Raw genomic sequence first — 72,089 nt, forward strand, 5'->3', positions numbered from 1 at the left:
TCTTCTCTGATCTAGCCACTCCTCCTAGGCAGCAGCACAAGCATTTTGTCAGTCCCAAGCATCTTAGGCCCTATGCCAACTATCAGACCTGTGTCATGTTGGTGTTCGAGCACCTGCGCCTCAGGATATAGAAATGCCCCTTCTCTTCCTTCCAGTCCTTTTCAGATCAGAGTCCTTCAACACTAAACATCTTATTCCTCTCCTCCTCCTCCATAGAACCTGAGGGCCCACCGGTTAGAGTCTGGCAGTGGAAGAGTCCCAAGGCATAAAAAGGTCTATTTAGTTTCCACAGGGTTGAGGACAGAAACAGAAAAGGCTTCCACCTCTTTCTGGGAAGTTGATGTCTTTCCCCCTCCCAGTACTGCCCAGCCCTCCAGCCCCACTGCAGCCCAGGAGAGGGTCCTTCTGCTACCACAGCAGAAGGCAGGGCACAAGTAAAGGCCCCAGCAGCTCACTCCTCCAGTTCCTGAGGAGATAGCCTTCCACAAGTCCCATGGTTCTTTCTACCCTTTTGTACCAAGCTTCAGAATTTTTTGCCTATTTTTTGGAATGGTAAGAGTGAAGTCAAGGAAAAATAATCATAAACTAAGAGAGAAGAAAGGAAGTCAGTCCTAAACAAAACACCAAGAGAACTTAAGACTGTAGATGTGAACATATTTAATACCACTGAATTGTACACTTAAAAATGGTTAGAATGGTAATTTTCGGGTTTTTGTTTTTTGAGACATAGTCTCATTCTGCTGCCCAGGCTAAAGTGCAGTGGCACATAGCTCACTGCAGACTCAAACTCCTGAACTCAAGAGATCCTCCTGCCTCAGCCTTCTGAGTAGCTGGGATACAGGCATGCAACACCACACCTGGCTGAATTTTTTTATTTTTTGAAGAGATAGGATCTTGCTATGTTGCCCAGGCTGTTCTCAAACTCCTGACCTCAAGCAATCCTCCTGCCTCAGCCTCCCAAAGTGCTGGGATTATAGGCGTGAACCAAAGTGACTGTCAATTTTATGTTTTGTATATTTTATCACAATTTTAAAAAAAAGATCGTAGAAGCACAACCTGTAGTTGGAAGGAGAGGGGATGGTTGTCAGAAATTGTTTCAAGTATATGTGCCAGATCTTCTAAAGTGTAAATCAATTTGTGAATATTTAATCCACTAAAATACTTTTGTTTTCTTTTTTTCTTTTGTTTTTGAGACGGAGTTTCGCTCTTGTTGCCCAGGCTGGAGTGCAATGGTGCGATCTCGGCTCACCGCAACCTCTGCCTCCCAGGTTCAAGTGATTCTCCTGCCTCAGCCTCCCTAGTAGCTGGGATTACAGGCATGTGCCAACACGCCTGGCTTATTTTGTATTTTCAGTGGAGACGGGGTTTCTCCATGTTGGTCAGGCTGGTCTAGAACTCCTGACCTCAGGTGATCCACCTGCCTCAGCTTCCCAAAGTGCTGGGATTACAGGCATGAGCCACCATGCCCGGCCTAAAATACTTTTATATTAAATGAAATTGTCTTGTTATGAGCCAAAGGCATCTTTTCTTCCATCATTTTTGTTGTCACCAAAACAACACCCTATAAGCTTAGACTCCAAGTCTGTCAGCTATCACAAAAATTATAGGTTCTAGAATAAGGTTCCTGATGGTATTATTTTACCAGGCCCAGTTTGTAGAAGATAGGTTTTTGGTCTCTTCGTGCACACATTACCTCAGATTATACTTGGGCTTGTAGAGCTGTAGGAAAATTACAGACTGACGTCCCTTTAGTTTCAGATAAAAACACGGCACAAGCAAAACACTTTCAATAATCAAAAAGCATTCCTCTCTTTACACATCTATTTTGTGTAGATATCAACTTGTATTCCAAGAACTATAAATTGTGCCTGTAACCATGAACACATACATTTTCTCTGTTTAGCTTAATATTCTGGTGGGATCAGCAGGTACTGATGGCAATTTCTATACTTCTTTAAACATAAGCATCAATCAGGGTACAGACTGTAAGCACTTTGAAAATGCCATACATTAAGAGACAAGAACTGCTTGAGGAATCACAAATATTTATTCTAAAGCAGGTCTTAAATTCAGCTTCCTTCTGACTTGGGCTGTCTGCTGAAATCTGCCCTGCACTCAACACTTTAAGCCCATTCAATTAGAAGCCAGCTCTTCATAATTCCAGGTAGCAGTCCCCCTCATTTTCAAATGCAGAAAAATTCAGACAGAAAAACCAGAGAAATGTTAAGCACTTGAAATTCTATGGCTGATTATATAAGTCCACAATGGACATAATGGAGGTTTGGAAAGTGTTCTGATGGCAGCGTGCTGTGGAGAGCTGCCACCTAGAAACCACGTGACACCAAGGGAGCCCCTGGACTTAGGAACACACTTTTGTCTTTATTCACAAAATCACTCATATGTTTTCAGTTTTTTAAAATAAAAACAGCATATTCTTTATTTTGCATACTTTAAATTCAGAACAAAATGAACAAACAATAAAACCACAATACGTAACATCCAATCCTGTTGTCAGAGAAGGGAGGGAATGGGGCTTGAGGCCCTTGTTTCCTGCCTTAGTCACAAGGACAGGAGAGGAAAAAACACTAGACATTAGCAGAGGGAGCCACGTAGGACAAGGCACTCAAGGCTGTGGTGAGAACCGTGGGGACACTATATGAAGACCCAAGGTATAAACTCTTCATCTTCTTCTATGCGAGACGCATTCTCATTGCCCTCAAAACTGGAGAATCTCATCAGGAACTGCAGCACTGGGTTCCTCTGCTGCCACTTCATCCTCGATAGACCTAGCCTGATCCTGCAGTCGATCTAGTTGGAGTGAGTTTGGGGATCCTCAAGGAGGAAGCCAGAAGAGAGCAGCATGGTTTCAAACAGCAGCACCATCAGGTCCTTGACTGCCTTGCTGTTCCTGACAGCCTCAGCCTTCTGCTGCAGCATCTCCACAATGGGGTGGTTGCGGTTAATCTCCAGGTGCTTTTTGGCCATCATGTAGCCCATCGTAGAGTTGTCCCGAAGTGCCTGGGCTTTCATGATCTGCCCCATATTGGCTGTCCAGCCACAGGTGCTGGTCACAGTGCAACAGGGTGAAGACACAAGCCTATTGAAGATGGTCACATTCTCAACCTTTTTATCTAAGATTTTTTTCATGAGCTTGCAGAAGTTCTCAAACTTTGCCTTGCTCTCTTCCATTTTCTTCTCCTCCTTATCCTCAGGTAGCTCCAGACTCTCCTTGGTAACTGAGACCAGGCTCTTCCCATCAAACTCCTTGAGCTACTGCACACAGTACTCATCAGTGGACTCAGTCATAGAGACTACCTTGAAGTCCCGCTTCCACACTGAGTCCACAAAAGCAGAGTTGGCCACCTGCTCTTTGCTCTCACCAGAAAATTACCCATATGTTACATCCATGTGTAACTTCATTGTCCAAGGTTGAAATGAAATCATGTGATTTGAATGTTTCCTCTTCAAAATTCAGGTGCTGCCAGTGGGATAGTATTAAGAAGTGGAGCCTTTAAGAGGTGATGAGGCCATGGGGCTCCTCCCTTGTGAATGAGATTAGGTGCCCTTACAAAAGAGATTGACAGAGGGAGTTCGTCCCTTTTACCCTTCCACCTTCAGCCGTGTGGGGAAACAGCACTCCTCCCCTCTGGAGGAGACAAAAATGAGGTGCCATCTTGGAAGAACAGACCAGGCCCTCACCAGACACTGAAACTGCCAGCACCCTGATCTTGAACTTCTCAGCCTCCAGAACTGTGTGAAATAAATTCCTGTTTTTTATGAATTAGCCAGTCTCAGGTATTTTGATGTAGTAGCATAAAACAGACTAAGACCATGATGGAAAACGTTTATTAAGCCATAAATAATTGTACAGATGCCAGTAATCACTAATATTTTAAACTATTACTTAGGGTTCTACAATATTTTAACCTATTTTCTGAGATATGGAAACTAGACTTTTCCTCCTCTAAAACTTGAGGCCCTCAATGGGATGAGGAAAGGGAATTAGTGGCAATTTTGTATCCACAGCACTAATTGAATGCCCAACACAAATAGCCCATTAATTATAGGCAAACCTCAGAGATATTGCAGGGTCAGTTCCAGAATACCATGACAAAGTGAGTCACACAATTTTTTTTGGTTTCCCAGTCATATAAAAGTTATATTTACACTATACTATAGTTTATTAAGTGTGTAAGAGCATGTCTTTAAAAGTGAACATACCTGTGATATTATTTGATATGGTTTGGCTCTGGTCCCCGCCCAAATCTCATATTGAATTGTAATTCCCAGTGTTGGGAAGGGACCTAGTGGGGGGTGACTGGATCATGGGAGCAGGTTTCCCCCATGCTGTTCTCGTGATAGTGAATGAGTTCTCATGAGAGCTGATGGTTTAAAAGTGCATGGCACTTTCCCCCTTGTTCTCTCTCTCTCCTGCCACCATGTGAAGAGGTGCTTGTTTCCCCTTCACCTTCCACCATGATTGTAAGTTCCTGACACTATCTCAAGGTAGATAGTGTCAGAATTAAATCAGAGGGCACTCAGTTCGTATCTGCAGCAGAATTGATTGCTTATGTTTTGGTGGGGAGAAATCCCCCACATTTGGTCACAGAAGTTTTTTGTGTTGATTGTTGTTGTGTTTTGAATGAGAAAAGAGGAAAAACATGGTTTGAATTTTTCCCTACCTTAATTAAAAAATTTTTTTTGCTAAAAAATGATAATAATCATCTGAACCTTCAGTGTGTCATCATCTTTTTGCTGGTGGAAGGTCTTGCCTTGATGCTGACGGCTACTGACTGATCAGGGTGGTATATAAGGTGAGAGTGACTATGGCAATTTCTTAAAATAAAACCACAATAAAGTTTTTGCATTGATTGACTATTCCTTGATTGAGTTCTCTGTAGCATGAGAATGCTATTTCATAGTATTTTCCCACAGGAGAAATTTTTCTTTTTTTAAAAAAAATTGTTTTGGTTTTTTTATATTCCAGGGTACATGTGCAGAATGCAGGTTTGTTACACAGGTAAATGTGTGCCATGGTGGTTTACTGCACCTATCAACCCATCACCTAGGTATTAAGCCCAACATGCATTAGCTCTTTTCCCTAATGCTTTCCCCTTCCCTCACCCTCCCCTAATAGGCCCCAGTGTGTGTTGTTCCCCTCCCAGTGTCTATGTGTTCTCATTGTTCAGTTCCCACTTACAAGTGAGAACATGCCGTGTTTGGTTTTCTATTTCTGCATTAGTTTGCTGAGGATATGGCTTCCAGCTTTATCCACGTCTCTGCAAAGGACATGATCTAATTCCTTTTTACGACTGCATAGTATTCCATGGTGTATCATTGAAGGGCATTTGAGTTGATTCCATGTCTTTACTATTGTGAATAGTGCTGCAATGAACATATGAATGCATGTATCTTTATAATAGAATGACTTATATTTCTTTGGGTGTATACCCAGTAATGGGATTGCTGGGTCAAATGCTATTTCCAGTTCTAGATCTTTGAGGAATCACCACACTGTCTTCCAAAATGGTTGAACTAATTTGCATTCCCACCAATAGTGTAAAAGCATTCCTGTTTCTCCACAACCTCACCAGCATCTGTTGTTTCTTGACTTTTTAATAATCACCATTCTAATATGAAATGGTATCTCATTGTGGTTTTGATTTGCATTTCTCTAATGATCAGTTATGTTGACCTTTTATTCACATATTTGTTGACTGCATAAATGTCTTTTTTTAAAGTGTATCTGTTCATATCCTTTGCCCACTTTTTAATGGGGTTGTTCATTTTTTTCTTATGAATTTGTTTAAGTTTCTTGTAGATTCTGGATATTAGACCTTTGTCAGATGGATAGACTGCAAAAATTTTCTTCTATTCTGTAGGTTGTCTGTTCACTCTGATGATAGTTTCTTTTGCTGTGTAGAAGCTCTTTAGTTTAATTAGATTCCATTTGTCAATTTTTGCCTTTGTTGCAATTGCCTTTGGCAATTTCATTGTAATATCTTTGGCCATGTCTATGTCCTGAATGGTATTGCCTAGATTTGCTACTAGGGTTTTTAATGGTTTTGTGTTTTACATTTAAGTGTTTAATCCATCTTGAGTTAATTTTTGTATAAGGTGTAAGGAAGGGATCCAGTTTCAGTTCTATGCATATGGCTAGCCAGTTCTCCCAGCACCATTTATTGAATAGGGAATCCTTTCCCCATTGCTTGTTTTTGTCAAATTCATCAAAGATCAGACAATTGTAGGTGTGTAGCCTTATTTCTGGGTTCTCTATTCTTTTCCATTGGTCCATGTGTCTGTTTTTGTACCAGTACCATGTTGTTTTGGTTACTGCAGCCTTGTAGTATAGTTTGAAGTTGGATAGCATGATGCCTCCAGCTTTCTTCTTTTGGCTTAGGATTGTCCCGGCTATATGAGCTCTTTTTTGGTTCCATGTGAATTTTTAAATAGTTTTTTTCTAGTTCTGTGAATAATATCAATGGTAGTTTAATGGGAATAGCATTGAATCTATAAATTGCTTTGGACAGTATGGCCATTTTCACAATATTGATTCTTCCTATCCATAAGCATGGAATGTTTGTCCATCTGCTTGTGTCCTCGCTGATTTTATTGAGCAGTGGTTTGTAGTTCTCCTTGAAAAGGTCCTTAACTTCCCTTGTTAGTTGTATTTCTAGGTATTTTATTCTCTTTGTGGGAATTGTGAATGGGGGTTCATTCATAATTTGGCTCTCTGCTTGTCTGTTGTTGGTGTATAGGAATGCTTGTGATTTCTGCACATTGATTTTGTATCCTTAGACTTTGCTGAAGTTGCTTATCAGCTTAAGAAGCTTTTGGGCTGAGTCGATGGGGTTTTCTAGATATAGAATCATGTCCTTTGCAAACAAAAACAATTTGACTTCCTCTCTTCCTATTTGAATACCCTTTATTTCTTTCACTTGCCTGATTGCCCTGACCAGAACTTCCAATACTAAGTTGAATAAGAATGGTGAGAGAGGGCATCCTTGTCTTGTGCCAGTTTTCAAAGGGAATGCTTCCAGTTTTTGCCCATTCAGTCTGATATCAGCAGAAGGTTTCTCCTAAATGGCTCTTATTATTTTGAGGTATGTTCCTTCAATATGTAGTTTATTGAAACTTTTTAACATAAAGGATGTTGAATTTTATAAAAGGACTTTTCTGCAGCTATTGAGATAATTATGTGGTTTTTTTTGTCTTTAGATCTGTTTATGTGATGAATTATATTCACTTATTTGGGTATGTTGAACCAGCCTTGCATCCTGGGAATGAAGCCAACTTGATCGTAGTGGATAAGCTTTTTAATGTGCTGCTGGATTCAGTTTGCCAGTATTTTATTGAGGATTTTTGCATCTATGTTCATCAGGGATATTGGCCTGAATTTTTCTTTTTTTGTTGTATCTCTGCCAGGTTTTGGTATCAAGATGATGCTGGCCTCATAAAATGAACTAGGAAGGAGTGCATCCTTTTCAATTGTTTGGAATAGTTTCAGGAGAAATGGTACCAGCTTCTCTTTATACCTCTGGTAAAATTCAGCTATAAATCCATCTGGACCTGGGCTAGGCTATTGGTTGGTAGGCTATTTATTACTGTCTCAATTTCAGAACTTGTTATTGTTATTAGTCTATTCAGGGATTCAACTTCTTCCTGGTTCAGTCTTAGGAGGGTGTATGTGTCCAGGAATTTATCCATTTCTTCTAGATTTTCCAGTTTATCTGCACAGAGGTGTTTATAGTATTTTTTGATGATTGTTCATATTTCTATGGGGTCAGTGGTGGTATCCCTCTTATCATTTCTGATTGTAAATAATTTGAATCTTCTCTCTTTTCTTCTTTATTAGTCTCATTAGCAGTCTATCTATTTTATTGTGTGTTTCAGAAAACCAGCTCCTGGATTCGTTGATTTTTTGAAGGATTTTTCATTTCTGTATGTTCTTCAGTTTTGCTCTGAGCTTTCTTATTTCTTGTCTTCTGATAGCTCTGGGGTTTGTTTGCTTTTGGTTCCCTAGTTCTTTTAGTTGTGACGTTAGGGTATCAATTTGAGATCTTTTTAGCTTTTTGATGTGGGCATTTAGTGCTACAAAATTTCCATCTTAGCACTGCTTTAGCTACGTCCCAGAGATTTTGGTATATTGTCTCTTTGTTAGGATAACTCTTTTCAAAATTTCAGTCAATTTTCTCAAATCTTGCTGCTGCTTTATCAACTAAGTTTATTGAACACTCTAAATTTTTAATTGTCATTTCAACAATATTCACAGCATTTTTGACAAGTGAAGATTCCATCTCAAGAAACCACTTTCTTTGGTTATCTATAAAAAGCGACTCCTCATCCATTCAAGTTTTGTTCTGAGATTGCTGCAATCTCATGCCAAGTACCACATTTGCAGTTACTTCCTCCACTGAAGTCTTGAACCCCTCCAAGTTACCCTTGAGAGTGAAAATCAACTTCTTCCAAACTCCTGTTAATGTTGATAGTATGACCTCCTCTTGTGAATCATGACTGTTCTTAACAGTATCTAGAATGATGACTTTCTAGGAGCTTTCCAATGTACTCTGCCCAGATCCAACAAAGGAATCACAATCTATGGCAACCAAAACTTTACTAAATATATTTGTTAAATAATAAGACATAACTCAAAATTACTCCTTAATCCATAGGCTGCAGAATGGATGTTGTGTTAGCAGGCATGAAAACAATGCTTATTTCCCCGTACACCTCCATCAGAACTCTTGGGTAACTAGGTGCATGGTCAATGAGCAGTAATATTTTGAAACAAATCTCTTTTTTTTTTTTTCTGAGGAGTAGGTCTCAATAGTGGACTTAAAAAATATTCACTAAACCATGCTGTAAACACGTGCTATCATCCAGACTTTGTTGTTCCATTTCTAGAGCACAGGTAGAACAGATTTAGTATAATTCTTAAGGACTGTAGGATTTTCAGAATGGACAATGAACAATGGCTTCAGGTTAAAGTCACCACTATATCAGTGCCTAATAAGAGAATCAATCTGTGTGTTGAAGCTTTAAAGCCAGGCATATTAGGCTGTTCTTGTGTTGCTATAAAAAAAAAATACCTGAGGCCAGGTGCGGTGGCTCAAGCCTGTAATCCCAGCACTTTGGGAGGCCGAGACGGGCAGATCACGAGGTCAGGAGATCGAGACCATCCTGGCTAACACGGTGAAACCCCATCTCTACTAAAAAATACAAAAAAAATCTAGCCGGGTGAGGTGGCGGGCCCCTGTAGTCCCAACTACTCGGGAGGCTGAGGCAGGAGAATGCCGTGAACCTGGGAGGCGGAGCTTGCAGTGAGCTGAGATTCGGCCACTGCACTCCAGCCTGGGCGATAGAGCGAGACTCCATCTCACAAAAAAAAAATACCTGAGGTGGTTGGGCACGGTGGCTTACACCTGTAATCCCAGCACTTTGGGAGGCCAAGGTGGGTGGATCATTTGAGGTCAGGAGTTTGAGACAAGCCTGGCCAACATAGCAAAAAACCATCTCTACTAAAAATACAAAAATTAGCTAGGTGTGGTGGTGCCCATCTGTAATTCCAGCTACTTGGGAGGCGAGGCAGGAGAATCACTTGAATCTGGGAGGTGGAGGCTGCAGCGAGCCGAGATTGCACCACTGCACTCCAGCCTGGGTGACAAAGCAAGACTCCATCTCAAAAAAAAAAAAAAAAAAAAAAAAAAAAAAAAAAAAAAAAAAAAAAACTGAGGCTGGGTAATTTATAAAGAAAGGAGGCCTAATTGGCTCACAGTTCTGCAGGCTTTATAGGAAGCATGGTGCTGGCATCTGCTTGGCTTCTGGGGAGGCCTCAGAAAACTTAAATCATGGCAGAAGGCAAAGCAGGAGACAGAGAAGGCAGGGGAGGTGCCACACATTTTTAAACAACCAGATCTCATGAGAAATCCCTCACTATCACAGGGACAGTACCAAGGGTACAGCGCTAAGCCATTCATGAGAAATACACCCCCATGATCCAATCACTTTCCACCAGGCCCCACCTCCAACACTGGGGATTACATTTCAATACGAGATTTGGGTGGGGGCAAATATCTAAACTATTTCACCAGACATCAACTTCTCATTTGTAGCTATGAAAGTCCTAGATGGCATCTTCTCACAACATATGGTTGTTTCATCTACACTGAAAAATTTGTTGCTTAGTGTAGCCACCTTCATCAATGATCTTAGCTAGATCTTCTGGATAACCTGCTGCCACTTCTCTGTCATCACTTGCTGCTTCACCTTGCACTTTCATGTTACGGGGATGGTTTCTTTCCTTAAATTTCATGAACCAACAACCTCTGCTAGCTTCACACTTTTCTTCTGCAGTTTCCTCACCTCTCTCAGCCCCTACAGAATTGAAGAGAGTTGGGCCTTGCTCTGGCTAGGCTTTGGCTTAAGGGAAGGTTGCAGCTTGTTTGATCGTTTATCCAGACGCTAAAACTTTCTCTGTATTAGCAATAAGACTATTTCACGTTCTTACTGTTTGTGTGTTCAGTAGAATAGCACTTTTAATTTCCTTCAAGAACTTTTCCTTTGCATTCACAGCGGGGCTAACTGGTGCAAGACACCTAACTTTCTACTTATCTTGAGTTCCGACATGCCTTCCTCACTAAGCTTAAACATTTCTAGCTTTTGATGTAAAGTAATAGACATGTGATGCTTCTTTTCAGTTGAACACTTAGAAACTATTGTAGGGTTATTAATTGGCCTAATTTCAATATTGCTGTGTCTCAGGGAATAGGGAGTTTGAGGAGAGGGAGAGAGATGAGGAATGACTGGTCAATGGAGCAGTCGGAACACACACAACTATCAATTAAGTTAACCCTCTTATGTGGGTGCAGTTGATGATGTCCCAAAACAATTACAATAGTAACATCAAAGATCACTGATCACAGATCACTGTAACAGAAATAATAATAAAGAGAAACTTTGAAATATTGCAAGAATCATCAAAATGTGACACAGAGACATGAAGTGAGTACATGCTGTTGGAACAATGATGCCAATAGACTTGCCCAATGTAGGGTCGCCACAAACCTTCAGTATGTAAAAACTGCAGTATCTGCAAGATGCAATAAAGCAAAGTGCCATAAAATGAGGTGTGCCTGTAAATGTTGCTGAGTGAATGAGTATGACTGGGGCAAGCAGAGACATGCCCATGAGTCAGGACTGCAGAAGAGGACTTTTTGCATGGAAAGGACATCAGAAATGAAATATGCAAAGAGAACTGCATCATGAAGGAGAAACTTGGATTTGGGATTCAGGCAAGTCCAAGTTCAAATCCTGGCTCTGCAATTTGCCAGCTGTGGAAACTTGGGTAAGTTACTAACTGGCAATTTATTTGCCTATAAAATGGGGGAAAAATTCCTTCATCTTACCAGTCACTGTGAGGATTAGAAATAATGCATGTAAACATTAGTTTTAAATTCCTAGAGTCACCAAAACATACAAACATAAACTGGATGGCTTAAAACAACAGGAATTTATTCTCTTGAAGTTCTGGAGGCCAGAAGTGTGAGATCAAGGGGACATGCTCCCTCTGAAGGCCATAGGAGAGAATCACTCCCCTCTTCCAGCTTCTGGTGGTTCAGATCCCTGGCTGGTAGTTGCATCACTTCAGTCTCTTCTCCTGTCTCCACATGGTCTTCTCCTCTTCTCCTGGATCCCTTTATCTGTCTCTTATAAGGACACTATATTTGTCTTTGGATTTAGGGTCGACCCAGATAATCCAGGATGATCTCATTTTGAGATCCTTTACTTAACATTTGCTAAGGCCCTTTCTCCAGTAAGTTCACATTCATGGGTTCCAGGGGTTAGGATATAAACATATCTTTTGGGAGGGCCACAATTCAAAGCCACAATAGTACAGGTTGAGTATCCCTCATATTCAACCTGTGGAAATGAGTTGGGACCAGAAGTGTCCTGGATTTTGACTATGTTCAGATTTTGGAATATTTGCATTACCCTATGGATATCATGCAGCTTTTCTGACATTTTCAACAATATCTTTATACCACAGAGCATAAGCCAAAAAACAGTGAGCAATGCACGTCAGCCTTAGCCCCACGTGGGGCATCGTGGGGAAGCTGCTGTTGGGGTGTCCGGCCTGCACACATACCATTTTATTACTTTTTGTGGCTGCGCTTGCATGGGGAAATTTGAGTCTGCACAGATATATTGCAGCTGAAGCAGACTGGGTCTTTTTTTCCTTGGGGACACCGAATACACTGTGTCACACACCTGTGTGTTGACTGTGATCCATCACATGAGGTCAGGTCTGGGATTTTCCACTTGTGGGATCACGTCAGTGCTCAAAAAGTTTTGGATTTTGTAGCACTTTCAGTTTTCCGATTAGGGATATTCAACATGCATTTAATATGTACCTGACATACGGTAGCCACAGAATAGATGAACCACTACTCAATAATAGCCCACTAGAGTAATAATTATTATCACTATTTTTCATGTGGAAGGACAAGGCTTTTCTCCCTCACCACCCCCTGCCCCCCACCACCACCCATTTTTTGGCTCCTGCCCTCACCCTTGCTTGGAAGGAAGCTTCACTTGAATCATCAAAGAAGTGTGTGGGAGTGGCCTCATTTGCTAGGAGGGAAATGTGTTTGTCTTGTAGGTGTTCCACTGTGAAAAGTCTAAAAGACCAGGATTACCTCTAAGGAGAAGGACCATTTACAAGCTGCTACCATCCCATCTCCTTGGGAAAAATAATCTCCAGAACTTTGATCCCCCCTGCCAAGGTGGGGGAGCAGGGAAGCTACAGAGGTTAAAAACAAAGGGAGGATACCAGGAAGACAGGATTCCTGGATGCCCAATTCACTCTGACTATATGAGTAAAGTCAAAAGCATTTTCCACTACCATTTGGGCTCCATAAGTGTTGAAGTGTTGATAACCAGATGCCCACAAGACTTTTTTACAGTGACGGGCAGTGACACACGGCCTTTCCATAGGAAGATGTTGCTCCCCATCCAGCCCAACTCCTTACAGTAAAGGCTCCCTGCTCTCACCACTCCCTCTCCCTGCATTTCACAGGTTGTTCAGGCTGAATGGCACATCCAAGTTCACTAGTTCAGGTGCCCCTGGAAGGAAGATCTAGTCCTCCATCTGATCTCTGTGTTAGAGACCTCAGCTAGAACCAAACAAAAACAACAGACTTGGTGGGACTGGAGGCAACGTCAAATGGCCTCAGGGTTCTGAGTGGGTTTCATTGAGTTTTTGCTTCCTTGGACATCGTATTCTCCTCCATGTCTCTTTTCCCCTCAGTCCCTCCCACCTTCCCACCTGGGAACACTTAGCACGCCTACCACTCAAAATTGCCCTCAATTTTGCATTCAATCCTCACATTAGGGAACCACCCCAGACTCAGTCATGCCCAGACTCTACTTCAGCCTCAGTCTCAGTTAGTAGAAAACCCTGGAAGGCAGAGCAAAGTAGCATCTCAGACGCACCCCTGGCCCCTGGTTCTAATCGCTGTACTGCTTTTACCTTGTGATCTCTGCCGATCATTCTCCATCTCCTTACCCACATCCACTCTCTGTTCACCCTGCTCTGCACCCCAAGAAGCTGACTCCTGTGGAATGCAGGACCTCCATTATCAACAGACTGTGAACTGGGGTTGGCCACAGGAGGCACACAGGCAGGAGGTGGGAAGAGAGGGTAGAAAGAGTCAGGAACTTCCCTACTCCCCATGCAGCACCATATCCGGCATCCTGCATAACCACAGCTCCTACCAGGCAGCGTTTCTTCCGCAGTGCCTGTTCCTACTGACTCTGCCTTTGGCCCTTTAGCCCTAAGGATGGCAACAGCTTTTCACTGTGTTAGTCTCCAGGTACATCACAATCGTGTCTGCTTCTTTAACCCTGTCCATAAAGAATCTTCATTTGAGCCATTTCCTAACAGGAGCCCTACCAATACATGGTCAAGCCATCTTCTTCTATTCCTGGGTGCTTATCTTCATTCCTACCTAATACGGTACTTTGGTTTCTCTGGGGAGAGGTGTAGTGCATACTATAGTGTGCCATGCAGATTGCCCCCTGAGAGCTGCAGTACTTGCTCCTCAGTTGCTGAGAGTGTTCACAGGAGAGGCCCTCCTGAGAAATTTCCCTCAGCAGAAGAGATCCACCTTGCCCAGGGTCGCAGCCCACGATCCATGATCCCATGATCTTGTGACTGACCAGTGCAGGGAGGGGTAGAGTTTATAAAGGTGAAATCTCCTTGTCTCACAGGAGGAAAACCCTGAAGGTCTTTTCCAGTTCCACAGATCCATGTGGGATTGGAGGAAGCCTTCACTGAGGCTGCACTGCTGTTCAAGTCCTCTGTCCAATCATTTTGCTGGCCCTCTCTCCTCGGAACTGTTACTGAAGGCGCACCCAGTAAAATTCTTGCACATGTATCTCCAACTTGGAGTCCCCTTCCCTGGGAACATGTCCGTAGGCAATGAGTTCCTGACTAAAGACCAGGAAGTGGTCTCTCAACTATATGCTGCTAGTCTTTGAAGACAGGGCCTGCCAGACTAGACTCAATTTCCTTCTTCCATCCGGTCCCACCCTATGTTTGCCACTTAGCTGTCCAGGTCTCCTACCTGTTCTCTACCCTTTGGAAATTCCATCCCATCTCCCTCACCTTACTCAGAGTCCAGCATCTCTGATCTGAACCATCTCATCACCAACTGACATCCTTTCTTGCAAAATAATAAAGACTCTTCTCAGTTCACACGAGGTGCTGGGGACAGTGCTAGGTACTAGGGGCAGAGAAATGAATAAGAAGTAGTTTCTGCCATGGAGGAGCTTGAATCCCACATGTGCCAATTTACCAGCTGTACACTTTGTTAAGGAGAATGAGAAGAAGTGGCTTGAAAAGTAAAAGGAGAAAGAAAATAATGCTCTGGAAGCCTCCTCAAGGAAGAGAGATCCACTGTGTCAAAAGGTGCTTGACAGGGCAAATAAAGACTGAGAATTATCACTGGCTTTGGTCACATGGAGGTTACCAGAAACCTTGACAAGAGCTGTTTTAGTACAGTGGTGACACCAACTGCCTAATTGGAGTGGGTTCAAGAGAACCAGGAAGTTGAGGAAGGAAGACTGAGTACAGGGCACTCTGGAGTTTTGCTGTAAAGGGAAGCAAAGAAATGAAATAGCAGGTGACAAGGGGGATGCTTGTTCATTTAAGACAGATTTTGTAGCAAGTTTCTATGCTGGTGGAAACGATCAAATTAAGAGGAAAACTGTGATGGTTTGGGGATACATTGCTGCAGCAAGAGGAGATCAAGACGTATTTGGTGCACAAGTGAAGAGGTTGCTCTTGGGAATGTGGGTAGTGCACGTCCAAGAACAGAAGCAGGTAAGGTTATAGATTAGCATTTGGGGTGCTGGAAGTTATCTTCTGACTCCGTCTATTTAGTATTTTCTTAATGAAATAAAGAGATAGGTCATAAGCTCAGAATAGGAGGCTGAGGGAAGGCACTGGTGATCTGAAAAGAAAAAGAGGTGCCTAATAGTCACCCAGGGGAATGGAGTAAGGATGAGTTGATTAGGAATTGTAAAGTTGGGTTGCTGGGAAGTTTCAACAAGATAGTAGATAAAAAGCATTTAGTGCAATGGCCTGTACATAATTCGCCTGCAAAAAAACATTAGTTATTATTAAATCAACCCGGTGATGATCATGCTGCCTGTAAACAAAGTGTTCTGAGAACAGAGAAGAAGCATCCACTTTAGGAAGAATTAGGAAACTATCCCCAGAGGCAGTGAGTTAAGAGCTGGTCTTGAAAAGAGAGAGGAGGACGATTACAATTACTTAAAGAACACCATGTGCTAAACATACTACTGCCACTGAGAATGAGCGAGCCAGCGGCTTGTTTTTGTAAATCACATGTTATTGGAACACAGTCATGCCCGTTAATTTACAGATTGTATATAACCATTTTAATGCTACAATGTCAGAGTTAAGTAGCTTCAATAGAGACTGCATGGTCAGCAAAGGCTAAAATATTTACCCTCTAGCCTTTTACCAAAAAAAAGTTTGCCAATCCCTGGACATAGAATTAAATAAAGAGTGATTGTAGATCTAAGAAAATAAATTGGACTCACAATATCATTACAGAATTAATAAATTAGAAACAGCAAGGAAGAAGAGTCACAACTAGAAACTGAACTGCTGACTTAGAAGAAATGCTAAGATAATCAATAGTGAATGCACCTGTGGGAGAAAAAATTCCACAGATTCAAGGAATCAGAAAGAAAATAGAAAATATTGACAAATTCTTATTCTCCAGTTCTCTAGATATTTAGAACAGATGAAGATGATCCCAAATAAGGATATTTGGTGTTCCTGAAGTAGAGAATTCAAAAATATGGAACAGAAGAGTAAGTATTCAAAGATTTAATAAAAGAAAAATTTCCAAAAATGCAGAAAGAATTAACTCTACAGCCTTGAAAGAACACACCATGTTCCAGGACATTTTGAACTGGTACAACCTAAGTGAATCATACTCTATAATTCAGTTTCAAGAATCAAGAAAATCTTCAGGCATCCCCACAGAAACAGCAAATAATATATACAAGGGATAAAACATGGTGAGGAATCAGATTTCTCCATGGTAACAATTAATACCAGAAGACAACGGAAAACATTCATGCAGCTCTGAAGGGAAGAAAAACGAGATGGAGTTTCGTTCTTGTTGCCCAGGCTAGAGTGCAATGGCACAATCCTGGCTCACTACAACCTCCGCGTCCCGGGTTCAGGCGATTCTCATGTCTCAGCCTCCTGGGTAGCTGGGATTACAGGCACCCGCCATTATGTCCAGCTAATTTTCGTATTTTTAGTAGTGGCAGAGTTTTACCATGTTGGCCAGGCTGGTCGCGAGAAGAGCTTTTAAAAATAACTCCAGTTCAAAAGGCCACCCCAATCCAGTTAGATCAGAATCTGTAGGGGTAGAACCTGGACAATGGTAATTTGCAGATGTTCGCCAGGTGATTCTGAGTGCAGATGATTCTCAAGCAGGTCTATGGAAAGTGTGGTCTGTGGACAGGCAGCATCAGCATCACCTGGGAGTTTGTGAGAAACACAAGTTCTCAGACCCCGCTCCAGACCTACAAGAATCTGGATTTTAACAAGCTCTCCAGGACATCTGGAGACATGCTTCAGTTTGAAAAGCCTTACAGAGGAATATTTAAGGAAAGAAGACCTAGATCTAGGTTTGGAGATAAATCTAAAAATTGATTTAAATATGAATTTATAATATAAATTTTAAAAGTAATAATATTTGAATTTAAGCAAGGTCACATTTTTGCTGAAGTTTTTCTTACAGCAGAGTAAAAATTAAGTTGAATAACTTTTAAGTATAGCATACATAGAATCATCCCATTTTAAATGACATCTGATGTTATTTATGAGTGATGAGATCTGAGGTGATTTTTAGACTTCTTTTTTATACTATTCCACATTGCTGAAATTCCAAAAACATCTATTATTTTTCAAAATTACTAAAGTGATTTTTCTCATTAAAAAAAAACCCTCTATATGTTAATCTGATGAGGATGATCATGATCTGTGTATCAATTCATAACAACCAAATTCACAGAGACTGTGAATCAGAATAGCAATTCATTAATTAACATACTCAATCCCAGATCTAAAACATGTCATGAAGAGAAAGCATCTGATTTTTAGTGGACATATGTACTCAAGAGTCTAAATTACACACTAGAAGGCTGCTTGGTAAGCAGAGAATTACAGAAAAGGAAATGAGTTTTCTTAGGAAATTTCTTTGAAACTATCACTACTAATGATTTGTCCTTCACCAAAGTAATTATTCTTTGTAAAGAACTGTTTTTCAGTCTAAGATCAGGAGTCCATCTTCCCATCCTAAATATTTATCATGAGGTACAGTTTCCCAAGGTTATGATTGATATTGCTTACACTGGAGGAATTTCTAAACCACAAATGCAGAAGAGTCATTGTGTTCCATCCCAAGGATGAACATCCACAGCAACTGCAATATCAGAAGTTGGCATCTCATGCTTATCTCTAAATCTTGAGTTTATCTTACTTGAGGGTGATTTGAGCTTTCTGTAAATAAAATATACACTGATTTTTCATAAAACTTCATGAGAAATGAAAACAGTAAATGTGAGTAAGGAAGTAGAGCTTGTGGTTAAAAAATAATAATAATGAAAAACATAAATCCAATCCCAAGGCTAAAAAGGTGATTAATTATTAATGTCAGCACATCCTGTTTATTAAAAAAGAAATAAACATTCCATAAACATTCCACTCCTTTCTTGAATTGGTTTCAGTTAACTCTTTCCTAGGGAAGATTAGGGCAGGGAGCAGACATAATTATTCATGTACACGATCCCTGCTTTCCATTCTACCAGTGTAAATGCTCCATGATGATGTGTTCGTGTCAGGAACTCAGCTCAATCTTCAGATTTTTTTTTTTTTAAAGATAATCTCTCTCTGTCACCCAGGCTGGAGTGCAGTGGCACAATCTTGGCTCACTGCAACCTCTGCCTCCCAGGCTCAAGCGATTCTTGTGCCTCAGCCTCCTGAGTAGTTGGGATTACAGGCATGTGCCTGCATGCCCGGCTAATTTTTATGTATTTTTAGTAGGGACAAGGTTTCTCCATGTTGGCCAGGCTGGTCTCAAACTCCTGGCCTCAAAATGCTGGGATTACAGGCATGAGCCACCACCACCACCACCACCACCAGTCCCCGTGAAAGATATTTTTGTCTGTGGAAATGAAACTGACCCAATGGTCCCATAGGTAATTTTATTTTGGAAAAACATGGAAATTGATCCTTCTAGTCTTAAAACTTGAAAGTTACATTTGTTTTATCTGAATTCCTTTCTCAGGGAAGGACCTTCAGGCATCTCAAAACAGAAAGTATCAAAGAACTGAAACTCATCAGATCACCACATCCAGACAGTGAGTCTGGATCACTCATTCATCGTGATTGGTTCCATGCTCCTCCCTAGTTCCTAGTTTCTGTTTTCTTACACATTGTTACATTTCTTCCCTGCTATATACACCTCTAGTTTTAGTAGGTCAAGGAGATGGATTTGAGACTGAACTCCCATCACCTTGGCTGTAGCACCCTATTAAAGCCTTCTTCCTTCATGATAATCCTTGTCTCAGTGATTGGCTTTCTGTGTGGCGAGTAGCAGGATCTAGACCAAACCCCTGGAGTTTCAGTAACAGAAGTACTATCTTGCCCTAAATTTTAAGTTATTAAACCATTATTACATGCATCAGCTAGGTTTAAGGTTTTAAGAATTATTATTCCATGGAGTTTATTATATGAGCTTTGAATCCTAATAGACTGAAATCCTAGTTCTCCCACTTTCTGGCTAGAGACCTAGTATAAAACACAGACTCCAAATTTACCTTATTTATGAAGCAGAAATAATATCACCTGCTTATTTTTAGGGTTTTCATAAGATTTATAAATAATACTAAGAGTACATAGTAGGAGTTGAACATTAAATCCATCTGATAATCAAAGATGTTTAAGAGTGTTCATCCAAAAAATAGTTAAAATTTTCTTTGAAAATTTTCTCCTGCTTCCCATTTCTTAAATCATTGGCCACACTTGGAAGAGGTGATCAGAAGAGAGAAAGGTAAATCTAAATCATTCTTAACCAAAATTCAGATGTAAGCAGAAACATGTCCATTTAATTATTCTCCTAGGAGCTAATGTATCGTAATGTATACAAACATATATGTATTAATGCATTATGTATAAATTAATATAAACCATGCAAGGACATAGAATACACTCATTCTCCTATATCTGTGATAGCTGCTGCTGCTTCTCCTCCTTCCTTCTTCTTCTTCCCCTTCCCCCTCCCTCTTCTCCTCCTTTATTTCTCTTCTGTCTTCTATGTCTTCTGTCTTCTTCCTATTTCCTCTCATCCCTCATGAATTTGGACTCCTTCTCTTTCTACATTTTTATCAGGGAAAACTCAGTCTTTGCTGTGCAAATTGTTTCTCAGAGTTCTAACTCTAGTCAGTGTCTTTTTTCCATAACTACAGAGCTGCTTTTCAAATACCTGCCTGGCATCTCTATGTGGACATCCTGACGGCACCTTAAACCAAATATGTCTGAAGTTGCATTTATGCTCTTATTCCCCACCAAATTAGCATATCCTTCTGAGATTCTTATCTCTAAGATTGGAAACCTGAGCTACTTTTGATTCTTCCTTTCTTGATGTTCTATAGCTAAACAATTAATCTTAAGTCCTCTCCCTTGGTATCCTAATTACCCAGTCCCTCCTTCCCATTCCTGCTTCCCAATGGTTTCTCAACCTTCAATGTCCCCCTGTTACCATCTAGCCTACAAATGATGAACCTTCATCCTTAATCACAGAAGCAATAACTTACTTGCATTCTCAAAATCTCCCACTGGGAAAGATTAAATATAAATTCATGCTTGGCATCTGAGGCTCTCTACCACAGATGATCAAGTTATCTTTTGGGACTTATTGCCCTCTATTCCTTTGTCCCTGAGGTTGTGCATGAATCGCCCCACAAAGCCAGATCTAGCTTGCATATATAATTTTCTTTGGGAAACACAATGGCTTTATAAATTTTGAATTAGTTGCTTATTTCAAATTAGTTGCTAACATTTATACATTGGAAGGTTTCATGTAGAAATCCAGATTCTGGCTTCTGGATCCCAACATGAAAAGCTGGGATGTCTGGCAACTTTGAACCTGCATGGCACAAAGGGTTAAGGCTAGGCAACTAGAGCCCTTTGAAAGGCAGAAACAGGCCCCAGTTCACTACAACCTTCACCTGACTGGTGTCACTCAATCTGGTGCTGCCTTGGTGCCTGCAGGCACATGGATTTATGACACTTGCTCTAGAATATCTAGTGCTCCAGCCAAGTGCGACATTCCTGAATGCACAGCATCTTTACTTCTATTTCTCCCTCTTTCTGAAAATGCCCTCTTTCCTTCTTTCCTGTCTTTACAGCCCATTTCCAACACCATATCTTCCTTGGAGCTTTCTGTGAGCACCCTGCTGGATGTGACTTCCCATTTGTAAACCTCTGTAACATTCTGTGACTCTCTTATGGCCCAGAGCCCACCCTCCTTGGCATCACAGTCATATCCTTGCTTTCTCCCTGTGTCTCAGAAAGGGATAGAGATGTACACTTTTCCCCACTCCTCAGGCTTTTTCAAAAAGGGGTTTTCATCTTGACCTAGACTTTCGTTCTCCTCCCCATGGAGATGAAGAGCATTTGTCCCCACCTCCCTTTTCCCCTCAGGGACCTGCCTGTGTACACAGTGAAGAGGCCCTGTTATACTTGGCAGTAAAGGAACTGATGTGCAGGTGAAACTGAGGGTGTTCGCACTACCTGTGCGTGTTCATCTGCCCGATTCTGAAGGCCAGTAATGGGAAGCCCCGTTATTGCTACACATCTAAGACAGGGCTTCTTATCCTGCGTTGATCAGCAAACCAAGCTCAATTTTCATCGTCATCGGCTTGAATACTTATCTAGCAACTGTTTCCAAACTCAAGCAGGGAAAAAGAAGAAATTTTTCTGACCTCAACAGTAAGACCTCACTTCTTTAAAAATTATTATACTTTAAGTTCTAGGGTACATGTGCACAAGGTGCAGGTTTGATACATAGCTATACGTGTGTCATGTTGGTTTGTTGCACCCATCAACTCATCACTTACATTAGGTATTTCTCCTAATGCTATCCCTCTCCCAGCCCTCCATCCCCCAATAGGCTCTGGTGTGTGATGTTCCCTGCTCACTGTGTCCAAGTGTTCTCATTTTTCAATTCTCACCTATGAGTGAGAACACGCAGTGTTTGGTTTTCTGTCTTTGTGATAGTTTGCTGAGAATGATAGTTTCCAGCTTCATTGATGTCCCTGCAAAGGACATAAATTCATCCTTTTTTATGGCTGCACAGTATTCCATGGTGTATATGTGCCACATTTGCTTAATTCAGTCTATCACTGATGGACATTTGGGTTCATTCCAAGTCTTTGCTACTGTGAATAGTGCCACAATAAACATACCTGTGCATGTGTCTTTATAGTAGCATGATTTATAATCCTTTGGGTATATACCCAGTAATGGAATTGGTGGGTCAAATGGTATTTCTAGTTCTAGATCCTTGAGGAATTGCCACACTGTCTTCCACAATGGTTGAAATAGTTTACAGGCCCACCAACAGTGTAAAAGTGTTCTTATTTCTCCCTATCCTCTCTAGCATCTGTTGTTTCCTGACTTTTTAATGATCGCCATTCTAACTGGTGTGAGATGGTATCTCATTGTGGTTTTCATTTGCATTTCTCTCATGACCAGTGATGATGAGCCTTTTTTCATGTTTCAAAATGTCTTCTTTTGAAAAGTATCTGTTCATATCCTTTGCCCACTTTTTGATAGGATTGTTTGCTTTTTCTTGTAAATTTCTTTGAGTTCTTTGTAGATTCTGGATATTGGCCCTGTGTCAGATGGGTAGATTGCAAAAATTTTCTCCCATTCTGTAGGTTGCCTGTTCACTCTGATGGTAGTTTCTTTTGCTGTGCAGAAGCTCTTTAGTTTAATTAGATCCTATTTGTCTATTTTGGCTTTTGTTGCCATTGGTTTTGGTGTTTTAGTCATGAAGTCCTTGCCCATGCCTATGTCCTGAATGGTATTGCCTAGGCTTTCTTCTAGGATTTTTATGGTTTTAGGTCTAACATTTAAGTCTTTAATCCATCTTGAGTTAATTTTCGTATAAGGTGTAAGGAAGGGATCCAGTTTCAGCTTTCTACATATGGCTAGCCAGTTTCCCCACCACCATTTATTAAATAGGGAATCCTTTCCCCATTGCTTGTTTCTGTCAGGTTTGTCAAAGATCATATGGTTGTAGATGTGTGGTGTTATTTCTGAGGCCTCTGTTCTGTTCCATTGGTCTATATCTCTGTTTTGGTACCAGTACCATGCTGTTTTAGTTACTGTAGCCTTTTAGTATAGTTTGAAGTCAAGTAGCATGATGCCTCCAGCTTTGTTTTTTTTTGCTTAGGATTGTCTTGGCAATGTGGGCTCTTTTTTGGTTCCATATGAACTTTAAATTATTTTTTTCCAATTCTGTGAAAAAAGCCATTGGTAGCTTGATGGTAGGTTGAATCTATAAATTACCTTAGGCAGTATGGCCATTTTCACGATATTGATTCTGCCTATCCATGAGCATGGAATGTTCTTCCATTTGTCTGTGTCTTCTTTAATTTTGTTGAGCAGTGGTTTGTAGTTCTCCTTGAAGAGGCCTTTCACATCCCTTGTAAGCTGGATTCCTAGGTATTTTGTTATCTTTGTAGCAATTGTGAATGGGAGTTCACTCATGATTTGGCTGTTTGCCCCCTACAAGAATGCTTGTGATTTTTGCACATTGATTTTGTATCCTGAGACTTTGCTGAAGTTGCTTATCAGCTTAAGGAGATTTGGGACTGAAAATGGGGTTTTCTAAATATACAATCATGTAATCTGCAAACAGGGGCAATTTGACTTCTTCTTTTCCTAATTGAATACCATTTATTTCTTTCTCTTGCCTGATTGCCCTGGCCAGAACTTCCAACACTATGTTGAATAGGAGTGGTGAGAGAGGGCATCCTTGTTTTGTGGTGGTTTTCAAAGGGAATGCTTCCAGTTTTTGCCCATTCAGTATGATATTGGCTATGGGTTTATCATAAATAGCTCTTATAATTTTGAGATACGTTTCATCAATACCTAGTTTATTGAGAGTTTTTAGCATGAAGGGCTGTTGAATTTTGTCGAAGGCCTTTTCTGCATCTATTGAGATAATCGTGTGGTTTTTGTCATTGGTTCTGTTTATGTGATGGGTTACATTTATTGATTTGCATATGTTGAACCAGCCTTGCATCCCAGGGATGAAGCCAACTTGATCATGGTGGATAAGCTTTTTGATGTGCTGCTGGATTCGGTTTGCCAGTATTTTATTGAGGATTATTGCATCGATGTTCATCAGGAATATTGGTCTAAAAATTTTCTTTTTTTTGTTGTGTCTCTGCCAGGATTTGCTATAAGAATGATGCTGGCCTCATAAAATGAGTTAGGGAGGATTCTCTCTTTTTCTGTTGATTGGAATAGTTTCAGAAGGAATTGTACCAGCTCCTCTCTATACCTCTGGTAGAATTCAGCTGTGAATCCATCTGGTCCTGGACTTGTTTTGGTTGGTAGCCTATTAATTATTGCCTCAATTTCACAGCCTGTTATTGTTCTATTCAGTGATTCAACTTCCTCCTAGTTTAGTCTTGGGAGAGCGTATGTGTCCAGAAATTTATCAATTTCTTCTAGATTTTCTACTTTATTTGCATAGGGGTGTTTATAGTATTCTATGATGGTAGTATGTATATCTGTGGTATCGGTGGTCTATCATTTTTTATTGCATCTATTTGATTCTTCTCTCTTTTCTTCTTCATTAGTCTTGCTAGTGGTCTATCAATTTTGTTGATCTTTTCAAAACACCAGCTCCTGGATTCATTGATTTTTTGAAGGGTTTTTTGTGTCTCTATCTCTTTCAGTTATGCTCTGATTGTAGTTATTTCTTGACTTCTGCTAGCTTTTGGATTTGTTTGCTCTTGCTTCTCTAGTTCTTTTAATTGTGGTGTTAGGGTGTTGATTTTAGATCTTTCCTGCTTTTTTTGAGGACATTTAGTGCTATAAATGTCCCTCTACACACTGCTTTAAATGCGTCCCAGAGATTCTGGTACGTTGTGTCTTTGTTCTCATTGGTTTCAAATAACATCTTTATTTCTGCCTTCATTTTGTTCTTTACCCAGTAGTCATTCAGGAGCAAGTTGTTCAATTTCCATGTAGTTGTGTGGTTTTGAGTGAGTTTCTTAATCCTGAGTTCTAATTTGATTGTACTGTGGTCTCAGAGACAGTTTTTTTGATTTCTGTTCTTTTACATTTGCTGAGGAGTGCTTACTTCCAATTATGTGGTCAATTTTAGAATAAGTGTGATGTGGTATTGAAAATGTATATTCTGTTGACTAGGGTGGAGAGTTCTGTAGATGTCTATTAGGTCTGCTTGGTGCAGAGTTGAGTTCAAGTCCTGGATATCCTTGTTAACCTTCTGTCTCGTTGATCTGTCTAATATTGACAGTGGGGTGTTAAAGTCTCCCATTATTATTGTGTGGGAATCTAAGTCTCTTTGTAGGTCTCTAAGGACTCACTTTATGAATCTGGGTGCTCCTGTATTGGGTGCATATATATTTAGGTTAGCTCTTCTTGTTGAATTGATCCCTTTACCATTATGTAATGGCCTTCTTTATCTCTTTTGATCTTTGTTGGTTTAAAGTCTGTTCTATCAGAGACTAGGATTGCAACCCCTGCTTTTTTTTGCTTTCCATTTGCTTGGTAGATCTTCCTCCATCCCTTTATTTTGAGCCTATGTGTGTCTCTGCACATGAGATGGGTCTCCTGAATACAGCACACTGATGGGTCTTGACTCTTTATCCAATTTGCCAGTCTGTGTCTTTTAATTGGGGCATTTAGCCCATTTACATTTAAGGTTAATATTGTTATGTGTGAATTTGATCCTGTGATTATGATGTTTGCTGGTTATTTTGCCCATTAATTGATGCAGTTTCTTCATAGCATCAATGGTCTTTACTATTTGGCATGTTTTTGCAGTGGCTGGTACTGGTTGTTTCTTTCCATGTTTAGTGCTTCCTTCAGGAGCTCTTGTAAGGCAGGCCTGGTGGTGACAGAATCTCTCAGCATTTGCTTGTCTGTAAAGGATTTTATTTATCCTTCACTTATGAAACTTAGTTCGGCTGGATATGAACTTCTGGGTTGAAAAAAATTCTTTTCTTTAAGAATGGTGAATATTGGCCCCCACTCTCTTCTGGCTTGTAAGGTTTCCACCAAGAGATCCACTGTTAGTCTGGTGTGCTTCCCTTTGTGGGTAACCCGATCTTTCTCTCTGGCTGCCCTTAACATTTTTTCCTCCATTTCAACCTTGGTGAATCTGACAATTATGTGTCTTGGGGTTGCTCTTCTTGAGGAGTATCTTTGTGGTGTTCTCTGTGTTTCCTGAATTTGAATGTTGGCCTCCCTTGCTAGGTTGGGGAAGTTCTCCTGGATAATATCCTGAAGAGTGTTTTCCAACTTGGCTCCATTCTCCCCATCACTTTCAGATACACCAATCAAACCTAGATTTGGTGTTTTCACATAGTCCCATATTTCTTAGAGGTTTTGTTCATTTCTTTTTACCCTTTTTTCTCTAAACTTCTCTTCTTGCTTTATTTCATTAATTTGATCTTTAATCACTGCTACCCTTTCTTCCACTTGATCAAATCGGCTATTGGAGCTTGTGCATGTGTCACGAAGTTCTCGTGCCATGGTTTTCAGCTCCATCAGGTCATTTAAGGTCTTCTCTACAGTTTATTCTAGTTAGCCATTTGTCTAACCTTTTTTCAAGGTTTTTAGCTTCCTTGCAATGGGTTTGAATATGCTCCTTTAGCTCAGAGAAGTTTGTTATTACCAACCTTCTGAAGCCTACTTCTGTCAACTCATCAAAATCATTCTGCATCCAGCTTTGTCCCATTGCTGGCAAGAAGCGGAGGAGAGGCACTCTGGTTTTTAGAATTTTCAGCTTTTCTACTCTGGTTTCTCCCCGTCTTTGTGGTTTTGTCTACCTTTGGTCTCTGATGTTGGTGACCTACAGATGGGGTTTTGGTGTAGATGTCCTTTTTGTTGATGTTGGTGCTATTCCTTTCTGTTTGTTAGTTTTCCTTCAAATAGTCAGGTCCCTCAGCTACAGGTCTGTTGGGGTTTGCTGGAGGTCCAATTCAGACCCTGTTTGCCTGGGAGGTCCACTTCAGATCCTGTTCACCAGCGGAGGCCGCAGAACAGCTGCAATAGCTGCAAGTCTGTTGGAGTTGGCTGGAGGTCCATTCCAGACCCTGTTTACCAGTGGAGGCTGCAGAACAGCAAATATTGTAGAACAGCAAATATTGCTGCCTGATCCTTCCTCTGAAAGCTTAGTCCCAGAGGGGCACCTGCCTATATGAGGTGTCTGTTGGCCCTTATTGGGAGGTGTCTCCCAGTTAGGTCACACAGGGGTCAGCGACCCACTTGAGAAGGCAGTCTGTCCATTCTCAGAGCTCAATCACCATGGTGGGAGAACCACTGCTAACTCCAGAGCTGTCAGACAGGTACATTTAAGTCTGCAGAAACTGTCTGCTGCCTTTTGTTCAGCTATGCCCTGTCCAAGAGGTGGAGTCTTTAGAGGCCTTGCTGAGCTGCGGTGGGCTCTGCTCAGTTTGAGCTTCCCAGCTGCTTTGTTTACCTACTCAAGCCTCAGCAATGGCAGACGCCCCTCCCCCAGCCAGGCTGCCATCTTACAGTTTCATCTCAGACTGCTGCCCTAGCAGTGAGCAAGCCTCCATGGGCATAGGACCCACTGAGCCAGGCACAGGAGAGAATCTTCTTGTCTGTCAGTTGCTAAGACCTTGGGAAAGCACAGTATTTGGGCAGGAGTGTCCCATTTTTCCAGGTATAGTCTGTCATGGCTTCCCTTGGCTAGGAAAGGGAAATCCCCCAATCCCTTGCACTTCCCGGGTGAGGCAATGCCCTGCCCTGCTTCGGTTCACCCCCGATGGGCTGCATCCACTGTTCAACCAGTCCCAGTGAGATGAACCATGTACCTCAGTTGGAAATGCAGAAATCACCCATCTCCTGTGTTGATCATGCTGGTTGCTGCAGACCGGAGCTGTTCCTATTCAGCCATCTTGCGCTGCCCTCAAGACCTCACATTATCTTAAATCTTCCCTAGCAGCTAGCCAAGGTCATTGCACAAAATAGACACTCAACAGTATCAAATTGAATCAAAACACACAATCAATGTATGTAAAACTCATGGAATAAAATTTATCTTATGCTTATTTTCCCATAAACCATAATTTATAGTCCTTCAACATAAATAAGGAAAAAATATAACTTGTCTCTGTAATGTTAACAAAATACAATGACTCATCTATAACATATTTATTTCCTATTTACATTTCCATTTTTATATAAATCATTTTGCATCATATCACATAAAAAAAGAAAATATAAAGCTTAAAAGTCACTGAAGAAAGCATCACACTGTACGACATTTCTCAGCAGTCTCGGAGCTCTCGTTTCTTGCCTTTTTTTGATTTTTTGGTTGTTTCCTGACGAATGGTATCATATTCCAATATGGCTATTTTGGAAAGTCTCTCTAAGTATTGAGATGATGCTCCAGTGAGAGGATCACTGAAGCCAGAACCTGGAGGAGGAGGTGGGGAATCAGCTATTAAAATGAATTAAGCATACACGAATAATATTCTATTAAATGTAATGTGACTGAAATATTTCTTCCACAAATGACTATTACACACTACCAGTTCTTACACTACTGAGGTATATCAACCCAGAAAAAGCATGGTACTGCCATAAAAACAGACACATAGACCAATGGAACAGAATAAACAATGCAGAAACAAATCTATACATCTATAGTGGATTCATTTTCAACAAAAGGGCCAAGAATATACACTAGGGAAAAGACAGTCTCATCAATAAATGGTGCTGGGAAAACTGGATATTATGGATATTATAAAACTGGATATTATGCAGAAAAATGAAACCACACCCCATCCCTCACCGTATAAAAAAATCAAATCAAAATGGATTAAAGACTTAAATCTAAGATCTCAAACTATGAATACTAAAAGAAAACATTGGGGAAACTCTCCAGGATATTGGAGAGGTCAAAGATTTCCTGAGTAATACCCTAGAAGCACAGGCAAACAAAGCAAAAACGGACAAATGGGATCACATCAAGTTATTAATAAAAAGCTTCTGTACAGCAAAGGAAACAACAAAAGAAAAAGAACTTACAGAATGGGAGAAAATATTTGCAAACTACCCATCTTACAAAGAAGTAACAAACAGAATATATAAGGAGCTTAAACAACTCTATGGGAAAAGTCTAATAATCCCATTTAAAAATGGACAAAAGGGCTGAGCAGGGTGGCTCACGTCTATAATCCCAGCACTTTGGGAGGCTGAGGTGAGCAGATCCCTTGAGCTCAGAAGTTCAAGACCAGCCTGGGCAACATAGCAAGACTCTGTCTCATTTAAACTCTCATGTTAATAAAAATTAATTAATTAAGTGGGCAAAAGACTTGAATAGACATTTACAAAAAGAAGATATGCAAACAGCAAACAGGCATATGAAAAGGTGGTCAACATCACTGATTATCAGAGACATCAAAACTACGATGAGCTATCATTTAACCCCAATTAAAATGGCTTTTATCTAACAGACAGGAAATAACACATGCTAGCCAGGATGTAGAGAAAAGAGAACCCTCATTCACTGTTAGTGGGAATGTAAATTACTACAACCACTGTGAAGAACAGTTTGGAGGTTTCTCAGAAAACCAAAAATGGAGCTACCACATGGTCCAGCAATCCTATTGCTAGGTATATACCCAAAAGAAAGGAAATTAGTGTATCAAAGAGGTATCTGCACTCCTATGTTTACTGCAGCACTGTTCACAATAACCAAGATTTGGAAGCAACTGAAATGTCCATCAACAGATGAATGGATGAAGAAAATGTGGTACATATACACAATGGAGTACTATTCAGCCATAAAAAAGAATGAGATCCTGTCATTTGCAACATTATGGATGGAACCGGAGATCATTATGTTAGGTTAAATAAGCCAGGCACAGAAAGACAAATTTCACATATTCTCACTTATTTGTGGGTGCTAAAAACTAGAACAATTGAACTCATGGAGATAGAGAATAGAAGGATGGTTACCAGAGGCTGGGAAGGATAGTGGAGGAGAGATGGGGCGGGGGGGAGTGGGGATGGTTAATCGGTACAAAAAAATACAAAGAATGAATAAGAACATGTATTTGATAGCACAATAGGGCAATTATAGTCAATAATAATTGAATTGTACATTTAAAAATAACTAAAAGAGTATAATTGGATTGTTTGTAACACAAAGGAGAAATGCCTGAGGGGATGGATACTCCATTCACCCATATGTGATTATTACACATTGTATGCCTGTATCAAAATATCTCAAATACCCCATAAACATATACACCCACTATGTACCCAGAAAATAAAAAAAAAAACTACTAGTTTTTGATATAACACATATTTTGAATTAGAAATGCCATGTTTACTTTCTTTTTTTTTCTTTTTTTTGAAATGGAGGATGGAGTCTCGTTCTGTCGCCCAGGCTGGAGTGCAGTAGCCCAATCTCGGCTCACTGCAAGCTCCACCTCCCGGGTTCACACCATTCTCCCGGCTTCACACCATTCTCCCGGCTCAGCCCCCCAAGTAGCTGGGACTACAGGCGCCTGCCACCACGCCGGCTAATTTTTTGTATTTTTAGTAGAGACGGGGTTTCACAGTGTTAGCCAGCATGGTCTCAATCTCCTGACCTCGTGATCCGCCCGCCTGGGCCTCCCAAAGTGCTGGGATTACAGGCATGAGCCACTGCGCCCGGCCTGTACAATACTTTTTAAAACATAGGACAACTGTGAGATTTATTTCAAAGCAAAAGGCATCATCTCCACAAATAATTAACTCGTTTCATATTTTACATGCCTATCAAGTTATTTTATTCCAGTAAAAACATTTATCATAAATGCTAAGTGAAGTAAAATTGTAACGTAAAATAAACTTATTCACTTAACTGAAATAGCATTAAGCTTCTATCATAGGGTGGCAGTAATACAACAGATAGCATTTGTTGAATGATCTTTGTCAAGTATTTTACATCTATTTTATCCATACAACACTACTATGAACGAGTCATCTGTACTATCTTGAGTTACAGATTTTAAAAAGACAATTTAGGGATGCTAAATAACTGGCCCAAGTGCACATACTTAGTAACTGTCAAAGTCAGGATTTGAACACAGATTCATCAAAGTTCAAATCACTACATATTACCCCTAAATACATAAATATGTAGAAATACTTCTATTTAAAAACATATATGGAGCGTTGACAATAATATACTGACCTATATTACTTTAAAATACTATTATTTAACTTCAGTTTCAAGTGTCAAAAAAAGCACTATCGTCAGTTCTCCAATGTAGTTGTTATTTTTCTGTTTGTTTTGTTTGCAGGGGTAATATGAGTGAGGAGTTCAGAGAGAAATAGCTGAGAGTTAAGAATATGATCAGGACTTCTGTTCTTAGCAGTACAATGGACTTGACACTTTAAAAGACCCTCTGGCAGCAAAATAACTAGATTGCAGGCATTAGGCAAACCTGAAAAACTTCAAAGAATCAGTATCATACACACAAATGCAATTAAGTTAGAAGTTGTTAATAATAAGATAAATTTAAAATTCTGAAATATTTAGAAATGTATACACATGTGTTAGTCCATTTTTACACTGCTGATAAGGACACACTGAGACTGGGTAATCTGTAAAGAAAAAGAGGTTTAATGGACTCACAGTTCCGAAACCTGGCTGGGGAAGCCTCACAATCGCCAGAAGGCAAAAGACATGTCTTACATGGCGTTAGATAAGAGAGAATGAGAACCAAGCAAAAGGGGTTTCCTCTTATAAAACCAACGGGTGCGGTGGCTCACGCCTGTAATCCCAGCACTTTGGGAGGCCGAGACGGGTGGATCACGAGGTCAGGAGACTGAGACCATCCTGGCTAACACAGTGAAACCCCGTCTCTACTAAAAATACAAAAAATCAGCCGGGCGTGGTGGCGGGCGCCTGTAGTCCCAGCTACTCGGGAGGCTGAGGCAGGAGAATGGCGTGACCCCGGGAGGTGGAGCTTACCGTGAGCAGAGATCACGCCACTGCACTCCAGCCTGAGTGACAAAGCAAGACTCCGTCTCAAAAAAAAAAAAAAAAAAAAAAAAAAAAATCAGATATCCTGAGAATTATTCACTACCATGAGAACGGTATGGGGGAACCACCCCCATGATTCAATTATTTCCCTCTGAGTCCATCCCACAACACATGGGAACTATGGGAACGACAATTCAAGATGAGATTTCGGTGGGGACACAGTCAAACCATATCAACACACTTTCTAAATTATCAGTCAAAAAAGAAATCATAATAAATATAAAATATTTGTTGCTAAATGATAAATATCACAAAAGTTGTGTAATGGAGCAAAAGAGAGAGGTTTATATCCTAAAATGTCTATGTTAGAAAAGAAGGTTGAAAATTTAAAACATAGGTATTAGATACACATTAGGAAAAGAGTAAACCCAAAGAACATGAAGGAAAAAGATAATATAGGAAAGGGGAGAAATCAATGAAGTAGAAAACCAAGTTACAATAAAAGAGATTTTTTAAAAAGACAAAAGCTCTTCATTGAAAAAACTAATAAAAAAGGAAAGCCTCTGGTGACATTACTCAAGACAATAAAAGAAGGCACAAATACATAATATTGGGAAAAGAGGAACAGAATTACAGATAAAGTAAAGACTAAACTTAATGCTAATAAATTTTTAAAACTTAGACAAAATGCAAACGTTTCTAGAAAATATAACTTACCAAAACTGATTGAAAAATTAGAATACCTTAAGAGCCCTAAATTTAAAATGATTGAGCCAATATTAAAAGATTCTCCCAAAGAAAACAAGTAACCCAAATGAATTTTACAAATGAATTTCCTCTAACTTTTGAGAGAAAAATCATTCCAATTTTAGGTCGTATCCTTCAGAGAGTAGAAAGAGAAGGAATAGTCCCCAATTCATTCCACAAGACCATTATAATGTGGACACTGAATCCAGACAAGGACAGAACAAAAAAGAAAATTCATGGCAATCTCACTCTCCTTACCAGTATAGGTAAAAACTCCCAAGTGAGATATTAGCAAATTAAATATGGCAGAACATAAACAAATAATAAATCACTTCTAAGTTGGGCGTATTTCAGGAATTCAAGAGAGACTTAACATTACAAAATCTGTAAATGTTATTCTTCACATTAAAATATTAAACAAAAAATATGATCACCTCAATCAGTTCAGGGAAATTATTTAGTAAAATTCAACTTTCATTTAAAAGAAAAAAAACTCTTAGCAAATTAAAGGGAACTTCTTTAACTTCATTAAGCATATCTGTTCAAAACCCAAAGCAAGCATCATTCCTTTTTTTTTTTTTTTTTGAGATGGAGTCTCGCTCTGTCGCCCAGGCTGGAGTGCAGTGGCTCAATCTCAGCTCACGGCAAGCTCCGCCTCCCGGGTTCACGCCATTCTCCTGCTTCAGCCTCCCGAGTAGCTGGAACTACCGGTGCCTACCACCACAACTGGCTAATTTTTTGTATTTTTTAATAGAGACAGGATTTCACTGTGTTAGCCAGGATGGTCTCCGTCTCCTGACCTCGTGATCCACCCACCTCGGCCTCCCAAAGTGCTGGGATTACAGGCGTGAGCCACCGTGCCTGGTGGCAAGCATCATTCTTAATGAACAAACATTAAAGGGATTTTCTTTAAAATTAGAAACAAGCCAAAGATGCCTACTATTCACTTCTACTCAGCGTTGTATTTGTGGTTCTAGCCAGCTTAGTAAAAGAAAGAAAGGCATAGAATTTGGAAAGGAGGAAACAAAATTGACATTATTTATAGATGATTATGATAATCTACATAGACAATTCAAAATAATCTATTTAATAATTACAAGAAATAATGTGTCTTTGGCAAGGTAGATGACTGTAAGACCAAATGACAAAACTGCATTTCAAAATACCCATAATAGAAAGTTAGTCATTTTAATTTAAAAAGAATTGTGGCAAACTATTAATCAATCTCTTAAAACCTTTTACCTCTTCTTCCATAACAGAATTTTAACTGGGCACATGGTCATCCAGGTATAGATTACATTTCTCAGCTTGCTTTAGAGCTAATTATAGCCTTGTTACTAAAGATACTAAATTTGTATTATTTATAAGCTACCCAGTTTACAGTATTTTGTTATAGCAGCACAGACTAAGATGCTTGTATTATTTATGGGTCTGCTTCTGTTGTCTGTTTCTCCTCTTACTTTTTGTTATTCTTCTATGCCTGTTAAGTTTTGACTGGATGCTAGACACTGTGTATGAAAACTTACAAGGCTCTGGTTCATCTTATAGTTCTCCAGAGAGAATTTCATTTTTTTCTGTCAGGAAGGTCAATTTAATCCAGTCAAGACTGGGTTTTAGTTTTTGTTAAAGCTAGTCTATTAAGTCAGGCATGGTGGCTCATGCCTGTAACCCCAGCACTATGGGAGGTCAAGGTGGGCGGATCACTTCAGGTCAGGAGTTTGAGACCAGCCTGGCCATCTCAAACTCCTGGTTTCCCTTACCCTGCTCTATTTCGTTGTAGGTATGTGGCCTTATTTCTGATCTCTCTATTGTGTTCCATTGATCTATGTGTCTGCTTTTGTACCAGTACCATGCTGTTTTGGTTACCACAGCCCTGTACCATGGTTTGAAGTCAGGTTGTATGATACCTCCAGCTTTGTTCTTTTTTTTAGGTTTGCCTTGGCTATTTGGGCTCTTTTCTGGTTCCATATGAATTTTAAAATTGTTTTTTCTAGTTCTATGAAGAATGTCATTGGTAGTTTAATAGGAATCACATTGAATCTACAAACTGCTTTGGGTAGCATAGTTATTTTAACTATATTGAGTCTTCCTATCCATGAACATGGAATGTTTTTCCACTTGTTTGTGTCATCTCTGATTTCTTTGAGCAGTGTTTTGTAGTTTCCTTGTAGAGATCTTTCATCTCCCTGGTTAGCTGTATTCCTAGGTATACTATTCTTTTTGTGCCAATTGTGAATGGGATTGTGTTCATGATTTGACTCTTGGCTTGACTGTTGTTGGTGTATAGGAATGCTATCAATTTTTGCACATTGATTTTGTATCCTGAAATTTTGCTGAAGTTATCAGCTTAAGGAGCTTTTGGGCCAAGACTATGGGGTTTTCTGGATATAGGATCATGTCATCTACAAACAGGGATAGTTTGACTATTGAGGGAACCCGCCCCCAATATTTCAACGTAGGTTCTTTCTATTTTCCCTAAGTGTCAGCCGACTGAGAAATAAAGAGAGACAGTACAAAGAGAGAGGAATTTTACAGCTGGGCCGTCTCATATCGGTGGAACCATGATGCCCACCTGAGCCTCAAACCAGCAAGTTTTTATTAAGGGTTTTAAAAAGGGGAGGGGGCATAAGAACAGGGAGTAGGTACAAAGATCACATGCTTCAAAGGGCAAAAAGCAGAACTACTAATAAGGGTCTAACAAAGATCACATGCTTCTGAGGGAAAAGGACGAATTGCAAAAGCAGAACTACTGATAACGGTTTATGTTCAGCGGTGCACATATTGTCTTGATAAACATCTTAAAGAACAGAAAACAGGGTTTGAGAGCAGAGAACCAGTCTGATTGTTTTGCAATCAATTTGTACAGTTAACACAATTATCACAGTGGTCCTGAGGTGAAGTACATCCTCAGCTTACGAAGATAACAGGATTAAGAGATTAAAGAAAAGACAGGCATAAGAAATAATAAAAGTATTATTTGGGAACTGATAAAGTCCATGAAATCACAATTTATGTTCCTCTGCTGTAGCTCCAGCCAGTCCCTCCATTTGGGGTCTTTGATTTCCCGCAACATTTGACTTTCTCTCTTCTTATTGGAATGCACTTTATTTCTCTCTCTTGACTGATTGCTGTGGTCAGAACTTCCAATACTATGTTGAATAAGAGTGGTGAGTGTCTCGTGCTGGTTTTCAGGGGGAATGCGTCTAGCTTTTGCCCATTCAGTATGATGTTGGCTGTGGGTTTTTCATAGATGGCTCTTATTATTTTATGGTATGTCCTTCAATACCTAGTTTATTGAGAATTTTTAACATGAAAGGGTATTGAATTTTATCAAAAGCCTTTCTGCATCTGTTGAGATAATCATGTTGTTTTGTCTTTAGTTCTGTTTATGTGATGAATCCCCTTATTGATTTGGATATGTTAAACCAAGCTTGCATTGCAGGGATCAAGCCTACTTAATTGTGGTGCATAAGCTTTTTGGTGTGCTGCTGGATTCAGCTTGCCAGTATTTTGTTGAGGATTTTTACATCAATATTCATCAGGGATATTGATCGGAAGTTTTCTTTTTTTGTTGTATCTCTGCATGTTTTGGTATCAGGATGATGCTGGTCTCATAGAATGAGTTACAGAGGAATCCCTCCTCCTCAAATTTTTAGATAGTTTCAGTGTGAATGGTACCCACTCTTCTTTGTACATCTAGTAGAATTCAGCTGTGAATCTGTCTGGTCCTGGCCTTTTCTCGGATGTTAGGCTATTTGTACTGATTCAATAAAAAGCTTAAGCTTTTAAGAAAATATTTGTTGCACATAGGGAAAGGATGAATCATTTGATAGACTGAAGGACAAATGGCAAATAAAATATACCTTAGTACCATAAACCCTTTTAGTCACCATGAACTTAGGAGTAAGTTGACTTAAGAGTAGTTTTCGGGACCAAAAACTGTTGGTATATAGATAAGTTTCTGTATGAGAAGTCATAAGTACACAGGATTCACAAAAATAGCAATTAGAAGATAAAGCTAGAAAGGAAAGCTGAGGGAAGATGGTAAAGGGTTCAATGTTAAGCTAAAGAGTTCATACTCAGTCTGTGGGTAATGAGGGAGTCACTGTTTTTGAAGAAGAGAGTAATGTGATTAGAAGTCAAAGTTTTAGGCTTTTTTGTGGCATTGAAGGATTTCAAAGATCAGACATTCAAAACAAGAAGACCAGTTTGCAGGCACTAAATGGCCCAAGTGAGATATGATGAGGGCATACCCTAGGGTCCTGAAATTATAAAAGTATGTTTATAACGAACCCAACATCCACTTAGTTTATAAAATAAACAAAGTGTAAAAGAAGTAGTAATAAAACAAAGAAAATTAAATCAATGAAAAGAAAGGAATTTTATTTTTTTAAAAGATAAGGTATATGACACCCAAGACAGGTGGCAGAAAAAAGGACAAGTCAGCTCACCTTTTGATTTCTCCCGAAGTGGTGCCACACTGCATGTCTCCTTAGTCTTCTTTAGCCTGAATATTATATATTATCATAAAATTACTTACATATAAATTCAGGGTACAGTGAAACTCACTTGTTGAATAACATCACATGGACATTAAATAAATGTTAAGGAAAGGAAAGTTTTTCCATTATAACTAATTCCATCAGAAGCAGATATGAGCCAACCCAATATCTTGCTAGCAAATTTTACCAGTGGCTGAGTGCTAGGTCTAACTTCTCCCACAGACCTTTATCATACCTCTGACTAGTCATGACTCAAGCAATGCTAAGTGGGAGCGAATCAAGATAAACAGGCCATTTGGATATGTTGAATACCAACTATCACTTTTTTGTACACTTTTTACCTATCAATCACCTCTATCTGAATTTTGTCGTAATTCTGTTCCCACTGAAATACATCTAGATAATAAGATTATTAGGGAAAATATATCATGATGGAATCTGCTGTGGGTGAAATAATCCATTATAAAAATCTCAAATTTCTTGTAACAATATTCTTTTTGAGACAAGGTCTCACTGTCTCCCAGGCTGGAGTGGCACAATCATATAACTCACTGTAACTTTGAACTCTTAGGCTCAAGCAATTTTCCTGCCTCAGCTTCTTGAGTAGCTGGTATGGTAGGTGCATGTCACCATACAAGCTAATTAAAAAAAAAAAATTTAAAAAGTTCGTAAAGACGGGGGTCTCACTATGTTGCCAAAGCTGGTCTCAAACTGCTGGCCTCAAACTGCTGGCCTCAAGCAATCCTCCAGCCTCAGCCTCCCAAAGTGCTGGGTTTCCAAGCGTGAGCCACCACGCCCAGCCTCTTGAAACTATTTTACACTTTAAAAGTCAGCAGCCACTTTTAAGTACTCCACCTCTAGGATTACTATTGTTATTTGTATTACTAGAACGTGCTTTGAGAATCACTAAAAAATTTTGCTTACCAATAATGAAATTTGAAAAACTATTACACTTTCAATCAAATATTCACACAAGGAGGGGAAAAAAGAGAGTAAGGGGTTGTACATAAAATGAACAAAAATGAGTATTTCTCTGCTTTGCCAAAACTGCTCCTTCACAGGGCGCTGTGCAATGTGCACAGGAGAATAAAATACTTGCAGGCAATTTGACATGTTCTCACTACAACAGCTAAAATGAAGACACTTGAGTTAAAGGCAGGGAAAAGAACTAATGTTTATGTTTGCCAAGCACTTCATATATATTATGTCACTTAGCCATTACTATTCCACTTTATATATGAAGAACACTTGTCATAACATGAATAAAATATATTCAATTATCTTTCATTGACTTAAGTAAATTCACACTCAAATCAATGTAAAATGTTTAGAAATAATTTCACAGTCAAATCACAAATGAAAAACAGAAACAAACAAACAAAAACCTGAAATAGGGTGGAAACAATAAGAAGCAAAATAAAGACTCCAAATTTAGAGTCAGAAAGGGCTAATTCACGGGTGTTTTCCAGGCTTCCAGTATCTTTAAGATGATCATGTGTATCAAAGGAAGGGTAACAAGACGGGTTCATACTGATACAAAGACCATCGGCACAGGCAACCCTACACACTCCTGCCCCCTCCCCAAAGGGCGCTGTGACCTTTGATAAAAATGACATAAGTTGAGAGTCAGGGACACAAGTGTCTTGGTTACAATGTAACTGACTGCCCATAGTAGCTTTATAGTCATGTTTCAAACAGTCCCTCCTTTTTCTGCATCCCCGCCATTTTCCACTTTGACTTAAGTTACCATCTAGTAGCGACTCCCTCTCTCTTCCATTTCTAATCCTACCTTATTTTATTCTAACCTTACTTCAGAAAGTACAATTCTGCATTTTATATTTTTATAGCTTGAAAATCTTTCTTCAGATAATATTAAAAATGATGAGAAAAGCTATATGTATGATATTGTTTATTGTGGTGTTACTTAAAAACCAAAAAATCAAAGCATTTAAAAAATCCAACAATAGGAAGTGATTAAGTGAACTGTGGATCCATGAGTGAAATATAATGTGGTTGGTAAGACTGTTTAAAGAACATATAGTGGCATGATGAAATGCATATACATAAAATTTTTTAAAAGGCAGGATAAAAATTTTAAGTACACTAAAATCACCACGAAAATGAAATCCATGAAAAAGAATTTTTTCTTTCTTTTGAAAGAAGGGAATATCCAACAATAAAAATGGATATGTTATGATGGGTAGATTATCAAATAATTATTTTCCTTTTTTTCTGCAAAGTTCTTATTCTTATTTTCATAATTTAAATAAAAATTATCAACTTTTCATTTTAACCTGTTCCAGCTCTCTATCTATATTACCAGAATTTATTTCAAGAGTACTTAAAAAGAACAATAGTATTAGCTGGAAAACTCAAGAAACATATTTTGAAACTTCAATCTTGTGTGCTAGGCATGACTGGATGACTTTAAAGTTCATTATAATAGGGAGATAATATAAAAATGTAAATCCTTCCCTAAAGAGAGTTGCAACTCAGAATGCTATAAGTGCTTCACCTTTTTAAATACTACCAGAGTGAATAAGAACTAGACATTCATCTGGGCGCCGTGGCTCACGCCTGTAATCCCAGCATTTTGGGAGGCCGAGGCGGGAGGATTACGAGGTCAGGAGATCGAGACCATCTTGGCTAACATGGTGAAACCCCGTCTCTACTAAAAAAAATACAAAAAATTAGCCGGGCGTGATGGCGGGTGCCTGTAGTCCCAGCTACTCAGGAGGCTGAGGCGCGAGAATTGCTTGAACCCGGGAGGCGGAGCTTGCAGTGAGCCGAGATAGCACCACTGCACTCCAGCCTGGGCAACAGAGCGAGACTCCGTCTCAAAAAAAGAAAAAAAACTAGACATTCAACAAATATCTGAAGAACAAATAAATGAACCAAAGCAGAAGCTGAGTAGAATGTGAGACTATCTTACTAACTTAGAGATCCCTTTGGAGAGTTTTAATGGTATGTCAGTCAGTCTGATTTCTAGCAGGAAAAGTATTTGTAATAATGTTTTCAAATGTCAGTGTTCAAAGTCAGGGAGACTTTTCTGGCTGAAAAGTTCATTTCTGATAGTCAATGCAGGATGTTAATTAGGCCAACATCTCATTCAGAATCTCCCTTCACATTACTTCAGTCAGACCAGAAATGAAGTACAAGGTTCTATATACAGGGTACAGAAACTTTTTAATATTGCAGAGAGTTAATTTTTTTTTTCTAATACTAAAAATTCCATTGTTCTCATGGGGATGATTTAGGCTAGGGCAATCAAGATTTTTTTTTTTTTTTTTTTTTTTTTTTTTTTTTTTTTTGAGACGGAGTCTGGCCCTGTCGCCCGGGCTGGAGTGCAGTGGCCGGATCTCAGTTCACTGCAAGCTCTGCCTCCCGGGTTCACGCCATTCTCCTGCCTCAGCCTCCCGAGTAGCTGGGACTACAGGCGCCCGCCACCTCGCCTGGCTAGTTTTTTGTATTTTTTTTTTTTTAGTAGAGACGGGGTTTCACCGTGTTAGCCAGGATGGTCTCGATCTCCTGACCTCGTAATCCGCCCGTCTCGGCCTCCCAAAGTGCTGGGATTACAAGCTTGAGCCACCGCGCCCGGCCAAGATTTTTTAAAATGCCCTTAAATCGGGGCCAGGTGCCGTGGCTCACGCCTGTAATCCCAGCACTTTGGGAAGCCAAGGCAGGTGGATCACGAGGTCAAGAGATCGAGACCATCGTGGCCAACTTGGTGATACCCCATCTCTACTAAAAATACAAAAATTAGCCGGACATGGTGGTGGGCGCCTGTAATCCCAGCTACTCAGGAGGCTGAGGCAGGAGAACACTGGAATCCGGGAGGCAGAGGTTGCAGTGAGCCCAGATCATACCATTGCACTCCAGCCTGGCTGGAGAGCGAGACTCTGTCCAAAAAAAGAAAAGAAAAGAAAAAAGAAGCCTTAAATCTTTTCTGGTAACAACACCCGAAAACAGAAAAGCACCGAGTTGTCAAACTGAATAAAATGGCTTCGATTTAAAAAATTAAATCCTTTATGTAAAAAAAAAAAAAAAACACAAAAACCAGCAAAAATGAATTCAATTCACTGGCCAGAAAAACCTCTACATTCAGCAGTATTACTACAAATACACATTCAACAAATGATAATTAAATAGCAATGATCTACCTGATTGCAGACACCTCGGCATCAGCAGGTGGCAGTCTTTTAGGAACCTCTAGTGGAGTTGAACTTACACTTTTTTGGTAACTTTGTAGTCCTGGTAAATATGGCATTTTGATACATTCTTTGAGCTCTCCTAGACCAAATGCTGTGGTATATTCTGGTTAAAAATATATAAGAATCATCTTGATTAAATGTATACTACTTGTTTTACTACATACTAAAATACATAATAAAATACACAAAATCAGTTATTAAGTAAAGAAAATTAAGCAACTGTAATTTATCTAGCTTCTTTCCCAGGAGAATGGTTTTCATTCTACATCCTGACTATAGCGACTGCAAGAAGGAGTCGATTAAGAGGCTAAGAGTGGAATAAGGAAAAAGAACAGCTTCATAGATCTTCCACAGTCGTCACTATCCTCTGCCTTCATTATTTTATTTAGTTAGAATGCCCAGAATATTAGATACCTTCACACTGAAATAAAAGGCACTTTCAAGAGTCTGATATTATCTAGCACTTAGAGTCTTTCCATTTTCCTGCTTTTATGTAAATAAGAGGTGTAAACACATGATCATCTGAGCTAGCAATGAGAGTCAAAGAATTCTACTTGAGGCACTGATTTTAATTTTATGTCCACAAAATTCCAGACCAAATCTGTAAACCATAACATTGAAGCACCAAGATTGTTTCTTCTACTAGCCTCACATATCCATTGCACAGAGAGATGGTCAAATTATTTTTTAAAATTTTCAAGGCATTAAATGAAAAGAAAAAGGAGATTAAGAGGTTAAAGGTTTGGGTGTTCTTTGAACTAAACATAGTGAATTTTTTAAAAAAATATTCTCTACAAAGCAAATGTAGTACAGCAACAAAAATGATATTCAATGGGACTAAAATTATTATATTGAATGTTCAAAATGTTATTTTCTAACTTTTGATTTTTTCCTCTTTTGGAAAAAATAGTTTCTCTTGGTCAGAAAGCATATAGACTCTCTTTTCGTCTATTAGATTTGGGGAGTAGAAGGGTGGATAAACTGTTGTCTGAGTACCTTTAATGGGAACGTGGTAAGAAAGTTGAAAAAAATATATAGCAACACATTCAAAGCCAAAGAGAGACAAATCATTGAGTAGTTTGCATTTTACTATTTTCAAGAATTACTGGCTGGGTGTGGTGGCTTACGCCTATAATCCCAGCACTTTGGGAGGCCGGGGTGGGTGAAGCACAAGATCAGGAGATCAAGACCATCCTGGCCAACATGGTGAAAACCCATCTCTACTAAAAATACAAAAACGTGCTGGGCATGGCAGCACGTGCCTGTAATCCTTGCTGCTCAGGAGGCTGAGGCAGGAGAATCACTTGAACCCGGGAGGCAGAGGTTGCAGTGAGCCAAGATCGCACCACTGCACTCTAGCCTGGTGACAACGCTAGACTCCATCTCAAGAAAAAAAAAAAAAAAAGAATTATTTCTCCATTAATAAAGGTGGAAGAAAATTCAGAATAAACAAGAAAATATCATTAACTTGAAAGTAAGGGGGAATAACTATTAATATATTCATCTACATGTCAAAAGTTCTCAAACTAGTCTTCATTGAGCAACTATGGGATTTAAGATACTCTCCACATAACTCACTCAAAAATAAAGTTTTGGTTAGAATTTTTTTTTTTTTTTTTTTTTTTTTTTTTGAGACAGGGTATTACTTTGTTGCCCAGACTGAAGTATAGTGGCATGATCATGGCTCACTGCAGCCTCACCCTCCCCAGGCTCAGGTGATCCTCCTACCCTCAGCCTCTGAGTAGCTGGGACCACAGGCGCACACCAACATGTTCAGCTAATTTTTGTGTTTTTTGTAGAGATGGAGTATCACCATGTTGCCCAGGCTGTCCTCTAACTCCTGGGCTCAAGCGATCCACCTGCCTTGGCCTCCCAAAATACTCAGATTACAGGCTAAGCCACTGTGCCTGGCTTTGGTTAGAATTATTAATATATAAAAGCATTGTTAAAGATTTGGATGTCTTAAAATATAAAAATCACCTTGAGTTATTTTAAGGAAAATGCCATTTATAAAATGGAGTGCAATTCAACAGAGACAGTACTGCAATGGATATTAAGAAATGCAGTTCTTTCAGACAAATTTGAGTTTAAAAAGAAGAAATGCAGCTCTTTACAATTTGTTTCCATCATGAGTCACAGAATTACATTAATTAAATCAATTTTAGTTTGCTTCCATTTTTCATTTTCATCAACTTAAGATATAATTCTTATATAAATGTCACAGAAAATGTCTCTTGCCTGACGAAAAAAAATACATGTAAATTCAAGGCACTGTTTCTATTTTCTTAAAGAAAATAATAACAATAAAGTTACCTTTCTCAATCTTTTGTGTTTCTAAAACTGCTTTCTTCCAACTACTCTCAAAAATGAAACAACTGCCAAAGGAACTTCTGGTGACTTTAGAAGTCTCACATTTGATTTCAGGAGATGGCACTGACATGCTGTCTTCTTTCAACAGTGCTGCTGAGAGGGAGATGCTGCTGCAGAGACAGGACACAAAATACAAAGAAAACAAGGCACGTCCGAGGCAAGGCAAACAAATGTGTCAGAAAGTTTCTCTTTCAAACTGTGAACATTTTAATGAATTCTTTCAAACTCCAGGTTACAGATATTGGGTAATATTTAATAAAAAGTAAAGTCCAATAGCAAGTTATCACCTACAAGACAACGGAATACTTGGATTGTCTCAAAAACATTATCATTATAAAATGCATTTGTGCCTAAAAAAAAAAACAGACAAATTTAATGCTCCATGGAAAATAAACATGTTCTCTAGATAATCATCACCTTTATTCTAAACATGGACACAGAAGGAAAATCACGTACCCTGCTTACTTAATATATTAAATACATATTCAATTCAGTCATATACATTACCTATCACAAGCAAGGCATGACTACATCCAAAGAGTACAACCATGAGCAACTATGAGGAGTCCCATGGGAATGGTGAGGAGCGACACCACCATGACAGCTACCATTTATGAAATGTCTATTTTTCCAGGATCCTTGCTGGGCATTTTGCATCCATTTTTTCCAGTGATCACAACAAAGAATTAGAGATAGCCAGATTCAGCTATGCTTATTCATTCATGCAAAATAAATTATTATTATTATTATTATTTTTTTTTTTTTTTGAGACAGAGTCTCGCTCTGCCGCCCAGGCTGGAGTGCAGTGACCGGATCTCAGCTCACTGCAAGCTCCACCTCCCGGGTTTACGCCATTTCTCCTGCCTCAGCCTCCTGAGTAGCTGGGACTACAGGCGCCCGCCACCTCGCCCGGCTAGTTTTTTTTTTTTTTGTATTTTTTAGTAGAGACGGGGTTTCACTGTGTTAGCCAGGATGGTCTCGATCTCCTGACCTCGTGATCCACCCGTCTCGGCCTCCCAAAGTGCTGGGATTACAGGCTTGAGCCACCACGCCCGGCCCCAAAATAAATTATTTACTGAGTGCTGATTTTATGCCAAGAATTACACAAAACCTTAGAGAAATATGCTAATCAAAACAGTCCCTGCCCTTGAGGAGCTTGGAATCTAGTAAAAGAAACACAGATAAGAAAATGGATAACACAGTTTTAGTAAGTGCTATGATGGGGGGCAAAAAATAAGGGTGCCATGGGAGCACACAGGAGGGATTCCCACCCCAGTCTTGGGCATCAGGGAAGCCTTTCTGGAGGAAGCCAACAAAGAAAGGATGTGGGAGAGCAGGAAGAAGAGATGGCTTCCAGCAGAGGAAGAGCATTGTGATGGTTAATATTGAGTGTCAACTTGATTGGATTTAAGGATGCAAAGTATTTTTCTTGGGTGTGTCTGTGAGGGTGTTGTCAAAGGAGATAAACATTTAAGACAGTGGACTGGGAGATGCAGATTCTCCCTTAATCTGGGTAGGCACCATCTAATCAGTTGCCAGCAGAGTAGGAATAAAGCAGGCAGAACTTGGAAGGACTTGACCTGTTGAGTCTTCTGGCCTTCATCTTTCTCCCATGTTGGATGTTTCCTGCCCTCGAACATTAAACTCCAAGTTCTTCAGATTTTGGACTCTTTGACTTACACCCAGTGATTTGTCAGGGGTTCTCGGTACTGTCAGTCTCCCTATTTTTTGTCAGGCCTCTGAGCCCAAGCTAAGCCATCATATCCCCTGTGACCTACACTTATACATCCAGACGGCCAACTGAAGATCCACAAAAGAAGTGAAAATAGCCTTAGCTGATGATATTCCACCATTGTGATTCGTTTCTTCCCCACCCTAAGTGATCAATGTACTTTATAATCTCCCCCAGCCTTAAGAAGGTTCTTTGTAATTCTCCCCGCCCTTGAAAATGTACTTTGTGAGATCCACCCACTACCTGCAAAACATTGCTCCTAACTCCACTGCCTATCCCAAAACCTATAAGAACTAATGATAATCCCACCACCCTTTGCTGACTCTCTTTTCGGACTAAGTCCACTTACACCCAGGTGAAATAAACAGCCTTGTTGCTCACACAAAGCCTGTTTGGTGGTCTCTTCACATGGATGTGTGTGACATTTGGTGCTGAAGACTCGGGTCAGAGGGACTCCTTCGGGAGACCAGCCCCCTGTCCTCACCCTCACTCTGTGAAGAGATCCACCTATGACCTCGGGTCCTCAGACCAACCACCCCAAGGAACATCTCACCAGTTTCAAATCAGGTAAGCGGTCTTTTCACTCTCTTCTCCAGCCTCTCTCACTACCCTTCAATCTCTCTGTCCTTCCAATTCCCATTCTTTTTCCTCTCTAGTAGAGGAGACAAAGAAGACACATTTTATCTGTGGACCCAAAACTCTGGCGCCGGTCACGGACTGGGGAAGACAGTCTTCCCTTGGTGTCTGATCACTGCAGGGACACCTGCCTTGGTCATTCACCCACATTCCCTTGGTGGCAAGTCAATTGTGGGGACTCCTGCTTTGGTTGCTCACCCACATTGCAGCTCAGGGCTGCTCCCCACCCCCCTTCTTCATGTCTCTACCCTTCTCTTTAAACTTGCCTCCTTCACTATGGGCAACCTTCCACCCTTCATTCCTCCTTCTTCTCCCTTAGCCTGTGTTCTCAAGAACTTAAAACCTCTTCAACTCTCGCCTGACCTAAAATCTAAGCATCTTATTTTCTTCTGCAACACCGCTTGGCCCCAATACAAACACGACAATGGTTCTAAATGGCCAAAAAATGACACTTTTGATTTCTCCATCCTACGAGACCTAGATAATTTTTGTCGAAAAATGGGCAGATGGTCTGAGGTGCCTTACGTCGGTCTGAGGTGCCTTACGTCCAGACATTTTTCACACTTCGTTCCCTCCCTAGTCTCTGTTTCCAATGCAACTCGTCCCAAATCCTCCTTCTTTCCCTCCCGCCTGTCCCTTCAGTCCCAACCCCAAGTATTGCTGAGTCTTGTGAATCTTCCTTTTCTACTGAACCATCTGACCTCTCACCTCCTCCCCAGACTGCTCCTCCTCAGGTCACTCCCCGCTAGGCTGAATCAGGCTCCAACTCTTATTTAGCCTCTGCTCCCCCACCCAATAACCTTTCTATTACCTCCCCTCCCCACACCCTGTCCGGTTTACAGTTTCGTCCTGCGACTAGCTCTCCCCAACCTGCCCAACAATTTCCTCTTAGAGAGGTGGCTGGAGCTGAAGGCAGAGTCAGTGTACGTGTACCTTTTTCTCTATTAGACCTTTCCCAAATCAGCCAGCGTTTAGGCTCTTTCTCATCAGATCCCACTAAACATATACAGGAATTCCGATATCTAATTCTGTCCTACAATTTAACCTGGAGTGATTTAAATGTCATCCTAACTTCTACCCTCTCCCCAGATGAACGGGAAAGTTTTTTCTCTAGCCCAATCTCACGCTGATAACCGCCGGCTTCATGAGCCAGACCTCCAGGAAGGCATTAGAGCAGTTACCGAGAAGATCCCCAAGGGAACTATCAGGCAGATTCCCCAGGTATAGCTAGGCAAGATTATATGGTTTCCTGCCTAGTTGAAGGGCTTAAAAAGGCAGCTTACAAAGTCGCTAATTATGACAAACTTAAAGAAACTACCCAAGGTAAAGACGAAAACCCAGCCCAGTTCATGGCCCACTTAGCAGCAACCCTTAGACGCTTTATTGCCCTAGACCCAGAGAGGCCAGAAGGCTGCCTTATTCTTAATATGCATTTTATCACTCAGTCAGCTCCTGATATTAGAAAAAAGCTTCAAAAATTGGAATCCGGCCCTCACACCCCACAACAGGAATTAATCAACCTCGCCTTCAAGGTGCACAATAATAGAGAGGAGGTAGCCAGACAGCAACACATCTCTGAATTACAGCTACTTGCTTCTGCTGTAAGACAACCCACAACCATGTCTCCAGCATTCAAAAACTTCAGAACATCCAAGCCACAGCTCCCAGGGGCTCCTTCAAAACATCCTCATGGACCTTTCTTCAAATGCCAAAAGCCTGGCCACTGGGTATCAGAATGCCCACAGCCCAGGATTCCTCCTAAGCCATGCCCTGTCTGTGCGGGCTTCCACTGGAGTTCGGACTGTCCGATCCACATCGCCGCTGCTCCTAAAGCCCCTGGAGCCCAAACCCAACGTTCCTTGGCAGACTGCTTCCCAGATCTCCTCAGCTTAGCACCTGAAGACTGATGCTGCCCGCTGGCCTCGGAAGCCCCCTGGACCATCACTGATGCCAAGCTTCAGATAACTCTTACAGTGGAGGGTAAGTCCATCCCTATTTAATCGACATGGGGGTACCCACTCCACATTACCTTCTTTTCAAGGGCCTGTTTCCCTTGCCCCCATAACTATTGTGGGTATGGATGGCCAAGCTTCAAAACCCCTTAAAACTCCACCACTCTGGTGCCAATTTGGACAACATTATTTTATGCACTCCTTTTTAGTTATCCCCACCTGCCCAGTTCCCTTATTAGGCTGAGACATTTTAACCAAATTATCTACTTCCCTGATTATTCCTGGACTACAGCCACATCTCATTACCACCCTTCTTCCCAACTCCAAGTCTCCTTCACGTCTTCCTCTCGTATGCCCCCACCTTAACCCACAAGTATGGGACACCTCCACTGCCTCCCTGGCAATGGATCACACGCCCATTACTATCCCATTAAAACCTAATCACCCTTACCCCGCTCAATGCCAGTATTCCATCCCACAACAGACTTTAAGGGGATTAAAGCCTGTTATCACTCACCTGCTACAGCATGGGCTTCTAAAACATATAAACTCTACTTACAATTCTCCCATTTTACCTGTTCAAAAACCAGACAAGTCTTACAGGTTAGTTCAGGATCTGCACCTTATCAACCAAATTGTTTTGTCTATCCACCCTGTGGTGCCTAACCCATACACTCTTTTGTCCTCAATACCTTCCTCCATAACTCACTATTCCGTTCTTGATCTTAAAGATGCTTTTTTCACTATTACCCTACAACCATCATCCCAGCCTCTCTTTGCTTTTACCTGGACTGACCCTGATACCCATCACTCCCAGCAGCTGACCTGGGCTATGCTGCCTCAAGGCTTCAGGGACAGCCCTCATTACTTCAGCCAAGCTCTTTCTCATGATTTACTTTCTTTCCACCCCTCCGCTTCTCACCTTACTCAATATATTGATGACTTTCTACTTTGTAGCGCCCCTCCTTTGAATCTTCTCAACAAGACACTCTCCTGCTCCTTCAACGTTTATTCTCCAAGCGATATCAGGTATGCCCCTCCAAAGCTCAAATTTCTTCTCCATCTGTTACCTCCTTGGCGTAATTCTTCATAAAAACACACATGCTCTCCCTGCCAATCATGTCTGACTGATCTCTCAAACCCCAATCCCTTCTACAAAACAACAACTCCTTTCCTTCCTGGGAATGGTTGGATACTTTTGCCTTTGGATACCTGGTTTTGCCATCCCAACAAAACCATTATATAAACTCACAAAAGGAAACCTAGCTGACCCCAAAGATCCTAAATCCTTTCCCCACTCCTCTTTCCATTCCTTGAAGACAGCTTTAGAGACTGCTCCCACACTAACTCATCCCAACCATTTTCATTATACACAGCTGAAGTGCAGGGCTATGCAGTTGGAATTCTTACACAAGGACTGGGACCGCGCTCTGCAGCCTTTTTGTCCAAACAACTTGACCTTACTGTTTTAGGCTGGCCATCATGTCTCTGTGCGATGGCTGCCCCTACTCTAATACTTTTAGAGGCCCTCAAAATCACAAACTATGCTCAACTCACTCTCTACAGTTCTCATAACTTCCAAAATCTATTTTCTTCCTCACACCTGACACATATACTTTCTGCCCCCCGGCTCCTTCAGCTATGCTCACTCTTTGTTGAGTCTCCCACAGTTACCATTGTTCCTAGTCTGGACTTCAATCCAGCCTCCCACATTATTCCTTATACCACACCTGACCCCCATGACTGTATCTCTCTGATACACCTGGCATTCACTCCATTTCCCTATATTTCCTTCTTTCCTGTTCCTCACCCTAATCACACCTAGTTTATTGATGGCATTTCCACCAGGCCTAATCGCCACTCACCAGCAAAGGCAGGCTATGCTATAGTATCTCCCACATCTATCATTGAGGCTCCCGCTCTGCCCCCCTCCACTACCTCTCAGCAAGCTGAACTCATTGCCTTAACTTGAGCCCTCACTCTTGCAAAGGAATTACGCATCAATATTTATACTGACTCTAAATATGGCTTCCATATCCTGCACCACCATGCTGTTATATGGGCTGAAAGAGGTTTCCTCACTAGGCAAGGGTCCTCCATCATTAATGCCTCTTTAATAAAAATTCTTCTCAAGGCTGCTTTACTTTCAAGGGAAGCTGGAGTCATACATTTCAAGGGCCACCAAAAGGCATCAGATCCCATCGCTCAGGGCAATGATTATGCTGATAAGGCAGCTAAAGAAGCAGCTACCATTCCAACTTCGGTCCCTTATGGCCAGTTTTTCTCCTTCTCATTGGTCACTCCCACCTACTCTCCCACTGAAACTTCCACCTATCGATCTCTTCCTACACAAGGCAAGTGGTTCTTGGATCAAGGAAAATATCTCCTTCCAGCCTCACAGGCCCATTCTATTATATTGTCATTTCATAACCTCTTCCATGTAGGTTACAAGCCACTAGCCCGCCTCTTAGAACCTCTCATTTCCTTTACATTGTGGAAATCTATCCTTAAGGAAATCACTTCTCAGTGTTCCATGTGCTATTCTGCTACTCCTCAGGGATTGTTCAGGCCCCCTCCCTTCCCTACACATCAAGCTCAGGGATTTGCCCCCACCCAGGACTGTCAAATTGACTTGACTCACATGCCTCAAGTCAGGAAACTAAAAATACCTCTTGGTCTGGGTAGACACTTTCACTGGATGGATAGAGGACTTTTACACAGGGTCTGAGAAGGCCACTGCAGTCATTTATTCCCTTCTGTCAGACATAATTCCTCAGTATGGCCTTCCCACCTCTATACAGTCCGATTAACAGACTGGCCTTTATTAGTCAAATCACCCAAGCAGTTTCTCAGGCTCTTGGTATTCAGTGGAACCTTCATACCCCTTACCACTCTTAATCTTCAGGAAAGGTAGAGCAGACTAATGGTCTTTTAAAGACACACCTCATCAAGCTCAGCCTTCAACTTAAAAAGGACTGGACAGTACTTTTATCTCGTTCCCTTCTCAGAATTAGAGCCTGTCCTTGAGATGCTACAGGGTACAGTCCATTTGAACTTTTATATGGATGCACTTTCTTACTCAGCCCCAACCTCATCCCAGACACCAGCCCTCTAGGTGACTATCTTCCAGTCCTCCAGCAGCCTAGACAGGAAATTCACTGGGCTGGTAATCTTCTCTTGCCTACTCCAGACTCCCAGCCATATGAAGACACCCTAGCTGGATGATCAGTTCTTATTAAGAATCTGACCCCTCAAACTACAACCTCAATGGACTGGACCCTACTTAGTCATCTACAGTACCTCAACCACCGTCTGCCTGCAGGACCCTCCCCATTGGGTTAACCGTTCCAGAAAAAAGTTGTGTCCATCAGCCAGTCAGCCTGATATCTCCTCTTCCTCCTGGAAGTTGCAAGTACTCTCCCCTACTTCCCTTAAACTCACTGGCATTTCTGAAGAACAATAATAACCCTTATGAGCCTAATACATCCCTTCATTCTATTAGGTCTATCCATCCTTAGCCTACTCTTTGCAACAGGGCTTTACACAGTCACCCCCACTACTTGGACTGTGCCCCAAAAACTTGTCATCCCTACTATCTTCTGTCTAGTCATACTCCTATTCACCATTCTCAACAACTCATAAATGACCTGCTCGTTTACACTGCCAGTTTACATTGTTTCTCCAAGACATCACAGCTGATATCTCCTGGGGCTATCCCCAAACTACCACTCTTGACTCCCTCTTGGAGTGGATAGATGATCTTTGCTGACAAGGCACCCTCCAATACTTCCACCCTGATGAAGTTCTATTCTTTACTTTTATACTCACTCTGATTCTCATTCCCATTCTTATGCCACTCTCTACCTCTCCCTAGTTACCTCCAGCATACTATCAATCTCACCCACTCTATCCTCACTGCCTCCAATCCTTCTCTAGCAAAGAATTGTTGGTTTTGCATTTCCCTTTCTTCCTGCTCTTACACAGCCATCCCCGCTCTTTAGGCCGACTGGGCTACCTCTCCCGTCTCCCTGCACCTCAGAACTTTCTTTAATAGCCCTCATATTTACCCACCTGAGGAACTTCTTTACATTCTAGACAGATTTGATGAGAACTCCCCAGACATTTCACACCAACAAGCTGCCACACTTCTCTGCATCTACTTATAGTACCTTTCTCCTTAAGTCAGTTCCACCCCCCACCATATTTGGACCCCTAACCACACAAACAACTATTCTTATTGCCTTTTCCTTTATGCATCTCCCAACAACAACCTACTGGAATCCCTTTAGGCAACCTTCCACTGTCCAAATGTTCCTTTACTCTTTATCTCCATAACCCAGACATATACATTACCAAACAGATGGGAGCATTCCAACTTCGCATTACTGATAAGCCCTCTATCATTACTGACAAACTAAAAAACATTGGCAGTCACTATTGTTTAGGAAGACACCTACCCTGCATCTCACTCCATCCTTGGCTACCCTCCCGCTGCTCGTCTGAATCTCCTCCTAGCCCCTCCTCTTGCATGCTTATACCCAGACCCATGAATAGCAGTGAAAGGTTACTTGTAGACACTATGCGCTTTCTCATACACCATGAAAACCAAACGCCTCCCTCTATGCAGTTGCACCATCAATCCCCATTACAACCTCTAACGACTGCTGCCCTTGCTGGATCTCTAGGATTTTGGGTGCAGGACTCCTCTCAGTACACCCTCTCACCTTTTCACTTTACATTTCCAGTTCTGCCTGACACAAGGTCTCTTCTTTTTATGTCACTCTTCCACCTACATGTGCCTTCCTGCCAACTGGACAGGCACATGTACTCTAGTCTTCCTTACCCCCAAAATCCAGTTCACAGATGGGAATGAACAACTGCCTGTCCCCCTCATGACACCAACACGACAAAAGAGTCATCCCACTAATCCCTTTACTTATAAGTCTAGGGCTTGCTGCCTCCACTACTGCACTTGGAACTGGAATAGCAGGCATCTCAACCTCTGTCACAACATTCCGCAGCCTCTCTAATGACTTCTCTGCTAGCATTACAGACACATCACAAACTTTATCTCTTCTCCAAGCCCAGGTTGACTCTTTAGCTGCAGTTGTCCTCCAGAACCGCCCAGGCCTCGATTTACTCACTGCTGAAAAAGGAGGACTCTGTATATTTTTAAATGAAGGGTGTTGTTTTTACCTATATCAATCTGGCCTGGTATATGACAACATGAAAAAACTCAAGAATAGAGCCCAAAAACTTGCCAACCAAGCAAACAATAACACTGAACCCCCTTGGACACTCTCTAATTGAATGTCCTCCCAATTCTTAGTCCTTTAATACCTATTTTTCTCCTTCTTTTATTCGGACCTTGTGTCTTTCGTTTAGTTTCTCAATTCATACAAAACTGCATCCAGGCCATCACCAATAATGCTATATGACAAATGCTCCTTCTAACAACCCCACAATATCACCCCTTACCCCAAAATCTGTCTTCAGTTGAATCTCTCCCACTGTAAGTTCCCACACCGCCCCTAATCCCGCTCAAAGCAGCCCTGAGAAACATCACCCATTATCTCTCCATACCACCCCCAAAATCTTCCCCGTTCCAACACTTCGCCACTATTTTGTTTTGCTTTTCTTATTAATATAAGAAGACAAGAATGTCAGGCCTCTGAGCCCAAGCTAAGCCATCATATCCCCTGTGACCTGCACTTATACATCCAGATGGCCTGAAGCAACTGAAGATCCACAAAAGAAGTGAAAACAGCCTTAGCTGATGACAGTCCACCATCGTGGGGTTTCTGCCCCACCCTAACTGATCAACGTACTTTGTAATCTCCCCCACCCTTAAGAAGGTTCTTTGTAATCTCCCCCACCCTTAAGAAGGTTCTTTGTAATTCTCCCCACCCTTGAGAATGTACTTTGTGAGATCCACCCACTGCCTACAAAACATTACTCCTAACTCCACTGTCTAGCCCAAAACCTATAAGAACGAATGCTAATCCCACCACCCTTTGCTGACTCTTCAAATTCAGCCTGCCTGCACCCAGGTGAAATAAACAGCCTTGTTGCTCACACAAAGCCTGTTTGGTGGTCTCTTCACGCAGATGCGTGTGACACATCTATCCTATTAGTTCTGTCCCTCTAGAGAACCCTGACTAATACAAGCACATAAAAAGCATGCCTCTCTCAGGTGAGAGACAACAGGGCTCCAGAATGTAGTTTAACACAGCCGTAGTGTATATGCTGCACACCAGCAGGCAGGGAAGGCGAAAAACAAGAATGTGGCCCAGAACGTGGAGAGAGAGGGCAAATGGTGAGGGCAAAGAGGAGAAGAGAAAGAGGGAAAAGGAGAAAGAGGGAGAAGGGGAGGAAAGAGAGGAGGGGGAGACACAAAGGTAGTCTCAGTAATGGAGGAGTAGGGAGAGGCGAGCCTCTCCAAGAAGCTGCTCCTAAGGGCCCACTGACTCGGATCCTGGAAAGTTATTTATTACAAAGTGAGAAATTAGCTAAAAATAAATGAGGGAAAGTCTTTAGATTTTGTGATGAGATCTTGGACATGCTTTTTACACTGCTTGAAATGGCAGTGTTGGGAGTTAAAAGTGAGGATGGAGACCAGACAGTAAGGAGCTACAGAGCACAGGTGAAGAGCATTAGGAAATATAGTCAGGGACAGCAAAGGGAAGGGGAGAATCCAGCTCAGCACTGGTTCCAAAGCCCCGTTTTGGCAGCTGAGACCTGACCTGCCAGGTCCTCTGGGCCCAGCCCCCGCTTCCTTCCCTGCAGCAAGACTCCAGGCTTGTTCTCTAATGCTGCCACCACCCTCTCTATTCTTGGAGTTGATCCTCTTTCCAAGCAACAAAGAAAGAAGAGTGGCTCCTTCTTTCTTTGATGTTCTTGAAGACAAGTTCTTTTGATTTCACAGGATTTGTTGCTAAAGACTTGAGAAAACAAATAAGACAATTATAAAGGCAACAATAATAATGAAAATGACAACAAAACTAAACAAAAATATGGAGTAAATTATAATTTCCAGTCTTAAAGAACTCAGAATCACAATCCAGACTCTATTCTAAGAGCTTCTTTCTCGTTTTATTTGTAAAGGTGAAGATGACCAGACAACTTTCTTTCAGCTTTAAGTCAGCCTTCTCTCCCTCTTCGAAGCCCCTCTTCTAGGACAGAAGAGGCCATCAGGAACTAACAATAAATGCCTCATACCCTCCAGTGGACTTCTGCATTTCTGAACCTTCCAGACCAAGGTTACACCAAAGAACAACCCTCTTAGGGGCATTTTATTCTATCAGACCAAGATAAAGCTTTCTTAAAACTGGCTTTTTAGTAAAAGTTCACATGATAAATATACATTCATTATACTATTGTTATCTTTACACTTTTGTGTGTATTTGAAATTTTCCAAAATAAAAATTATTTTAAGTCACGGCTGGCTGGGCATAATGGCTCACAAATGTAATCCCAGCACTTTGAGAGGCTGAGGCAGGAGGATCACTTGAGGCCAGAAATTTAAGACCAACCCAGGTAACATAGTGAGACCCCCTAATATACAAAAACTTTTAAAACAGCCAAGCATAGTGGCATACGTCTGTAGTCCTAGCTACTGAGAAGGATGAGGCGGTAGGACTGCTTAAGCCCAGGAGTTCTAAGCTGCAGTGAGCCATGATCATGCCACTGTATTCTAGCTTGGGCAACAGAGTAAGATCCTGGCTCAAAAAAAAAAGAAAAAATTGAGAAAATCAAAATCAAAGAGCCACATCTGCAAGAATATATAACTTAAGGAATATGCTGAAATCATGAAAAACCAAATGTTTTTGATGTGATGTTTCGTGTAAACACGGTCTCTACCTAATACTAGTGGAAAGAGAAAAATTAAGGATACTTTACAGAACTAATAAAAAGGCTATTTAAAACACACACACACACACACAGGAAGAGATAATAAAAAGAACAAAGTACTTATGTTCTAGGGCAAGCAATTAAAAACTCACTGAAAAAATGCTTTCTCAAATTACCAGTAAAGAGAATTAGTGTTGAGATAAACTAATCGTTTAAAACTAACAGCTGTGAAAAAATTACTGTATTTTTAAGGCACCCCCAAATATGAGTGTATTTAAACATTTTAAAAATATTTCAGCTGGGGATGGTGGCTAACACCTGTAATCCCAACAATTTGGGAGGCTGAGGTGGGTGGTTCAGTTGAGGCCAGGAGTTCAAGACCAGTCTGGTCAACATGGCAAAACCTCATCTGTATTAAAAATACAAAAACATCAGCCATGCGTGGTGGTGCACACCTGTAATCCCAGCTACTGAGAAACTGAGGCATGAGAATTGCTTGAACCTAAGAGGTAGAGCTTGCAGTGAATCGAGATCATATAGCTGCACTCCAGCCTGGGTGACAGAGAGAGGCTTCATCTCAAAAAAAAATAAAATAAAATAAAATATTTCAAATATTTTTAAATTAAGATTTCCTTTTATCACCTAGCTTAGAACTCAAAGGAAATGTTGAATATTGGCTCACATTTTTATTATTCATCCACCCATTTGTTCACTCACTTAGCAAAATGTATTGAACATCTGTCATGTCAGGCATGGAAGATGTAATAGTGAACCCAAGGACATAAGGTCCCTGCTCTCCTGAAGCTCAGTTGGGTGACTCAGACAATAGGTAAGTAAATGAATGAACCAAGTTTATTTCAGATAAAGTACAATAAAAGTAGAGTTCTGTATTGATGATGATTAATTTCTATAAAATCACTGTGAACACTGAATTAGCAAATACTAAACCATTGTTCCTAGAGGGAATTATAAGGCTAGGTTCCTATGAGCCTCTGGTCCCAACATTTTTATCAACCAATCCATACATCACTTTGTTATATTTGTGTTTCTGTTTAAAGACACCTTATTTAATATATACATTATTGATTCATTAATATGAAACTCATGGTCAAAAAAGTTAATCTCACACACGTATTTTCTCCACAAGATACATCACAGCCTTCTTGTGCTGAGGAACACTGAACAGCACTTCAGTGTAACTACGCTTGGGGGTTTTCTTAAATAGAAAAATCACCAACAAAAAGGACAGAAATGCAAAGAACATGGTACTAAATAGTGAAAAAGACACTTGTTTACAGTGTGGGAGCTAAAACAAGAAGGCAGAGCATTGCCTTGTTCGACTTCAGTTGGGAAAATACATGTCCGGTGAATTTTTCGCTGCTCTGCATATGTCCACAGGAGACCAGGAAAGCATCATAAGTATTGACTCTGGGGTTACAAATACATTTTAGTGAGCAGATGAATCTGTAAAGGCAGAATCTGTGAATAATGAGGGTTGACTTGGCAATGTGCTGAGGGTCAAGAAGGGCTTCAGACTGCGTGGCTAAGGAAAGTCTTATTGACAAAGTGATCTTTTCTTTTTTTCTTTTTGAGAAGGAGTTTCGCTCTTGTCGCCCAAGCTGGAGTGCAGTGGTGCGATCTCAGCTCACTGCAACCTCCACCTCCCGGGTTCATGTGATTCTCCTGCTTCTGCCTCCTGAGGAGCTGGGATTACAGGTACCCACTACCACACCTGGCTAATTTTTGTATTTTTAGTAGAGACAGTGTTTTGCCATGTTGACCAGGCTGGTCTCAAACTCCTGACCTCAAGTGATCCACCTGCCTCAACCTCCCAAAGTGCTGGGATTACAGGCATGAGCCACTGCACCTGGCAATGAGGTGATCTTGAGCTGAGATCTCAATGGACCAGAGTAGCCACAGATATCTGGGGTAGTGTCTAAAAATGAAGAGCACTCTTCACAAAGAGAACCGTGAGTGCAAAGGCTATAAAACCAGAATGAGGTTGGCATGTTCTATAAGCAGACAAGCTCTTTGTATCACAGCTATGGTATCCAATATGGTAGACCCTAGTCATAGGTAGCTACTGAGCACTTAAAGTGTGCTAGTCAGAACTGTGATGTACTGTATGTGTAAAACACACATCCAATTGCAAACACTTCTTGTGGGAAAAAAAAGGGAATCTAAAATAGCTCATTAATAATTTATATGCTGTATTGATTTTATATTGAAATGATACTAGTTTGGATATGTTGGATTAAATAAGTTTATTTACATTAATTTCACCTGTCTCTTTTTATGTTTTTAATGTGGCTTTCAAAAATTTTTAAATTATATATGAAGCTAGCAAAGGGGAGAGGAGAATAAGACAAGGTTGGAAAGATAGCAGATATCAGGTGTTTTAGGGCTTTATAAGTCATAACAGAGTTTGGATTTTATTCTAAGTGCATCAAAAATCCATCAGAAGGCTTTGAATAGGAAGAAACATCTTAGAGTTGGGTTAAAAGCAAATCTCTGGTTTAAAAGCACATAAAGGACACTGTGGAATACAAAGAAGGGAGTTGTTAATTCTCAGGAAAGGCTTTACGGAGATGACCCCTAAGCTAAGTCCAGGTTGGAGGAGTGGTCAGACCTCTTTAAAGAGTTGTCGCTGGGCAATGACACAGAGATATCAAAAGAACTGCTCTGTTCAAGGAATGCAAGCAGTTAAATATGGCTAGCATGGTGATCTCTCCCATGCCATTCTTCAAAGAATCCTAAATCTGCATCTTCAGGCGTCTCTTCTGGGCAATCAGCATATAAAAAGAACTGCTTATTACAGAGCTTTACCTGGATATCTCAAGGGCATCTCAAATTAAAAATGCCCCCAAACTAGCCACGTTTTCCAACTGAAGTATGTTTCCTTCCATATTCCCTAACAGTACCTGAAACCATCATGCTCCAGTAACACAAGCTAGAAACCTGGATGCCAACATGGACACCTCTCTTTCCTCTTAAATCTAGTCATTCAACAAGAGCTGTTGGTTTTATCTCTTACATATTTCTTAATCTGTCTACTTCTCTCCATCTCCACCCTACTCCAAGCTACCGTCATTTCATGCCTGGGTTGTTGCATTAGGATTTAACTGATCTCCTCATATCCAATCACATTCCCACAGTCTAAAATTTGAATTTCAAAACACTAATGAAGGTAGCTTAACTTTTAACAAATGATTCTTACCTTTTCCTGTATCTCCATTCATCTGGAGAACAGAAAAGAAACTGATAAGGAGGGAGACAGAAGAGTGAAAAACCTTTGGCCACCGCTGGCTGATTTAGGATGACTGTGGAGCTGGTAGGCAGCCTTCTGGGCTTTTCAGTGAGTGAATGGACCTGCTCATGGTCCCTCACAGAACTCTGAGATGAAGCAATCCATGAAGCCCTTCTATCTTGGGGTAGATTGCTCAAAGCTTCTATCCACTCATTTGAGGTGTCATCATGACATAGGAAATGATGGCTGGAATATGAACGGCTTACACAAGAATATTTCTCCCATAAAAAAGCCTGGCCAGATCCCTCAGGGCTGGTGCCAGGGTGTCAGGGAGCCAGACTACTTCTATCTTACTGCTGTACCTCCCTGAACATACAGGATCTACCTTACGGTTCGAGGTGGCTTTTCAGTAAGTGAATGTTTGTATGGCGCTGATGGCAACCAAGGTTTCCAGTGTTGCAGAAAAGATAAAGATTTAAGATCAATAAGATTAAGTGAAAACTCCCAAGGTCCTAAATACGAATTGGAAGTGTCATTATACTGGCTTTTATTTAAAATAACCATGAAAAAATGTTTCCTAGCACTGTCCACTGAACAGCAGGGGCCCAGAAACAATCACCAAACCAGGAGCATTAAAACCCCCTAATAACCAGGCTGTGATCTCATTCCTGAAAACAAAACAAAACAAAAACAAAACTAGGGCCCCTGGAAGAAGTAGCTGATTCCAGGTCTGTGGTAAGAAATACACAGAACGAACCTGTAATAACTTGTCATTCCAGAAGTCTAGGAATCTACCAAAGACAGCTACAATCATGGCAGTCGCCAATGTAATAAGGTGCCAACTGACCAAAGATAGGACTATAAACCTCAATAAGGATATTAACTTTAATGGATTAAAATATGTTAAGCATATAGAATACATAAATGTGTGAATATACAGTAATCCCCGCTTATCCCTGGGGAATACAGCTCAAGACTTCCAGAGTGTGCCTGAAACTGTGGATAGTACTGAACCCTATATATACTATGTTTTTTCCTATATATACATACCTATGATAATTTATAAATTAGGCACAGTAAGAGATTAACCCCAATAGATAATAATAAAATAGAACAATAACAATGTACTATAATAAAAGTTACGTGAATGTGCCCTTTCTCTTTCTCTCAAAATATTTTATTGTACATCATATTTTCTGACCTCAGTTGATGATGGATAACTGAAATCACAAAAAGTGAAACTGAGGATGAGGGGGAACTGCTGTACAGCACTGAAAAACAAAACAACAACAAAAACAAACAAAAACCTTACTCATCTTTGGAGGATACTAAAGAATCAACTTAATTTGAAACCCAACACATATCAGGAAATAACCAAGCATTTATAGAAATAAATGATGATAGGAAAGTTTCTCACAGTATCTCAACTAATAAATGAAGGAATTAGAGTATTATTATAAAATATTACCATTTTGCAAACCTTAATTAATAAATGGAGCTTGGCAATTATGAGGATTAATGTTTTGTTTCAGCTTGGTTAGGCTATATAGTACCTAGTTATCTAATTAAACAGTACTCCAGGTGTTGCTGGGACAGTATTATGTAGCTGTAGTTACCATCTACAGTCAGTTGACTTTAAGTACAGGAGATTTTCCTCAATAATCTGAGTAGGCTTTATCTAATTAGTTGAAAGTCTATGGAGAAAAACTGATGTTTCATTGAGGAAGGAAATTCTACCTCAACACTGCAGTACTAACTCCTGCTGGAGATGTGTCTCCTGGCAGAACACCACCATCTATATAGTATTCTTGCCAGAAAAAAATCAAACCCAACTCTGATGAAGCCTTTAGATCTAACTCCTGATTTAGAGGAATAGAGAGACAAAACAACATATTAAACGGCATCGCGGGGATACAATCAGCAAAATCAGACTGCAGTTTTGACCTGAGACAAATAAACTGTTTATTTCCACAAATAAATTACAATTAATCAATCAATCAGTAGAGGGGGAAGGGATAATCTATAGATTAAAAGAGATTTAAGGAACATAGCAGGCTGGGCACGGTGCCTCATGCCTGTAATCCCAGCACTTTGGGAGGCCAAGGTAGGCAGATCACGAGGTCAGGAGTTTGAGACCAGCCGAGCCAAAATGGTGAAACCCTGTCTCTACTAAAGATTAAAAAAACTAGCCAGGTGTGGTGACATGCACCTGTAATCCCAGCTACTCAGGAGGCTGGGGCAGAACTGCTTGAACCTGGGAGGCAGAAGTTGCAGTGAGCCGAGATCGCGCCTTTGCACTCCAGCCTGGGTGACAAGGCGAGATTCTCTCAAAAAAAAAAAAAAAAAAAAAAAAACAGAAACATAGCAAACAATTGCAGTGTATGAACTTTGCATGAATTGCTTTTTAAAAGATACTCTATGAGACCATCAGGGTAATCTGAGCACTGACAGGATATTTGATAACATTAAAGAATTATGATTTTTTTTAAGATGTCATAATGGTTTGTGTTTTCAAAAGAACTCTCATCTTTCCAGATACATATGGAAATATTTATGGATAAAATGATACAATGTTTGTGATTTGCTTCCATATAATGGGCATGGGAGGGAGATGGTAGTGGTGAGAGTATGAGTTAAACCAGATCAGCCATGAGCTGCTAATTGTTGCAACTGAGGGACTGGTATATTGGGCCTTATTATATAATTCTTTCTACTTTGGGATGTTCTGAGCATATTTCACAATTGAAAAACGAAACAAAACAGTTTGAGCTCCTGCCTACAGGAAGAAGTAAGGGAGAGACATTCTCCTTCCTTTTAAGGTCACTTTCCAGAAGTCATATAGAGTTTTGATTATACCCTATTGATTAGAACTTAGCCATGTGGTCACATCAGGTTGCAAAAGAAGGTGGAAAATGCAAACTTTAATGTGGGGATCAAGTATCCAGCAAAAATGTCAGGAATCTTTTTACTAAAAAAAAAGAAGGAACAGGTACTGTGAGAAAACTTTAGCAATCCCTACTACACTGGCTAGGGCAAAAATCTCTGTTTAAAAATTAGTCTAAACATGTCATCCTCTCCCTTTATGTCTCATAATATAATAGAGGGAATATTTAATAATGGTCCTGTAGAATTTGAGGAAAAGTGACTTCGAGTATAAAAGATATTTTGTTGTTATGCCACAAGCTCCCTAAAAAACTGACAATAAGTTTTTGCTCTCCTAAAATGAAAAGACGAAAACCTCTTGGTTAACCACCACGGTCATAATTCACATTGAAACAATAGTCTCACTCTAATACAGAATTTTTCCAAACCTAATACAATAGAAAACTTTGAACATTCATTACAGTCTGATCTGCACTGGGTGAGAAGCAAAGGCAGATGCACAGTGTTATTTTCCATTAGCAGAACCACCAACCCCTACAGGGACTCTGGGCTGCCTCAGGATAAATTCACCCACCCAGCAAACCTTCAAAGCACTTAATATATGCAGGCAGATTTAAGCAATCATCTATCCAGCATTCCTGCAGGCTGTGCACTAAGATACTACTGTCTGCCTCCTCCAATAATACAACACAAACCCCAGCTCCTTAGGGGCTCCCATGACGTAATAACTCAATATAGTATGTGAAACAGAGTAAGCTTCGAAAGCTGTAGCTTTCTCTGTTATTTTAAAAATCAGCACTACTCAGCACTTGCCACATATTGTTTCAAAAGCAGAATTCTTAAACAAAAATTTTAAAATGTATTAAAAGGTGACCTCAACATAGAGATCTGGTTATATTTATCTGTATTTTTGAAGATATTAAGAAGGTAAGGGGTTCCTGTTTACAGAGATTAAACTCACTGAAGCAACACTAGTATGTTAATGGAAAGTTGTTCCTGTTAATAAAAGAACAGGACTTATAATTAAAAACTTATAATAGCAAGAAAAATCTTTAATTACTTAGTGAAAGACAATAGAATCATTGGGTGAAATGAAGAACAGCAGTTTTTTTTTCAAATTTTCATTTTTAAAACCTCAGTCATTATAATAAAAATTTATTCTGTGCAAGATTTCTAGAATTAGAATTGCCCATGCACCCCCATCCCAATACCAAACATCTAAAAATAAGCAAGGAGATCAATGAAAGTCATTGAAAATTTAATAGAGTAATAATCAATTTTTCAAAGTCAGGTCTACATATCTGTGTAAAAAGAATATCTAACTCCTGTCTGAATTGAGATCCTTACTTGAAAATTAACAGAATGGTTCAACAGAAATCACTGATTAAGAGACCTGTAAGATATCTAATCCCCTAATTTTTGAGTTAAACAAACTGAGATTTGAAGAGGTTAAATGGTTTGCATCAAATGTTACACAACAAAAAACAAAACAAAACAAAAACCATTACTTTTATCAAATTATCCTTCAGGAAGGAGGGGAGATGGCTGAAGCAATACAACTAAAGAGGAAATATTAAAATGAAGCTCTAACAAAACTAAAAAAATAGTCCAGATGTGGTGGCTCATACCTGTAATCCCAGCACTTTGGGAGGCCAGGGCAAGCGGATCACTTGAGCCCAGGAGTTCGAGCCCAGCCTGAGAAACATAGGGAGACCTGGTCTCTAATCTTATAAATAAATAAATAAAAATTAACAAAATAAGCAGCATTCAGGAAAATTAGGAAAAACACTTGCAAAGTGCTTACCTGAACAAAAGTATTTCCCACTTCCAAAATCTGAAAGCAATTAATTTGCTTATTTGTGTCTAAATATTCAATTTACAGGAAAAGTTACATTTAAGCTTTCCCCAAATAAAGTTCTATGAAATAAAACTTCACAGCCTGTGAATCAAGAAGTGAAGAAATGAATGAATATAGATGCAATGGTGAGTGATATCTACATCCCCATCCATGCCACCTCAAAGCCCTTTGCCAATCCCCCATTCCTGGATAAGGAAGCCACTTATTTTCATGTCAACCTGTCTATGGCTCAGTCTCCCAGTCTTGGGAACTAGCACACTCTGCCTTACAGAGTTATTGTGAAGTTTAAAGGTAACTTAAGGAAAACACCTGCTATGGCTTGAATATGGTTTGTTCCCTTCCCAAATCTCATGTTGACTTTTACCCCCAGTGTGGTGGTGGTGGGAGGTGAGGCCTAGTGGGAGGTGTTTGGGTCATGGGAGTGGATCTCTCACGAATGGCTGTGTGCCTCTTCTCCTGGCAGTGAGTGAGTTCTCACTCTCATGAGACTGGATTGATTCTGGGGAAATGGATTACATCTCAGGAGAGGGAGTTGTGATAAAGCCAGGAGGCCCCTTGCGTTAGGTCCCTCTTTGCACGTGCCCACTTCCCCTTAGACTTTCTCTGCCATTTTTTGATGCAACACAAAAGCCCTTGCCAGAAGCCAACCAGATGCCAGAGCCACACTTCTTGTACAGCTTGCATAAACATGAGTGAAATAAACTACTTTCCTTTATAAATTACCCAACCTCAGGTATTCTTTAATAGCAACACTAAACGTACTAAGACAGCACCTAACTAAAGGCCTACTGTATAGTGCATTTTCATGCTGCTGATAAAGACATACCTGAAACTGTGCAATTTACAAAAGAAAGAGGATTATTGGGCTTACAATTCCACATGGCTGGACAGGCCTCACAATCATGGTGGAAGGTGAAAGGCACATCTCATATGGTGGCAGCAAGAGAGAGAATGAGAACCAAGTGAAACAGCTTTCCCCTTATCAAACCATGTGACCTTGATATCAAACCATGAGACTTACTCACAACCATGAGAACAGTATGGGGGAAACCACCTCCATGATTCAATTATCTCCCACCAGGCCCCTCCCACAACATGCGGGAATTATGGGAGAACAATTCAAGATCAGATGTGGATGGGGACACAGAGCCAAACCATATAACCTAGTACACTGCTTTAATTCTCAAGCAAGAATCTTCATTTCAGAACACAGTAAGGGATCCTTCTTATGCACAGAAACAAATGATAGCTGCAATTATTATCATAATCATCATGACTATTATTAAAGGGCAAGAATCAACTAGTGGCTGGGGTAGGGGAGGTATAGCTTGACTCAATGCCTCTTCCCCTTTCCTTTCAGGGTGAAACTACAAACTTAGATCTCTACCTTTTCCCCCTTTGCCACTGGCAATTCAAATAATTCCTAATGAGAGAAGTATATCTTTCTTACAGATTCAGAAACATTTTCTAAGTTCCTTTTTCTTTTCTCCTCTCTCCCTCCTTTGACCAGTTAACTCAGGAAAATTGTCCATTTCTATGCCCATTTGTGAAAGGACCTAATCAGGGCTTAATATACTTATTATTGTAATCATAATAAAATTAAAACATCTGGCCGGGCATGGTAGCTCAAGCCTGTAATCCCAGCACTTTGGGAGGCCGAGACGGGCGGATCACGAGGTCAGGAGAGAGAGACCATCCTGGCTAACACGGTGAAACCCCGTCTCTACTAAAAATACAAAAAACTAGCCGGGCGAGGTGGCGGGCACCTGTAGTCCCAGCTACTTGGGAGGCTGAGGCAGGAGAATGGCGTGAACCCGGGAGGCGGAGCTTGCAGTGAGCTGAGATCTGGCCACTGCACCCCAGCCTGGGGGACAGAGCAAGACTTCGTCTCAAAAAAAAAAAAAAAAAAATTAAAACATCTAACATTCCTTGAATACTCACCATACCAAGCACTATGACATGTACATTATACCAGCCCACTTAATTCTTGTGAGGTATTAATATTGAGCCTACCTTGGAGGATGGCACTATTATTATTATCATCTCTATTTTACATTGAGAAACCTGGGGTTTAGATAACAAAATCCCATAGCTACTAATTGTTTGAGATGGAAATCTAACTCAGGCCATCTTCCCAACTGCAAAGATGAGGCTCTTAATCTCTCTCCTATATAATGCCAAGGAAAAAGGCAAGTAAAATCAGAGAAATTAGGAGTCTCAAAAGTTTTCAGAATTTTGTTCAAAACTTCTGATGGCAGTGGCAACCGGTCTGGAGTGGTCACTGCCATGATGCCAGCTGCAGTGGGGGAGGTGCAGCCAGGGCTGCACGCTCCACGGAGCCAGTGGGAGCCAGGAACAGGCAGAAGCCATGCCCCTTTTTGAGTTGGCGGGGCAGCAGCCCCGTGCTTCTGGGCACAGCTGCATTCGCCCAGCCATGGCTGCAGACCTGGGCATCCCTGCACTCTCAGGGCCCTGGAAACCACTTGCCCCTTTAGGCTTGAAAGTGCTTGCTTCCCCTGCCTGGCCTCTCCCACCTCCCAGTGCCCACTCTGATTTTAGAGCAAATTATGGCCAAGGCGGGGCACTGTCACAACCTGGCTGGGCATGCGCTGGCTCAGGGCAGCAATAACATGCCAGCTGCCTGCCACCTTGGCCCTCTCCAGACTATGGTCACTGATGAGCACAGGAGGGAGGCCGAGGTGGGGCTGAGGGCAGCTCAGTTTGGCCCTGCAGGAACCCCTCTGCATGAATAGCCTGGGCACCATAGGCACCATGGATGGCAGGTTGATGGCGGCAGGAGCCAGACAGGCTCCTGGGTGAAAAGGGGTAGTTCCCAGTGAAGCCTGAAGCCTGGGGCCAGGACTGTCAGTTCCATGTTAAGTCGGCGCCCAGCGTGAGAACTTGCAGTGCTTTTTCTAGGCCCACTCATGGCCACCCATGGACCAATCAGCATGCATTTCCAACCCTCTGAAGCCCATAAAAAACCCCTGACTCAGCCAGATTTGGGCAGACAATAGGATAACCAGCTTGCAGAGTGGAGCTATCCATGGTGGGTCTCCTCTCTGCTGAGTGAGGTACACTCATCAGGACGATCTGCCTGCCAATAGAAGTTACTGACTCCTGGTCTCCTTCCCACTGAGGGCTGCACAGACATCGGGACAAGCTGCCTGAGGATAGGGGCCACCCACTCCAGGTCTCCTCTCCACTGAGGGCTGCACGGACATTGGGACGACCTGCCTGCGGATAGGAGCTACCCACTCTGGGTCTCCTCTCCACTGAGGGCTGCACAGATGTTAGGATTACCTGCCTGTGGGAGAAAGCTATCCACTTTGGTTGGGTCTCCTTTCTGCTGAGAGCTGGACACGCCTTGGGATGACCTGCGTGCAGAAAGGAGTTACCCACTTTGGGTCTCCTGAGATCTATGCTGCCGCTCAGTGAACCTCCTCTCCACCTTGCTCACCCTCCAATTGTTTGCGTACCTCATTCTTCCTGGATACGGGACAAGAACTTGGAATCTGCTGAATGGCTGGACTAGAAGAAATGTAATAAACAGGGCTGAAACACACCTCACCCCCACTTGCCACATTGCAGGCGATGTTGCAGGTGATAAGGAGAGAAGAGTTGTGACCCTTTGGGGAGCCCTGAGCTGGACGCTCCCTGAGCCAGGGCTGTGACACCCTATTTGGGTGTCTGCGGTTCCTGGCATTTCCAACCTTCCAGGTGCTACCACATTCCCCTTGTCCAGACACAGGTGCCTGCAGCAGAAGCTGCATGCAGTACATCTGGTTCAGCCACAGCCTTGCACAGAGTCAGTGCCGGCCACACTGCAGCAGCCAACATGGCAGCTAGATGCAGTGGCTGGACCCTATGCTCAATCACTCATACACCCCTGGCCACTCCACATCTGGCTCGCACTTGGCAGATGTGGGATCTGGGCTGGTAGCATGAGCCTAGTTGGCTACTTGGCTCATGCTGGGCCAAGTAGGCGGAATGAGCCCAGCAGGCACCAGCAATACTCAGGCAGAAGGTACTGCCAGCCAAAGAGGTTTCTGGCTGACAAAGTGAAATCCTAAGGATTCCATGACATTTTCACTACTGAAAATTTCTTGCTGTAGGGAAAGGGTAAAGAAATGAGTAACATGGGAGCTAAAAGGACTGTTTGACTACACTGAGGTTCTAGTTGATGTTAGAGGGTCTAAAACTTTAGTAAAATCAATGAATAACTATATGTTAAAAATGTCAAATAGTTCCACATGAGGAGTGGGGATTTATTCTGTATGTAGACTTTATTTTAACATGTTATATTTCTAAATCTTGATAAGCAGAAAGTATGAAATTTCATGAGCTAGGAGGAAATTTGCAGTTTTGTTGGTGATGCTAGTTTTTTTTTTTTTTCTGAAAGATACTTCAAACTTCAAATTTTAAATGGGAGATTGATACATAAGATGGTCTTCTTAATATCCAACTATTTATCTTGCTTAACCTTGGTAACTATATGGAATGTATTCTAATTATTTTATTTCTTAGTTAAGTTTATTTTATGACTCTTAAAACTACTAAATAGAACTAAGAAATACCATTAAAAGGTTAAAATGTTATATTTTGTAATGACATATCATCCAAATTATGCTTTTCTGAAACGTTCATCTAATTTTTTTTTTTTACCACCTTGAGATAACTGTTAACTATTTTCTCTTTTATATTATATTGCTTGTCAAAAGGACTTTTTTTCGGTGGGGGGAGAGAGGTGCTTACCTGACACCATACTATTATTTAGTATACAGCAGACCATATTTCATCTTTTTTTTTTTTCTTTTTTTTTTTTTTGGAGATGGAATGTTGCTCTGTCGCCCAGGCTGGAGTGCAGTGGCACGATCTCGGCTCACTGTAAGCTCTGCCTCCTGGGTTCACGCCTTTCTCCTGACTCAGCCTCCCTAGTAGCTGGGACTACAGGCACCCACTACCACGCCCGGCTAATTTTTTTGTATTTTTAGTAGAGTTGGGGTTTCACTGTGTTAGCCAGGCTTGTCTCAATCTCCTGACCTTGTGATCTGCCCACCTCGGCCTCCCCAAGTGCCGGGATTACAGGCGTGAGCCACTGCGCCTGGCCATTTCATCTTTTTTAGGTTATCTTTTGCTATGTTTTAAAAACTGCATTAGTACAGAGAGAAATGTAACATTTGTTTCCCTGCCACCCTAATATTATGATAAATATATGCTAATATTTAGTTAAATATTAGCAAAACTTAAGAATTTGCACGTTTGCTTCCTATGTTTTTAATGGAAAGACAGCAAATATTTTTCCATCCCCCATCATGCTCCTTTTCCAGGGACAACCACTCTCATAAATTTGGTGTGAATCCTTGAAGTCTGCTTTTACACTTTAACTGCATGTAGGTATAGGAGAAAGGATACTGAGTTGTCTGATATTTTATTAGTTTTACGTAAATAAGTTACATATATCTTCTACACTTTTTTCACTTGAGATTGAGTCATTGAGATTGAGTCACATGAGACCGAGATTGAGTGTACATATAGATTTAGTTTATTCATTTTAGCTGCTGTCTATATCACATCGATTATATGAATATGTAATTATCTATCTTCCTACACGTGGTCAGGTGAATTGTTTAGAATTTTCTAATATTACAAACAATATGGCAGTTAATATATTTGTATACGACTCCTAATGCACGTGTGTGTTTCTGCAGGGAAATATACCTAAAATTGGATTCACTGGTTTGTAAGATGTGCAGATATTTAACTTTACTTACTATTAATAGATTATTCTCCATGTACTAATCTTAATTTATACTGAATAAGTGGTTATATCTACCTGTATTCCTGTAATTTTTGTTTACCCACATTCTTATGTACACTTGTAATTGTTTGTTTTTGAAACAGAGTTTTGCTCTCATCCAGGCTGGAATGCAGTGGCTTGATCTCAGCTCACTGCAACCTCTGGCTCCCAGGTTCAAGCAATTCTCCTGCCTCAGCCTCCCGAGTAGCAGGAATTACAGACATGCCCCACCACACCTGGCTAATTTTTTGTATTTTTAGTACAGACGGGTTTTCACCATGTTGCCCAGGCTGGTCTCAAACTCCTGACCTCAAGTGAGCAACCCACCTCAGCTTCCCTAAGTGCTGGAATTATAGGCATGAGCCACTGTACCCTGCCAATTAAGCTATTTTAATTTTTGCTAATCTTTGGATGTTAAATGGTACCTTGTTAATTTTTACTTCCCTAAAAGTGTTTATTTGCCACTTAGGTTTCCTCTTCTGTGAAATGCCTATTTCTATGCTTTGCCCGTTTTTGTACAGGGTTTTGTTTTATTCTTACTTGTAGTGCTTTATATTTTGTGAGTACGAATTCTTTATATGTTATGTATGTTGCAAATATCTCTCCCACTATTAGTTTATTTTTAACCTGTTTATGTCTTTTAGTTTATCAGAAACTTTAAATTTTGATATAGTCAAATTTGTCTATTTCTTTTTCTATAATATCATATTGAAGAAATCCTCTTTCCTACTCTAAGACATAGAGATAAAGCCAAGATCCCCTAATATTTGAGTCTGATTTTGATACTGTTTCTCTGATCTTATTAACTACCCCGAGCCAATATCACATTGCCTTAATTTCTAAAAATTATGTATGCATTTATGTGTGCATATAAGCTTATTTTTGTTTGGTTTTTGTTTTCTCCCTTGTTTTATGAAGCTTCCTGAGAAAGGGTTCATAGGAAGTAAAATTTTTTATGATAAATATATTTTTATTATTAGTTTTATCAGAAAAGCTTGTATACACAGGTGACTTCTGATGCATTTTTTTTTTTTTTTTTTTTTTTTTTTTTTTGAGATGGAGTCTTGCTCTGTCACCCAGGCGAGAGTGCAGTGGTGCAATCGCGGCTTACTGCAACCTCTGCCTCCCAGGTTCAAGCGATTCTCCTGCCTCAGCCTCCCGAGTAGCTGGGATCACAGGTGCATGCCACCACACCCTGCTAATTTTTTGTATTTTTAGTGGAGACGGGGTTTCACCATGATGGCCAGCCTATTCTTGAACTCCTGACCTCAGGTGATCCACCCGCCTTGGCCTCCCAAAGTGCTGAGATTACAGGAGTGAGCCACCACACCCGGCCTTCTGATGCATCCTTTTATTAAAGCCAGAGATGGTTATTTATTCTAGAGAAACAAATATCTGAGGTTAGAATGGAAGACAATGAAACAAGATATTTCACTTTATAATTTACCTTTGTCAAACTATCCCAGAGAATGTCAATTCTATTATGAAATTATTACTTTGACATTATATAACAAATTATTAGTAGAAAACATGTAAGCCAAAAAACTTTAAATTCTGTAATCTTCAAGTCAATCATCAATTTTCTTAGATTTCTGAAGACCTGAAAAGAAAAATAATTTCAAACAACAGCACTCAAACACCATATACATTTGTAATGAGGCACAGCAGTCAATTTTTTTTTTGTTTGTTTGAGATGGAGTCTCAGTCATCCAGGCTGGAGTGCAGTGGCATGATCTTGTCTCACTGCAACCTCCACCTCCCAGGTTCAAGTGATTCTCCTGCCTCAGCCTCCTGAATAGCTGGGACTACAGGTGCACGCCACCATGCTCGGCTGATTTTTGTATTTTTAGTAGAGACAGGGTTTTGCCATGATGCCCAGGCTGGTCTTGAACTCCTGACCTCAAGTGACCTGCCCATCTCAGCCTCCCAAAGTGCTGGGATTACAGACATGAGCCACCACACCCAGCCCGGCAGTCAATTTTAAGCCTCAAATCTTCCAAATTTTAGCTTAATAATCCTCATTGGTTTTTTAGATTTTTGTTAGCCTTGTTTTGGGGCTATTTTGCCTTACTAGGCCTAAACAGAATATTAAAATACATTAATAATCCATACTGAGAATAGAGTATAAATGGGTTTCTCACTCCTTAGGGACATAAGTGGAAGCAACACATCCCATGAACACAGATGAATGCCCCTGGTTATCCCTGAGCTGGGCAGTTTCACACAATCATTTTTTCTCTGAGGCTAAAGTCTGTGGTTTGATCATCTCAGCAGCTTCCCGAACCAGACAAAGCAGATTTACTTTGTCTCCAAATTATTTTTCTCAGTGCTCGAGAAGAATCCCCAAGTTTCCTGATCCCACCACGAAAATGTCCTTGAGGATGAAGGCTTCTCCTTCCAGGTTTCCAGAG

General features: G+C 40.7%; 1 protein-coding gene and 2 pseudogenes across 1 annotated transcript; all 3 read right to left on the reverse strand.

Annotated features, from left to right (window-relative positions):
• Positions 1 to 2,652: 2,652 nt before the first annotated feature.
• Positions 2,653 to 12,904, reverse strand: LOC104662499 (annotated as a pseudogene).
• Positions 12,905 to 28,140: 15,236 nt separating this feature from the next.
• On the reverse strand, positions 28,141 to 43,827 carry C9H8orf89 (chromosome 9 C8orf89 homolog). Its single transcript, XM_010363509.1, has 4 exons — positions 43,663 to 43,827; positions 41,299 to 41,452; positions 37,088 to 37,143; positions 28,141 to 28,322 (listed from the first exon to the last, which is right to left on the reverse strand). The coding sequence occupies exons 1-4, from the start codon at positions 43,787 to 43,789 to the stop codon at positions 28,174 to 28,176; spliced, it is 486 nt and encodes a 161-aa protein (XP_010361811.1). The 5' UTR covers positions 43,790 to 43,827; the 3' UTR covers positions 28,141 to 28,173.
• A 27,992-nt stretch (positions 43,828 to 71,819) lies between these two features.
• Positions 71,820 to 72,089, reverse strand: part of LOC104662489 — a 785-nt pseudogene continuing 515 nt past the window's right edge.

The sequence above is a fragment of the Rhinopithecus roxellana genome, chromosome 9 (genome assembly GCF_007565055.1).
Source record: "Rhinopithecus roxellana isolate Shanxi Qingling chromosome 9, ASM756505v1, whole genome shotgun sequence".
Classification (NCBI taxonomy): domain Eukaryota; kingdom Metazoa; phylum Chordata; class Mammalia; order Primates; family Cercopithecidae; genus Rhinopithecus; species Rhinopithecus roxellana.

Excerpts from the sequence above, each read along its gene's own strand:
- C9H8orf89 (XM_010363509.1), bottom strand. The coding sequence starts at position 43,789 with ATGTCAGTGCCATCTCCTGAAATCAAATGTGAGACTTCTAAAGTCACC. Across the intron at positions 41,453-43,662 it reads AACACAAAAGATTGAGAAAG|AATATACCACAGCATTTGGT; the intron begins GTAACTTTATTG and ends ATTTTTAACCAG. Across the intron at positions 37,144-41,298 it reads GCCGAGGTGTCTGCAATCAG|GCTAAAGAAGACTAAGGAGA; the intron begins GTAGATCATTGC and ends TATAATATTCAG.